Source organism: Trichosurus vulpecula, chromosome 5 (genome assembly GCF_011100635.1).
Source record: "Trichosurus vulpecula isolate mTriVul1 chromosome 5, mTriVul1.pri, whole genome shotgun sequence".
Taxonomy (NCBI): domain Eukaryota; kingdom Metazoa; phylum Chordata; class Mammalia; order Diprotodontia; family Phalangeridae; genus Trichosurus; species Trichosurus vulpecula.
Genome location: NC_050577.1, coordinates 268,235,694 through 268,307,782, shown reverse-complemented (window position 1 = coordinate 268,307,782; position 72,089 = coordinate 268,235,694). Strand labels below are relative to the sequence as shown.

General features: G+C 39.0%; 2 protein-coding genes and 1 pseudogene across 2 annotated transcripts; all 3 read left to right on the top strand.

The window, feature by feature from the left end:
- The first annotated feature begins 14,080 nt into the window (after nucleotides 1–14,080).
- Nucleotides 14,081–25,790, top strand: LOC118851304 (olfactory receptor 6C2-like). Its single transcript, XM_036760765.1, has 5 exons — nucleotides 14,081–14,103; nucleotides 14,871–15,017; nucleotides 17,558–17,627; nucleotides 18,392–18,457; nucleotides 24,858–25,790. The coding sequence occupies exons 1-5, from the start codon at nucleotides 14,081–14,083 to the stop codon at nucleotides 25,788–25,790; spliced, it is 1,239 nt and encodes a 412-aa protein (XP_036616660.1).
- Nucleotides 25,791–45,994: 20,204 nt separating this feature from the next.
- LOC118850789 (olfactory receptor 6C2-like) lies at nucleotides 45,995–46,939 on the top strand. The gene has a single exon (XM_036760436.1). The coding sequence runs from the start codon at nucleotides 46,001–46,003 to the stop codon at nucleotides 46,937–46,939; it is 939 nt and encodes a 312-aa protein (XP_036616331.1). The 5' UTR covers nucleotides 45,995–46,000.
- A 13,812-nt stretch (nucleotides 46,940–60,751) lies between these two features.
- LOC118851303 lies at nucleotides 60,752–61,685 on the top strand (annotated as a pseudogene).
- The last annotated feature ends 10,404 nt before the right edge of the window (nucleotides 61,686–72,089 follow it).

The window sequence follows — 72,089 nt, the reverse complement described above, 5'->3', positions numbered from 1 at the left end:
CTACCCCCCCACTAATTAGTCAATATATATTTATTAAATGCCTACCACATCCCAGGCACAATGCTAAGCACAAAGGTAGAGATATAAAAAAGAAAGACAATCCCTCCTGCATAAGAAGTTAAAATTAATTGGGAAGATGACACACAAAATAAAGCTGAAAAGTGGGAGGAAAAAAAAGGTTCCCTGCATGACGGCATGGTGAAGAAATCAGTCAGAGAAGTCCTAAAGTAGTGCAGTTAGGTGAGAAATGAGGGAATGTTGGAGCTCAGCTCTCTTCTTAACTGGAGGTTTGGTGTTCATGGCTCCACCATCCAATCAGAGCCAGAGGGTAGTGATGAGGTGAACTACCAAGGCTGATGAGATACTGCAGGATGATTGTCTTCCCAATAATAAGCTTCCTGGGTCATGGTGGAGATGTCACTAAGATAATATTCAAACTAATGCAGCCAAATGAAAAATCAATTTTGCCTGGTGATCCATGTTATAAACCACAAAAGCCCAAATACTGAGATCTCCTGTCTGAAAACTAAAAATCGCCCTGTGTAAATTGTCATTTGGGGCTTTTAGCTTAAAACCTTGGAAAGTAAAAGCCAAAGTCTCAAAATAAAACACATTTTTAAGATTGAGAGTCTGAAGGGAAGTCAAAAACCATCCCCTTCCAACTTTCTCTAATATCTGTAATTCCCTCTGTGGCAATCTACAGATTTTTCTCCCTCCATTAAAAATATCTCCTCCTTGCATTCCAGACCAACTTATTTCTAGCACTATATTTTACAGATCTGTAAGAGACAAATTATTGTTCGTATGCCCAAAAAGTAAATCTGTATAGGGACATAGGAGAACTTTATTACTAAATTTCCCCCCAAAAAGGCTATTTTTAAAAAAATTCTGGCAGCATATAAAGGGGGGAAAGCATTTTTCTGTTACAAAGTAAAAGAGTAAATTCCTTTTGCAAGTTCAGTAATAAAAATGTAATTGATAACCTTTATTCATATGTATTGTTTCCTCTAATCACACCTTTCTATATATAACCAATAGTTTTCCAGCCTTTAAATAGTCCTTTGTTTTTTCTTCCCTCTAAGACAATTACTTGAGAGGAAAGTTGACTAAATTCCTGGCACTACATATATGTAACATTTGTAGGCATTACACTATTCTACAAAGTGAGTCCTCTGCTCTGGTTTTCCCATTTAAAAGGGGGAAATATTTTAATTTTACTTTTCTATCTCATTTCATGCCTTTGTTTTGAATTAATTGTATCTTTTGCCTGACTAATAAAGGCAAACACATTGGTGGGGGCTCATAAGTTATTGTGACCTATGCTTTTGAGTGAAGGTACACATACTGTGTATCACCTGAGGTATCTCTCTTACTCATAAACTATGACTCAAGACTAAACTACATGAGGGTTAAAGTACTATCTGGGTTTGGATATACTCAAAACCATAATTCCCTGCCTTCCACTAATATGTTTATTTTTATTACTCAAGCAGAGAAGACAATTAGTTCAAAACAAAAATATTTTAAAAGATACCACATTAATAAGAGTTATACTAAAATATTCCTCACATAAAACTGAGACAGAAATATATACATTAACCATTGAAAGAGTAAATATTCAACTAAAGGACCCTGTAGGAAGGAAACATATATAGCCATTGCATATGCATGGAGGGATAGTTGACTCAGTGCCTCTAATGCTGCAGGACTACTATACTTACTTAGTGATACTATTACTTGATGATATTATTAATGTGCTATTACCACTACATTTATGCCCTATTTGTCTCTGGGGTTCACAGAGTTAAAGAACTGACTTAATGCTTTGCATTTTTGGCTTGTCTAAGACACTGCACTTTATTATTTACAGGTCAAATGGGAGGAACATTCAAACACTGATACAGAATCTTAGTGTCATCATGAAGTTTTTCTCCCAGGTTGGATAAGGGACTAGTTTTAATTATTCTGTCAAAACAAAAATTAATGTGAGTTGCTCAGGGTAAAACTGAAAGAGAGGTACAAAGGAAGGAAATTTATAAGAGTATCCAAGACTGAGCATTAGCCATATTCAGTAACCAATTGGGACTTCTGGAATATTCTGAGAAAGATATTATATTAACACAATTGATGATAGCAGATCAAAAGGTGCTTTTCTATTATTCTGCCCAGAAAAAAAAATAAGATTTTCCATGGAAGAGAAGCTTCCCTTAACCATTGGCTGTTATTTGAATGGATAGAAGCAGGTAGGATGTAATGTCAAGCCTTCTAGAAATACAATAGTCAGTCAAAGCTAGAATTCTGATTCTATTGTACCTTTCAAATAGCCTTTGCCAGAGATGTTGTCTCCTCATCTCTCCATATCATCTGTGCTTAATGAATGCATTGTCTACAATGGTTGCCTTGCTAATAACAATTCACTCATTAAATGTAATAGCAATTCTGGGTTATCATTTCCTTTAAGGGAAGGTTGAGCTTTGCCATTTTCTTTTAGTCCACAGGTTGATTTAAATTCATAGTGTTCTCTAGCTTTTCCTAGCTCTTTTATAATTTTTTGTTACTCAGTCATTTCAATCATGGCTAAATCTTCATGACACCATTTGGGGCTTTCTGGACAAAGACAATAGAGTGCTTTGCCATTTCCTTCTCCAGTTAATTTTAGAAATGAGAAAACTGAGGCAACAGGGTGAAAGGAGTTGCTCTGGATCACATAGCTACCAAGTGTCTGCAGCTAGTTTTGAACTCAGCAAGATAAGTCTTCCTGACTCCAGGCTCAGGGGCCTAGCCACTGCACTGACTAGCTGCCCTCCTAGGAGTCTTTAAAATTCTAAGCCATGGATCAGAAAAAAAAAATTTCCTAGATGGAGAAAAAAAACATTCCCAGCTTTTCACTTTTTGTTATTTCTTTTTTTTTTCCTTTTATTTTACTACATAATAAAATAACCTTAATTTCACCTCACCATAAATGCAGAAGGTACAAAAGGATGAGGGGAAGCCCCAAGTACTGAGAGACACAGTCTATTAGGTCCTCTAGGAAGGGAACTGAATTTTATATTTTAATCTATCCCTAGCCTTTTCACAGAGTTCTCACACAATTCCACCCAAACTTATCCTGTAACCCTGTAATTCTGGATTCCTCCCATGAGGCAAACACACACTGGGGTGGCTGCACAAGCTTTCTCCTTCCTAGCAGACAATCCCTGTCTGTGTAACTCATTGTCTTTGCTAGTCAAGCAAGGCATTTCTAAGTAAATGTCTCTGAGTCATCCTCTTTCTCCAAAGAGCAGTATGTATCAGGAAATCCCCTTCTCCATGACCATGAATTACTCTTTGGGACCAAGGGAATTTTAGTCTGCCTCTTCCATATCCTTCCACTCTCAGTGCCCTGATTGTGCCATCTCTTAGTCTGGGCTTATTTATTCTCAGGCTGCCTACAAACATAGTACAATAATTATATTCCTCTGCCTTGAGGCAGCCCTTTCTAATTTTCAGGAGAGACCATTCCTGTTCAGGTGTCTCCCAGGGCTTAGGAACCTGTGGCCTAGAGGCCACATGTAGCCCTCTAGGTCCTCAATGTAGCCCTTTGACTGAATCTAAACTTCACAGAACAAATCCCCTTAATAAAAGGATATGTTCTGTAAAACTTGGACTCAGTCAAAAGGCCACACCCAAAGGCCTAGAAGGCCACAGGTTCCACACCCCTGATGTATATACTTTAGAATACAGGGCTGCTATACTGCACGTTGGTCTGACTTCTGAGCCGGACAAAGCAAAGGAGAATTGTAACAATAAGAATAAGTGTTGGGCATCCAGAGGAAGAGTGAAGAGTGGGAAACACATCCTATACTTGTTCACTAAGGGTCCTCTCTTAGTTCTGGACTCAAGGATACACGGGCTGTTTCAGACTAAGGGGCAGCCTGAGCCCAAAATGTGGGGGGTAATATTCTCTGATATTTTTCATCCTCATACTAAATCCTTACTAAACCATACTAAAGCTTAGGTTCGGCCCTCATGTACAATCTCCAAAAGAAACGACAAATAGGGAGGCAGTCAGTATACTGTAAGGGTGTCTACAGTACTCTGTGTGTGTGTGTGTGTATAGTATAGGACAGGTCTTTATTTCCTCTGTATAAAAGACTCATAAGCAATCAATGACTCCTAGTATATGAATAAACTACTAGTATACACTGCTGGCAGACTGAGCCTTAAAATATAAAAACATAAATCATTTTGTAGCACTATTGAATCGGCATTTCACCTTCACTTTGTATCCAAACAATTCCTTTTCAGTGTATTTTTTTTGCAAACCAGCTTACGGTTGGTTTCATCTTCTTATTGTCCAATAAGCATTGTAGTAGCTGCTGTGGCTCTTCCCAAAGTGAAGGCAGCACCAGCTAAGGACAGAAAGGGGTTGAGGCCACTCTTTTAAGGTGGGTTGAGAAGGGCCACACCCCATGATGCAGACACCTCTTGCTATGATCACCAGATCTGGGATCCACAGCCAAAGCAGCTCAATGAATGCTCCTTGGAATAAACTCCAATTCACTATTGAAGTAGTGAACAATGAACTCATGGTTCATACTGTCATTTGTTCCTTTAAGTGCTTCCCTGAGTTAGAGTTGTGACAGAAGGGTCAGCATCTCTCAGCTAGGCTCTCAGACAAGAGATATACTGGTTGTAGGCATCTGCAGCCACTCCATCCTCAGAGACATCAAGGCACAGATCAAAAGTAGGTGTGGTTCTTACCCAAAAATCAGGAAGCCCTTTTTTCTCTTAAGACAAACTCTGTGCTGTTCCTTACCTAGATTATCCCATCCCCTAACTCTGTGGCATTGCACTGGAATTCCCTCAAGCCTGGATCACAGTGTTCCCCTTAGCTCCATCTCTTAGCTTCCCTAGATCCTGCTCACATCTTATCCTATCTCAACTTCCCTACCCAATGCCTTTTCTCTGAAATGAACATTCATGTACTGTATATGTATGTATATATATATATATATGTATATATACATATATCTTACATGTACAATTATTTGCATGTTGTCTCCTCCATTAAAATAATTTGCTTTCAATGTTTTTATTCTACTTTGTAACCCCAGCACACAGGCAAATGTCTAACTAACATATACTAAGCTTTTCATAAATGCTAGTTGACTAATTGAATTTCTAATACATTAATAAAGTAGCATATTGCATAATGTATAAATCTTTATGTCTATATAAGTATGTATAAGCATGTGTATAAACATTTGTGTATATATATGTGTCTATATGTATGCATGTGTATGTATATATATGTGTGTGCACGTGTGTGTGTGTGGAGAGAGACAAAGAGGCAGAGAGAGAGACAGAGAGAGCATACTCAAATTTTTAACTGATGGAGGTGGAATATCAACTCATATTGAAACCACTATATTAGACAAAGTGGGAACAATAAGATGTCCCTCTTCCTTCATTACCTGACTCATTGATGTATACCAAACCAGTGTCTGATGCTATTGCTACTTCTTCCATTCTCTATGGGCACTGGCCCCACAGTGGACTATTTTATGTCTTTTGCCAAAGAGATTCATTAGTTCAAACATTGTGAACTCAGTTGGTCCCCGTGCACCTGCAGGACATTGGACAGATGAAAGAAAAATCCTCTGCTGTTCGTGTAAGGTTTGGAAAGAAATCTGTCTCCCTGCTCAGACAGGGCAGATCAGGGGATCCAAAGAAAGGCAGGACCAGAAAGGCCATTCTCTTTCCAATGGTTCTATCTTTCTTTCAGCAACATACAGCACATGAAAATATTGACTACATTTAAAGCAGAACAAGATCTCTGATGCTGCCTCATTTTGGAGATGGTAATGAGAAAGAGAGAGAGAGAGAGAGAGAGAGAGAGAGAGAGAGAGAGGATTAGTATATTTCAGAAGATGGGAACCTAGGATAACTCCATTCTGCCTGTTAGGGCAAGTTCATGGGTTTGTGAGATAATGTGGCCAGAAGTAGATATATGCTTTTCAACTAACTCGTCACTGCTCAGTTAGAGGCATTCCAGGGACTTTTGAGCAAAAGCTATTCACTGAGACCTGAAGTACAGGCAGGAAAGTAAGTAACATAATGGCTTGTCATATCAGTAGTTTTACTTTTTTTGTTTTTGAGCCGTGGGGGTAGAATAGATCTGACTGATTCCACGTACTGGAACACAGAAAGCAGATTTGTCAAAAGAAAGGGTGGAAGGAAGGAAGGAAGGAATGGAGGGAGGGAGTGAGGGAGGTAGAGAGAGAGGGAGAGGGAGAGAGACAGAGACAGAGAGATAAAGAGAAAGAGAAAAAAGAAAGAAAGGAAGGAAGGAAGGAAGGAAGGAAGGAAGGAAGGAAGGAAGGAAGGAAGAAGGAAAGAAAGGAAGAATGGCATTCACTAGCCAGTGAGGGAAAAAAATAGGATAGGGTCCACTGTGGGCAGTGCCAGGGCACTAAGCTCCTGGAGATGGGGCTTACAGAAAATGGGAATAGGCAGGTCCAGAGATAAGCCTATTGGCGACTACAATTGGGACAGAGGTGATATCTATGTGGTCTACCTTTGAAGCAGTACAGATGGGGGGATAATTCATCTTTCATCTAATCATGGCTCTAGTCAAATCAGGTGAGAGCACATTGTTCATGAGGGAGGCTTTAACAATGGGTCCTGCTTTATGTGATATGGGCACTTAGCCCAAGGTGACCCAAACATTTTAGCTGCCAGGGTGAAAGTCCGTTTCTTCAAGCTCAGGGGGAAAACTCCTCAGATTTCTTGGTGGATAATATATTACAATAGCTAAGCAAATCCTATCTCCATAACTAATTGGGGTCTCCTGAGGAAGCCTATTCCAATAAAGAATGGGGAAAAAATTAACTGAAGTGCAGATGGGAAACATCTGTTTAGCTACTGATTATCCTTAATTGGTGATTATTGAAAAACCATTGTGGGGCACAGTGTATAGAGCACTCGCCCTGGAGTCGAAAGGACCTGAGGTGAAATTCAGCCTCAGAAACTTACTAGCTGTGTGACCTTAGGCAAGTCACTTTACCCTCATTGCCTCAAAAAAAAAAAAAAAAAAAGAAAAAAATTGCGACCAGGTCCTACACCAAATGGAGAGAAATTTTAAGTTCTCTCCCTATATTTACATGTACAGTTAGACTGAACAGAGGCAACATGAAAAAAGACAAAATCATCAGAGAAAGGTGATTACTCTAACCCTAACTATCTCTGTGGCCAATCGCAATGCTAACAGTAGTGGGAGAGAAGAGCCCATTCTGCCTGAGAACAGGATAGATAACACAATTAGCAGATAGCATGACCCAAACCACAAGAATCAGGGCACACTTCCAGAATCCTCTTTATTGTAACATACACAGGCCATCCCCCAACTCCATGGAGGGAAAAAGAGAACTCTATGCTTGGCACAAACAAAACACCTATTTTAAAAGTCCAAGAAGCACTACAGATTTTCCAGAATGAAATCCAGCATCTGTATCTGAGACATTCTTCAGAATTATATAGACATTGACTTTTGCCCTTTGATGGAATCTAGGTCAGGCTTAGAGCTTCATAGATAGGTGAGTTTCCTGTGTGATATCAGCGGTACAGGGAGTTTTCTCTTTTACCAAGTGCTGCACATTTCTTGAGCTTCCCCTACTATAGTTATTTACTTTGAATGAAAGTTTCCACACTGAAAAGGAAAGCAACCCAAAGAGACTTGACACATGAAGGTACAACTTTTCAAGCTTCACAGTAGAGGTTACTGAGAGGAAGGGCATATTGTAGGAGGAAGAAGGAATGGTAATGCTTCCCAGAAAAGAAAGAATTGGTTAAGGTGGCATAGTGAGCCATAGGGATCAGAGGAGGGAGTTCGTCAGGAAGACAAAGTCAGAGACAAGTTTCTTCTAGGCCACAATTCTGGTTCCAGAATTTACTCTGTGTGTAATATTTCCTACAAAACCTAAACAAAAGAGAAATTACCTCTCCAATAATCATGGATCCAAGAATCCAAGATCATTGTTCCAGGTTTTGTTGGTGTGTATACCAGATTCTGCACTATGTGAACTGGTTGTTCTAGGATGCAGTATCCTCACTTCTCAAGACCCAGGAGATAGTCGCTTTAGGGGTCTTTGTAGGGAATACCAAGCAAAATCTTTTCACAGGACTAACTAGGTTATCCAAAGGAAAGCTAATCCAGGGGAGCATAGGGGAAAGTAGAATGCAGAAGGGAAACAATTGTATAGCTACTGAATAGAATTAACTTATAATTAGTGGGAAACAATTGTGATCACATCCTGATCAAAGCAACTTTTATTGCCTATCCTTTAACCTTAGAATCACAGGGACAGAATGAGCAGACATAGGTTATCTACAAAGATGCAAAACATTTCTGGCAAAAGGTGATGCTGGACTATGGTAACTTCTCATTGCAATGCTCCACTGAGGTAGAACAAATGACATGTTCCTTTCTGAAATGAAGCTAAACTGTGCAATGATCACAACAAGGGTCCAGCAATACAGGAGGAACCCTATTAGGAACTTTGTCAAGACACACAAACTGCCTTCTCTAAATAGCGATAGAGAGAATGCTAGGTTTCCCTCTCCAATATCCAGAGCCTTTGCAGAAATAAACCCATCTCAACTTTCCCTGCCCTAAATAACTAATGATACAAAGACTCATTTTTCCTTTATGTCTAGTCCTGTCTCTGAACATGGCCTCCATCACTAGACATAGAAATTGTTTAACATACTATTGCATTAAAAGATAGGAAAAGGGAGAGCAGGGGAGAAATGTCAAATAACCAATAGTCCCCACTGAGGTCAATCTTCTGCATAAACAAAGCAGATAACAAAATGCATGGTGGAGTTATACGTGTAATACCTCCACTTCCAAAAACTCCAATACCACTTCCGAATAGTAATAGTAATAACAATAATAATGATAATACATTGCCTTCTAGAAGTTAAGCTATCCTTTAGATGGGTCCATTATTAACTATTTATTGCTTACTGCGGTTTTGATTTTTTGGTTCTTCCATTATTTCATTGCAGAAAGCCATCTGTTCATGAGCAGTTGCTGACTTCTGGCTCTCAGATGCTCAGAGCACACAAGCAAAACAAACAGGTCGAGCTGCTTACTAGTAGAGGAGACTTTTTTCCATGTCTCTTTTATTATTTAATATTTTTAGTTTTCAACATTGATTTCCATGAGATTTTGAGTTACAAATTTTCTGCCCATTTCTATCCTCTCCCAACCCAAAGATGGCATATATTCTGATTGCTCATTTCCCCAGTCCGGCCTCCCTCCCCTGTCACCCCACTCCCCCCATCCTCTTTCCCCCTACTTTCTTGTAGGGCAAGATAGATTTATATATCCCATTGCCTGTATATCTTATTTCCCAGTTGTGTGTAAAAACAACTTTTTTTGAGAATTTGTTTTTAGAACTTGAGTTCCAAATTCTCTCCCTTCTTCCTTCCCCACACACCCACCTTGAGAAGGCAAGCGATTCAACATAGGCCAAACTGATATTCTTATGCAAAACACTCCCATGACAGTCCTGTTGTGAAAGACTAACTATATTTCACTCCATCCTATTCCTGTCCCCCTTTATTGAGTTTTCTCCCTTGACGCTGTCCCTTTTCAAAAGTGTTTGCTTTTGATTACCTCCTCCCCCATCTGCCCTCCCTTTTGTCATCCCCCCCCCCTTATCCTCTTCCACCCTACTTTCCTGTAGGGTAAGATACCCGATTGAGTGCATGCGTTATCCCCTCCTTAAGTCAAATTCAATGAGAGAAAGACTCATTCATTCCCTTTCACCTGCCCCCTCTTCCCTTCCAATAGAACTTCTTTTTCTTGTCACTTTTATGTAAGATAATTTACTCCATTCTATCTCTCCCTTTCTGCTTCTCCCAATATATTCCTGTCTCACCCCTTAATATATATATATATATATATATATATATATATATATATATATATATATATATATATATATACACATACACACACATATATTTAGATATCACCCATTCATATTCAACTTGCCCTATGCATTCAGTCTATATGTATATGTATATGTGTGTATGTATATATATATATATATATATATATATACATATATATATATATATATGTATATATATATTCCATTCAACTACCCTAATCCTGAGAAAGGTTTCATGAGTTAAAATTTCATCTTTCCATGTAGGAATGTAAACAAAATATTTCAACTTTAGTAAGTCCCTTATGATTTCTCTTTCCTCTTTACCTTTTCATGATTCCCTTGATTCTTGTATTCGAAAGTCAAATTTTCTATTCAGCTCTGGACTTTTCACTGAGAAAACTGAAAGTCCTCTATTTTATTGAAAATCCATATTTTTCCCTGGAGTATTATACTCAGTTTTGCTAGATTCTTGGTTTTAATCCTAGCTCCTTTGATCTCTGGAATATCATATTCCAACTCCATGGAACCCTTAAGGTAGAAGCTGCTAGATCTTGTGTTATTCTGTTTGTGTTTCCACAACATTCAAATTGTTTCTTTCTGGCTACTTGCAGTATTTTCTCCTTGACCTGGAAACTCTGGAATTTGGCTACAATATCCCTAGGAGCTTTCTTTTGGGGATCTTTTTCAAGAGGTGATCAGCGCATTCTTTCAATTTCTCTTTTACCCTCTGGTTCTAGAATACCTGGGAAGTTTTCCTTGATAATTTCTTGAAAGATGACATCAGACTCTTTTTTTGATTATGGCTTTCAGGTAGTCCAATAATTTTTAAATTATCTCTCCTGGATCTATTCTCCAGGTCAGTTGTTTTTCCAATGAGATATTTCAAATTGTCTTCCATTTTTTTCATCATTTTGGTTCTGTTTTATAATGTCTTGATTCCTCATAAAGTCACTAGCTTCCATTTTCTCCACTCCAGTTTTTAATGTAGCATTTTCTTCAATGGTCTTTTGGACCTCCTTTTACATTTGGATAATTCTGCCATTTAAGGCATTCTTCTCCTCATTGGCTTTTTGTAACTCTTTTGCCATTTGGATTAGTCTATATTTAAGTGTTATTTTCTTCAGTATTTTTTGGAACTTCTTTAGCAAGCTGCTGATTTGTTTTTCATGGTTTTCTTGCATCCCTCTCATTTCTCTGCCCAACTTTTCCTCTACTTCTCTTACTTGATTGTCTAAATCATTTTTGAGTTCTTCCATGGCCTGCAATCAATTCATATTTTTTCTTACAGGCTTTTGATGTAGTCTCTTTGTCTTTGTTGACTTCTGGCTATGTGTTTTGATCTTCTTTGTCACCAAAAAAAGATTCTATAGTCTGAGTCTGAGTCCTTGTATGCTGTCTGCTGCTCATGTTGCCAGCCAACTACTTAACCCTTGAGCTTTTGGTCAAGTTATGACTGCCTTCAGAGTGGACCATGCTTTGTCCCAAGCTTCAGGGGCCTTGCACTGCTGTTTTCAGACATACGACATACTGCTAAGCCACCACAATCTCTTCACACCAGTGGTCCTCCCCCCCCAAGAACCACCAACAAGGACCTCACCCCAGATCTAAGCAGGGCAAAAAAAGGGAACCCTGCCTCTACACCAGCAAAGTACTCCCTGAACTCCTGCTCTGATCCACTGCTTGATTCTTCCCACTGGGTGGGCCAGGGAGTCTGGAAGCAACAGCAGCTGGAGCTCTTGAAGCAGCCACTGGGGCTTCCTGCTGCTGCTGCTGCACCACCCCTGCCATCCCTGGGGCTTGGGCTGGACTGTGTACTTCTCTCACCCTGATCCATCAGTTTTCCCACTGACCTGCTCTGTGGTCTTTGGCATTTGTAGATTGAGAAGTCTGGTAACTGCTACAGCTCAGTGATTCATGGCCCTAAGGCCTGCTCACCCCATTTCCTCAGCCTTGGTCTGTCCTGGCTTGGCCCACACTGGGCTGCAATCTGATCCCAACACCATGTGACAAACCCTTCCCAGTGACCCTCTGAATGATAAATCATTAGAGAAGATCCTCCATATTACAGTGTAAGCCCAGCATGTATGTCTCAGGCTGTCCTGTGCATAAGCTCCCTGCCTCCTTTAACAAGCCTTTGGACTCTCCCGCTTGGAGACTGATAGGCTCTGAACAAAGAACAGGATACATTCCTGAGACAATGAACAGGAAACTTTCCTGAAGACATTGCCTTCTAAGAACCTAGCCAGTTCTAAGGAACGAGGGGAGTGGCTACCCTCTCTGGTGGGGAACATTCAGGACAGTTAGCAGTAAGTGTTCTTTGTTTAGGACACTATAAAAGTCACCACATGGGACAGCCACATTGGAATCTCACCCATGGGGATGATCCTTCTCCTGGAACTTTTCCCATTCAGGGTCTCAGGGAGCTGATGAGGGATTCCCAAGCTTAAAGAAACCTTGAGCGCAGGCATTCTTCTGAACGGTGATGCATCTATGTCATCTGTGTCTTTGTCTTTGTTGCTTTGTTAACTGTGTTTGCTAGGAATTGTTGATTGATATGGTTGTGGGTTCAATATAGCATTTCCCTGTTTTTCAATAAAAACTTTATTCTGTTGAGAGTGTGCTTTATTTCCAGTGTGAATATGAGTCCGAACCTGAATCCGAACCTAACCTAGCTTAATGGAACAAAATTTGCATCACGAGCAGGATTGGATTTTTTACTCTGCAATAACACCATTCCAAAATAAACAAATAAAGAAGCCCCCAAGGTAGGCAAATAAGACATTCCTAGCTGGTAGGAACTCCCTTACTCCCCAGGAGCCAGGGAATGGGCTGACCAGACTGGCCCCTGCCAAACCTGGGGTGGCCGGGTTAAAACAGCCAAACCCTTACACGTGACCCAGTGTTTGTAGAGTATACCAATAGTGAAAGGAAAGGCTGCCAGAGAGGATGGGTTTTGTTCTGTGCATTGGAAAAATTAGCTTTAGAAGGGAAACTGGCAGACCTTCAGGGAAAAATGTAGGAGAGATGTTGGGTCAGAACTGGGGAGAGAGATGGGCTATGTGAATTTTTTTTGGTGGGGGGGGGGTTGTTCGGTGTCCACCAGAGGGGAAAGGCAAGAAGGTTTGGGCATGTAGGAAATAGGAGGCATGTGTGGGAAGTTTGGGGAGGGTATAATTTATTTGCACAGTGTGAATAGAGGCTTTGAGAGTAAAAAGTTTTGGAAACTTTTGGAAAGTTGTTGAAAAATTTATCATTTATGATAATATCAGAATAAATTATAAGCCATTTCTGAGAAAGGGAAATATTTTTATAAAGAAATGTTTTGTAAAATCCCTTGCATGATTTTTTTACAAGGCCTACTAAAGTTCTATTTGTAAGACTGATTTGATATACATGACAATTATGTCCAAACATACTGTAGATTTTTAAAGTTTAAGTTTCATTGCTAGGTTTGTTGTGACTTTGGATCGACCTTGAAGAAGTGTGCCCAGAGTAACAGCAAAAGATAGCAAACAGGCCCAAAGTTTTTCTATTAACCCCTTCCTGGGATCCTTGTAAATTCTCCTTTTTTTTTTTTTTTTTTTTTTTGCAAATTGCCAAAGCCCTAGAAACCATGTGTATGGGCTAGGCCATCAGGCCCAGGAAAAGAGCTTGTTTGATTACTATAGGTCCTAAATAATGAACTTAGCTTGCTGAGAAGTCACAAGTTTATGTACAATAGATAGAAAGGATTAACTCTTTATTGCTTATTGAAAAGCAACTGTATCTGGGTCTAAGCTGTGATTGGTGAAACTTGCTGTTTAGGGCAAAAGGCACTTGGGACCATAATTTTATTTGATTTTGAATTTGGGTATAGTTGTCTGCATTAAGTCAGTATCTGAGAGAAATGCCACAAGCTACTCAGAGAAAATGTGATCCTGTATTGTTAACAGGTGGAGGTCGGTCTGCATTTGGGGAAAAAGCTGAGGGGACAATCTTAGCCTCAATTTAGGATGGGCTCCTCCTGACTCAGTTTCCCTCTTGTGTTCTTGTGAAAAGTAATATTTCCAATCTGACTATTTCTGAATTTAGCTATGGAAACAAATACTGCACAATTGGAGAACCATAACTATATCCAAGTTTAAACAAAGCCAAGGATGTTTTCATCCTGTCATACTTGGTATGTCACATGTCCCTGTTTTTTTCCTTCTATAGCAAATTTCTGTGATCAGAGCAAGTAGTTAGTAAAAGATATGAACTCTTCTGTGTTATTTTACTGTGCTTTTATCTATAACTAGAGCATGTGCAGAAATTTATGCAAACTGCTTAAGACTCACCTCAAGATGTTCCATTTATTTAAAAAGATTCTAAAAGCAGCAGTATTTTTCTTGTGATCGGTGTTTTACTGTTACCAATGCGAGACACCTTTTTGACTAAGAAACTTAGTGATATCTAGGAATTTTGCAATAACTAGAAATGTTGTTTGATATCTTACTTAAGGACAGTTTACGCCAACTTAGCTTTAATGAATCTCAATTTTAAAGGTTTATTTTTTACTTTAAGGGGAAAATGAAAGCTATCATTTTAAAAGTTTTTAACTTATTTTCTTCACAAAAGTTTAATGTTTATTTCTTAACATCAGGATAAATTTTAAAACTGTTTTAAAAGCGGAAATACTTTTAGAACATATGTTTAAAAAAGTCTTTTATGATTTTTAAAAGGCCTATTCTAAATTAATGTAGTGAGTTTACAGATCTTGCTGTTTTAATCTGCATTTGCAGTCACTCCATGGCCTAAGCAAGAGTTGAAATTGGTGTTTGAGCTAATTCCTCAAGTGTCCCTTTCCCCCAGAATGAGTATAATTGGGGAATAGTAAACAAACTTGTGGACAAGAACATAAATCCATCAACCAGTGGGGCTGGTCATTAACTGTTTTGCTTTGTTTAGGTTGGAATGGTATTCCTCTACAGACAGTTGTGTCAGGGCTCAGTGCACTCCACCTGCAGATGGCACCTCAAACTGGATACCAACCTCTGTCCAAGGCTGTGACCCACCACCCCTGGAACCTGGTGCCAACAAAGTTCCAGACACTGGGTACAGACCCAGCTCTTTGAATGAGGGACCCTGGGAGGCAGGGACAACTCTGCATCTTCTCTCAGCATGAAGCAGTTCCAGGAGCTGAGACCTTCATCCCTTACCCCAAATGATCTTGGGTCCCATCTTTTTAAGGATTAATAATGGGGTGTTGGGGTGCTTGTGCTTGGACCCCCTATGCAAATGCAAAGTGACAATGGTTCACATTTCAAAGGAAAAGAAACAGACTTATATTGCCAGCAGTGCAATATTGAATGGATATGTCATATCCCGTATTATCCAAAGTAGTAGGTCTCATAGAAAGAGTGAATGGGCTCCTAACAAAAACTAAGCCCACAGATAGACCAAAGCCTGCCAAAATTATTTCTGAAAGGAAAAAAAATAATACTGTACTAGTTTGCTATCCTTATTGTGTTTTGGCACCACTGATATCATTAGCCATGTCTGGTGGGCAGATTATCTCCATTTATAACACCTGCCCAACCACTAAGACACCCCTCTTCAATAGTCAGAGTCCCTAATAGTTGTGTTAATGTAACCCAGAATATGCAAAAATTAAACGCTACATTATAATATTGCTTTTCCTCCATTGAAACCATGTGCTCATTGCAAAAAGCTTGGTGGAGCAGGGACATGTTTGGGCATAGTAAATTCTATAGATCTTGAGACCCTTTCCAGCAGACTGCTCAGTGATGGACAGGATGTGTCCCAAGCTTTAATTATTAATGCTCAGTGGCTGCCCACAATGATCCTAACCCATCAACTTACTCTAAATTATCAGAAACAATATTTGACTGTTTTTAATGCCTCAACCCTTGCTACCTTACATGGCTGTACTAATGTTTCCTTGCCATTTAATTCTACCCAATGGTCTATGGAAAATAAGTATATGTTATTACAAAAAGAAAATGCCCAAAGATTGTTACAGACAGGAGACTATGGAATGTTGTATTCAAAGACTATGTATACCTCCAGATCATTGGATAATAAAAACCATAGTATGCTCTAAATGTACTAGCAATTCACATATTGGCACTATTACGAACTTCAAGGTATCCTCTCTTGTTATAATGTGTAACTTCCATGTTATCCCTTTTGTACTACGTAATTACTTTTCTTTCTAAGTGACTGTACTAGTTGTAATCATGGGCCTGTATGTGGGATGGCCATTTGATGGATGGAATCCTGTCCGCTAAACCATTCCTCCAATCTATGTGACCTTACTTTGTATCCCAGTGTGTCTGCATTGTCTTTAACAGCCCCTTTTGCTGGATGTTTAACAGGTGTGTTTTGTCTCCACTGGCAGGATGATGATGTTTTTGCTTTTCTCCAGACCAAGCAGATAATGTAACTCTTTCTTGGGTACCCTAACCTTTGACTTTACCCTCTACTTACTTATCACTGAATCCTCTAACTTCCATATTGAATTACTCTTTGGAGCTTAAGCAACTATTAAAAAATAATCAAAGAGCACTCAATGAACGTAGAATTCCAACTTATATAGTTGCTGGCAAATTACTAGAGGCCTTGCATTTAGTCAAGTCTTCATTGTAGTACTTGCAATTTTTTCTCTGTCATTGTTACCTTTTGAATGAAACAAATGTATAGCAAAATGACCCCGAAAGTTTGCATGGCCTATGCATAAATATGTCATATCTTAAGGCTGAATGAAGGATAAATCATTAGAGAAGATTTTCCATATTACAGTGTAAGCCCAGCACGTATGAGTCAGGGTGTCCTCTGCATGAGCTCCCTGCCCCCTTTAACAAACCTTTGGACTCTCCTTGAGACAAAGAACAGGAAACATTCCTGAAGACATTGCCTTCTAAGAACCTAGCCAGTTCTTAGGAACCAAGAGAGTGACTACCCTCTCTGGCAGGGAACATCCAGGACAGTTAGCAGTAAGTTTTCTTTGTTCAGGACACTACAAAAGTCACCACATGGGACAACCACATTGGAATCTCACCCATGGGGAGGATGCTTCACTTGGGCCTTTTCCTGTTCAGGGCCTCAGGGAAATGCTGAGGTATTACCCAGCCTAAAGGAACCTTGAGTGCAGGCGTTCCTCTGAACGGTGATGCATCTGTGTTGTCTGCGTCTTTGTCTTTGTTGCTGTGTTTGTTAGGAATTGTTGATTGATGTAGTTGTGGGTTCAATTTAGCATTTCCCTGTCTTTCAATAAAAAACTTTATTCTGTTGGGAGTGTGTCTTACTGCCAGCATGAATCTGAATCCGAACCTAACCCAGCTTAATCAAACATCCTCCAGGTTGTCCTGGGCTGGAGACCTGCTTCCCTCTGTTACTTTGTGGTTTTTGTAGCTCTAGAATTTGTTCAGAGCCCTTTTTTACAGGTGTTTGGAGGGATTTAAGGGAGAGCTTAAGTGAGTCCCTGTTTTTCAGCTACCATCTTGGCTCCACCTCAGTACAGGTGATTTTTAGTATTCGAACACACAACTAAAGTTAGAGGTATTAGGAATATCTGTTATACAAGGATCTCTTAAGAAACTTCCAATTGTTTTTTGTGTTTGTTTTTCATTCAGGTTTCACATCATCCTTGAACTTCAGAAATATTCTGAGTATTTATATAAGCCGCTTGGTATTTTGGCCAAGGTTTGTGAATTCATGCTTATGTTCTTTAACACAGTGCATAAGATAGTAAGAAATATAGAGCAGAAGTTCAATTAATTGATTGTGAAACCTTTAAAATCCGTTTTATGTATCCAAGCTATGAGGTTTTTGGTGTCACATCAAGCATTGGTTCCAAAGTGGATCAAACACATAAGAATATATTGTAGAAAACTGTTTACTGTATACCCTTCAAAAGAATAGCCTTATAGACATGGAGCACTGCTTAGTCTTTTTAAATATACCTAGCGATGATTCAGCAGGCACTTGGGAAATTTTAGAATCCTAAGACATCAGAATAAAGTAAAAGTAGTCAGGTTTTCTTTGGACAGTATATTCTCAATATTATTTTTGTTTTAACACATATACCAAAGGGGTCAATTTCTCATTTCAGTTTTTAGATGAAATATTTAGGGAGTAAAAAGTCACTAATTTCCCTATGATCTTTTAGAAAAGTTATAGTTTTGTGAAAATACTGTACCTTTGCCTGATCTAATGTTTGCATTTACTATGTTTTCGTGTATTTAAAATGGTGAACTCAGTTCTGAAATTAAACATTTGCAAATTTCTAAAAAAACAAAAAAAGTAATTAAGTAGGGAGTCCAGTTCCAGGAAGTAGTGGAGGTGCTAGGTAAGGGGAAAGGGGAAAAACAATTAGATGCCAGGGGGAAGCATTAGGAGACAGTTAGGCAACATTTTTATAATTGAGACTTTTATTAAACTAAATCTTTCCTTCTGTTCTTTGAAAGGTTTCAAAGATAAAAAAGAGCAGAGCACATTCAGGAAGTACAGAAGAGAAGAGCCAATGTGTTAAGGTAATAGAGTTACTTTTCAGTCATATCCAGCTCTTCAGGACCCAACGCGCCACACTGTCAGTGGAATTTTCTTGTAGAAGAAAGTGGAATGATTTGCCATTTCCTTCCGGAATGGATCCTTTTGTCAAACAAACAGAGGTTAAGTGACTTGTCCAAGGTCACACAAGAAGATTCTGAGGTTGGATTTGAACTCAATTCTTCTTGATTCCAGGCTTAGCCCTCTATCTACTGAACTATCACTAAGGTGAGAGAGAATCATGCAGAAAAGTTGGTTCACAATCAAAATAACATCTCAACTAGATAGGAGGTAAAAAAGGAGTGTTAGAGTTGAGAGTCTGGAGCTGGCAATGGAGTTGAAATAGCCTTACACTTGTCCGGGGAGGGTAATTTTCTTTGCTCTCAACATAAGTTGGAACCAAGGTGTCAAGGAAATGACTTGAATAGTTGGAGAATCTAACTGGGTGTGGAAAGATGGCTTCTAAGAGATACTTTCTTAAAACGAATGACATTAAGGCAAATGGGCTTGTGTCCTTGGATGTCTTCATCTGGAATGGGTGTGGGGGAAACAGGTGTGTTCCTCCCTAACTGGGGTGCCTCCTCTCTAGGAGATTTTGCTTTCTCCTTACACAATTACTATTTCCCCACATCACCTAGGCCTCTTCTAGAAACATGTTGCACAACTTTGCCCCCCTCCCCTTTCTGGGTCCTATTGACATTGTCCACCTCTCCTAAGTGTTCTTCCCTCCACCACTGTACAATGAGCAAAGCAGTTGATGATTTAACTTTCTATAGGAAGACACTCAACTCCTTTGACAATAGCATCTGTGGAAATACTGTCCTCTGCTCCACCACCACCCTTTCCAATAAGAAATTTGTGTCAGATACCATAATGGTTCTGCTTCCCACGTGGAGCTAGAGGATTGATTTCCTCTAACTGTCCTTGTTAGTCTGGGACTGTCAGGCCACGTCTTGGTGAAGTATTTTTTGAGAGAACATGTAGTCAGAAAGAGTAGAATGGAACTAAGAGATCAGGTCTCCTAGGTATTAAATATGGCACCAATGAGCATGGATGTAGGATAGTACATAGCAGACTCAGTCAGGTGATGGTGGCTTAAGAAAGAGATTCCTAATGGACTTCAGCTTCTTTATCTACATGTCCCTAAAGGATATTGGGATGTGGAGAGAGTGGCTGTTGGGTTCTGATGCTTTCCATTGAGACTTCAAACTCAGCATTTATTGTTTCTCTAAATCCCAGACTCAATTTCTTCGTCCTTCAACATCCCACCCAAATGAAGCATTGCCTTGGTTATAACTGATAAACCCTGGACAGATAGTATGTCTGGGATGCTCTGTTCTGACCTCTGTCACATTAAGAGAAGATAGAACCTCCTCAAGGAGAAGACACCTAGAGCAATGTAAGCGTTCTGTGGTTGGCTGCATCAAATTCTGGTTTTATGACAGAGAAAAGAGACCACATGGGGTATGAAAGTGAAGAGAAGAAATTGGGTTTTTAGACAAGGTGTATGAATGTATGAAATTTCCCACGGAACCAGTTAGTTAAGTCCAAAGACTATACATAGTGCAAATGTAACGCCAAGAATCTTTTCTCCTGTTTAACCATCAGTTCACAGGATAAAAATTGAAAATTAACAATAACCATTAAAATAGTATAGAATTCTATATAAAAGAAATTCAAATTAAAAGAACCCATTAAGGCTCTGAGGTTTGAACTTACAGACCGTATTTAGTGACAAAGGTCAAAAAATGAAGCCACACAATTTGGAAAGGATCTGGAAAACTAAGCACACTAATGTTTGATTGATAGAAGTAAAGACTGGTCAAATGGATCCATAAAATATTTGAAATTTTCTGACAAAAGGGAAGAAAATGCTCATAGTCTGTGAGCCAGCAATCTCACCATTTGCACATATCCAAAGGAGATCAAAGACAGGAAGAGTCATCACATATATTCCAAGGTATTGTGGTACTTTCTGTGGTTGTAACAAAGTGGACATTAGGTGAGCATCTGATTGTTAGGGAATGGCTGAAAACTTTGTGGGATGTGAACAGAAGTGTATTTGGCATACACTGTCATGGATGGTCACTGTATTGGTCTTGCTTAACTTTTTTTTCTAGGTCACCAAGGCATTCAGCGAAGGAAATATATCCGGAAATAAGTATTGTGGGAAAACAAAAGGAATCAACACAACCCTTTTAGACAATTGTATTAGGAGGGCAGAGTTCATAATCTCAAAGAGGATCATAAACATGTCTGAAACGTTCGGAACCGCCGGATATAAGAAACTCTCAAAGTAGAAGGCAGAAGAATCAAAACATATATTTAGGCTCCACAGTAACCAACCCATGAACCAGCAACCCCATTTTGATATATTGATCAAAAGCTTCCAGGCCCAACAAGTACGCCTTGAAAGAGTAACCAGGAGGCTACAGAGAAGCATGATTGCGTAAAGCAAAATCGTGCTTCCCCCTCTATGGTAAAAAGATTACCCACTGGCCTGAAGTCTTTGTTCAGCTTCCTCCCGTAGGTCAGCTCTGCTACTGGCAGCTCCTGCTTCAGCTGTGGCTGTGGCTGTGGCTGTGGCTGTGGCTGTAGCTGTAGCTGTAGCTGTGGCTGTAGCTGTAGCAGCCTCTGGCTCCAACGGGAGCTGCTTTTAACCATCCAGCTTCTGCGGGGGTGTAAGGTACGCCGGGGAAAGCACAGGTTCTTTCAGTCTGCTTAAGCAAGGTGAAGGGGTTGACCGGGAAAGCACAGGTTCTTTCAATCTGCTTAAGCAAGGTGAAGGGGTTGACCGGGAAAGCACAGGTTCTTTCCATCAGCTTAAGCAAGGGAAGCAAGGTGAAGGGGCCGACAAGCTTACTCCAGTCCAACATACAAACAGCATTCAGTTCAGGGGAAAAAGCCAAACTAGTCAAGGGCACTTGTTGACTAAGTGCTAAGGAGCCCATTTTTGGTTGCCAATACACTCCACCCCTTGTTATAGGATACATAATCTAATCAGCCATGTATCCTAGAACATACATTGTGATCCAATTACAAAGGAAACTAAAACATATCATTCATTATAAAGCAAAACATATCATTTGGTGACATTCCTAAATATTGGTTTAGGATTCAAATGTGATCCACCCCTAGGTCCCAGCAAGATAATCTCTTCAATCAATCATCCCCAAAATAATTATTAATAATTCAAATGTCCACCCCTAAATCCTTGTATCCATTACATAGGATCAATAATATCATAATAATAAAACAACATAGCAAAGATAACACAGAATAAGTAAACATAGAACACTATCATCATTCCCACCCCCCCTTGAATGATTGGGGCTCAAAATCTTGGGGTAAGGGGTGAAGGTCTCATTTTCCATAGCTTCTTCATGCTGAAATTGGATGTAGAGATGGCCCTGCCCCAAAAAGTCCCATTCCAGAGGTCAGTTCTTTCAGCGAGCTGGCAGGAATTCCAAGAATGCTATGTGCTTAGGCAGTCACCAGAAAGTGCAGGGTGCTTAAGCCTAAAGGAAACAGAACTAGCAACAACGTTAGCCAAAACAAAGGACAAAAAGAGTAGACAAGTATGGACTATTATTCTTCAAATAAAATCATCTCAAGTTTGGTTGAGATTTCAGTTATGCAAAGATCCAACATCAGAGCCAAACTCAGGTGGGAAATGTTTCTTTTCAAAAGGAACATAATGAGGAAGCCAAGAGGATCCCACCCTAGATAGAGACTAAGATTGTCCTCTCAGCCTTTCCCCAGATGTACAAGGAAACACAATGGGAAAACTAAACTAAGAGGATCCCATCCTAGGTAGAGACTAGGATTGTCCTCCCAGCCTTTCCCCAGATGTACAAGTTTTCATCTGTTAATCACACAAGGTCACCTTCACTCTGAGTGGCTTGTGGGCTTGCAGGAGCAGTTCTTATTTCCCTATTTCTCCTGTTATCAAGTCCTTTATCTCTATACATTCTGTATAATTCATTGGTTGGAATGCCATCTATCATTTCAAAACCTACCCCTGCTCTCAATAGAGCAGTAAACATTTCTGTCCTTGTTACTCTCCTTTGGCGCCAAGTTTGCTGGTTATTCACCCTTCTCTCTCGAGGAGATCTATCCCTTCCCCAGTCACCTAAGTCATGTAACTGTAAAATCTTATTTATCACTGTTGTAAGACGGCTCCCTACTTCTCCAAGTAATAAATTCAAAATTAGTTGTTTATAAGCAGGGGGAGCTGTCCTAATTATTAAATTCCTATGAGGCAGTCCCATTGGATCATTGTAATATTTGTCTGCGGTTCCTATCATAATGGCAGTCTTCATCACCTCCTCCTTTAGTCTCATGATACAATCTCTAAGTGAATACCAGGGTCTGTGCTCAGTGGGCCACATAGAATCAGTAGCATATCTCTTATTGCATCCCACAGTGGCTAACGCCAACAGAGTAGTCCTGCTATCACCATCTCCTTGCTGATGATGTTCCCTAAAAGCTTGTTGAACTAGAGGATCATGGCTGATACCTATGAATCTCATACAGTCTGTCCTATCTACTGATATTCCACTGGCCCCTTGATCACTGAGTCTTACCATCCAAGATATTAATGGTTCTCCTATTCTTTGGCTGAACCTACTCAAAATATCTGTGACCTCTTGCGGTGAGAAATCTTCCTGAATTTCCCTTGTAACTGAATCTTCACCTCGGGTTTCTGTCTTCCTCCTTTGTATGGGTCGAGCCCTTGTCTGATCATTTAACCATCTCCTGTTCTCTGTGTGAGGGACATCCTGAACCCCAGTAGTGTTTTGTGCCTCAGCCCCTAATGTTGTCTCATTTTCCCTCCACTCACTTCCTCTGCCACCATGGCTAGGACGAAGCAGGCAGTCAGGCTCTTTCTGGGCTGGGTTGAAATGCACTCTGGGCTTTTTTGGTCTCCTGTTGCTCTTAGCCACATTAATAGAAAAGTTCTCATTTGAGTCAGTTTGGTCTCCTGCTATCTGAGATTCCCCTTCTTGCTGTGGGGTAGGAGTGCCCCCATGTCTTTCACTTAATCTCAATCTTTCGTATACTAGCCGGTAGGCTGATAACACTGTCCAGCTTTGCCTAGATAGTGATGCCCCTGACTGAATCCCAACTTCTTGTAAACACTTTTCCAAATCCCTAGGATCTCCTCTCCGTAGCCTTGGTTCCCAGTTTTCACAGGGTCCAGCTTTTTTAGCCAATTCTTTTGCTAGGGAGGAATAAAATGGATCCTCCCATCCTGGGATATTCATCTCTTCCTCTGAAATTGTTCTGCTTCTAAATAGAGATCTTATACCTAACGATCCCATCCTCGTCGCCAAATGTATTAGGAGGGCAGAGTTTATAATCTCAAAGCGGATCATAAACATGTCTGAAATGTTCGGAACCGCCGGATATAAGAAACTCTCAAAGTAGAAGGCAGAAGAATCAAAACATATATTAGGCTCCACAGTAACCAACCCATGAACCAGTAACCCCATTTTGATATATTGATCAAAAGCTTCCAGGCCCAATAAGTACGCCTTGAAAGAGTAACCAGGAGGCTACAGAGAAGCATGATTGCGTAAAGCAAAATCATGCTTCCCCCTCTATGGTAAAAAGATTACCCACTGGCCTGAAGTCTTTGTTCAGCTTCCTCCCGTAGGTCAGCTCTGCTACTGGCAGCTCCTGCTTCAGCTGTGGCTGTGGCTGTGGCTGTGGCTGTGGCTGTAGCTGTAGCTGTAGCTGTGGCTGTAGCTGTAGCAGCCTCTGGCTCCAACGGGAGCTGCTTTTAACCATCCAGCTTCTGCGGGGGTGTAAGGTACGCCGGGGAAAGCACAGGTTCTTTCAATCTGCTTAAGCAAGGTGAAGGGGTTGACCGGGAAAGCACAGGTTCTTTCCATCAGCTTAAGCAAGGGAAGCAAGGTGAAGGGGCCGACAAGCTTACTCCAGTCCAACATACAAACAGCATTCAGTTCAGGGGAAAAAGCCAAACTAGTCAAGGGCACTTGTTGACTAAGTGCTAAGGAGCCCATTTTTGGTTGCCAATACAACAATACAAAGTAAAGTTGATTTGGAAGGAATGGTATGAAGGCAAGAAAGTGGGGGGAAAAAGAAAAATTGATTCGGGACAAAAGTCTTTATGAAATGCTATGCTCAATAGCTGATAAACAGCTCAAAGCCATTGAGAATAACATAATGTTGGCATGATTCTTTTAGTCAGTGAAATAAAAAAGGGCCCAAAAATGACTTCTGAGCCCTTATTTTAAGGTGGCTCTTCTCATCTCCAATCCTTCTCTCTCTCTCTCTCTCTCTCTCTCTCTCTCTCTCTCTCTCTCTCTCTCTCTCTCTCTCTCCCCCTCCCTCCTTCCCTCTCTCTCTCTTTTACAGAACCATTGGAAGACAGAGGTCACAAATGAGAAACCCTACAGGGATAAACCGAAGGTTCTGATTTTTATCTTTCTGTCTCTGACCTACATGCTGAGTGTAACTGGGAATTTGACCATCATCACCGTCACTTTGATGGATCCCCATCTTAAAACCCACATGTATTTTTTCCTTAGGAACTATTCCTTCTTAGAATTGTCATTCACACCTGTCTTTATTTCCAGATTTCTGTACAACATGTCATCTGGGGACTATGCTGTGACCTATAATGCATGTTTCACTCAATTATTTTTTGTTGTCCTCCTTGGGGCCTCAGAATTTTTACTCTTGGCTGCCATGTCTTATGACCATTATGTAGCCATCTGCAAACCTCTGCACTATACCACCATCATAAACAACAGAGTCTGTAACCAGCTCCTCCTGTCTTGTTGGCTGTGTGGGTTAATGATCATCCTTCTACCACTTGGTATGGGTCTTGAGCTAGAATTCTGTGACTCCAATATTATTGATCATTTTCTCTGTAATGCAGCACCGTTTCTGGACTTCACATGCTGTGATACACAGGTACTAGAAAGAATGATTTTAGTCTCTGCTGTGTTGACTCTCATCATCACCTTAGTGTTAGTGGTTCTATCTTGTGCCTATATAGTCAGGACTATTCTGAGATTGCCTTCTGCCCAGCAAAGGAAAAAAGCCTTTTCCACTTATTCCTTCCACATGATTGTTGTCTCCATGACTTATGGAACCTGCATCTTCATCTATATCAAAACTTCTGAAAAAGAAGGGGTGGCTTTGAATAAGGTGGTGTCCATACTTGCGACCTCTGTGGCACCAGTATTGAGCCCTTTTATATACACCCTGAGAAATAAACAAGTGATACAAGCTTTTAGAGACACATTCCTAAGGATTATATTGATTTCGAAGCAAAAGAGGTAATGAAACTCAGACGCAATTAGTAAAAGACAACCTTAATAGTTTTGAATTCTTTGTTCTGGGTCCCATGACCAAATTTTATTCACTTACTAATGCCCTCTTACCCACAGACCAAAATCTGAATGTTCCTTTTCTTTCTTCTCTGGAAATAGTCACTGATCGAGGTTTTCCCCTCCCCTCTCCATACTTAAAAGGTTTTCATTTGCTTTCAAGCCCCTCACTCATCACTTCATTTTTATAAAATCGATGGAATTTTTAGGACCAACTCTTTCTAAGACACTTGTAATCAAAGAAGTTTCTGGTCCCCTACTTAATAGCCAATATATATTTTTTAAATACCTATAGAGGTATTTAGAATTTAGAATAGAGGTACTGTGCTAAGCACAATGATACAGATATTAAAAAAAAAGTAAGACAATCTCTGCCCCATAAGAAGTTTAACTTAATTGAGAAGATGACACACAAAAGAAAGCTGAAAAGTGGGAGGAAGAGGAAAAATATGTTGCATGAGGGAATGGTGAGATGTCAGTCAAAGAATACTCAAAGTAGTGTACTAAAGTGAGTAGTCAATTTGGCCTGGTGAAAGCCCAAATACTGAGATCTCCTGCCTGAACACTGAAATTAGGCTGTGTAAATTATCATATGGGGCTTTTGGCTTAAAACCTTAGAAGGTGAAGCCAAAACTATGAAATAAAACGCATTTTCAAGACTGAAATTATGGAGGGTGCCCTGAAATAAGAAATCAGAAACCATTCCCTTCCACCATGTACTAGCATATTTGTTTTTCTCTCAGCAGCTACTTATGGATTATTCTCCCTTCATTAAAAATATCTCCTTCTCCTTGCATAACAGACCAACTAGCATCGTATTTTATAGACCTGTAAGACAAATTATTGGTCATGTGCCCAAAAAGTAAAGCTGATTATGGGCCATAGGAGAACTTTGTTAGTAACTTTCCCAAAAAAAGCCTTTTCCTTTTTAATCTGGCAGCATATAAAGGGGGTGGGAATGCATTTTTTCCTATTACAATTTACTCATTCCTTGACTTCAGTAATAAAGAAAAATGTTATTAATGACCTTTATTCACATGTATTGTTTCCTCTAGGGAGTCTTTTGTATATATTACCAAATACTTCCAAGCCTTTAAATACAACATTGTTTTTTCTTCACTTTAAGATAATTACTTGAGGGGAAGACTGGATAGATTCCTGGCACTATATATACATAATATTTGAAGGCATTACGCTAGCCTACAAAGTGGGCCTGCTACTTTGGTTATCCCATTTAAAAGGGGGGAAATATTTTATGTTTTATTTTTACTTTTCTTTCTATTCCATCTCATTAAATGCCTTTGTTGTGAATTGATTATATCTTTCACCTGACTAATAAAGACAAAATCATAGGTGGGGGCTCATAAGTTATTATGATCTATGCTTCTGAGTGAAGGTACACCTACTGTGTAGCACTTGGAGGTACCTCTCTTACTCACAAACTAGGGCTCAAGACTTGGCTACATGAGGATTAAGGTACACTCTAGGTTTGGAACCACTCAAAACCATAATTCCCTGCCTTCTACCAAAATATTTAGTTTTGTTACTCCAACAGAGAAGACAATTAGTTCAAATCAAAATTATTTGATAAGAAGGCATGTTAATAAAAGTAATAATAAAATATTCCTCACATAAAACTGAGACACAAATAGATACATTAGCCATTGAAAAAGTAGATATATACCTAAAAGAACATATAGGAAGGAAGCATATATGCCCATTGAATATGCATGGATAGATAGGTGACTAGGGCCTCTAATGCTGCAGGACAACTGTCCTTACTTAATGATGTTACTCTACTGTTCTCACTACTCTGTCTCTGCTAGGTTCATCAGTGTTGAATTGGTACAGCACTCTTCATTTTTCTGGCTTATCTAAGACATTGCATTTGGTTATTTACAATTAAAATGTAAGAGAGACTCAAACAGATACAAAATCTTAGTATCATTACAGTGTTTTTCTCCCAGGTTGGGCAAGGGAGTAGTTTTAATTACTCTATCAAAACACAAAAAGAATGAGAGGCTCAGGGTGAAACTGAGAGAGAGGTATAAAGGGAGGAAATTTATGAGGGCAAACAATGATGAGAGTTAGTCATCCTCAGTAACCAAGCGGGACTTCTGGAATATTCTGAGAAAGATATAATATTAACCTAATTGGTTATAGCAGATCAAAAGGTGCTTTTCCATTATTCTGCCCTGAAAAAATAAAATTTTCCATGGAAAGGATGTTTCCCTTAACCATTGGGTTTTCTTTTGGAGAATGGAGGCATGTGGGACGTAATGTCAAGCCCTCTAGAAATAAAATAGTCAGGGCTAGAATCCTGATTCCATACTACCTTTGAAATAGGCATTCCCAGACATGTTGTCTCTACCATATATATTATCTCTGCTGAATTAATGCATTGTCTGCACTGGTTTCACTGATTATGACAAACCCTCCTTCACCAAATGTAGAAGCAATTCCGTATGATTCTCCATGGAATTTGTGATCACCACTGGGCAGTGCTCCATTGTACATGTGGTTATAGGGCTTCTCTCTGATTCCATTTTCTGGTTTCACCTAGATTACTTAGATGCTGGGTTATCATCTCCTTTAAGGGAAAGTTGAGTTTTGCCATGTTTTTTCAGTACACAGGTTGATTTGAATTCATGGTGTTCTTTGGATTTCCTTAGCTCTTTTACGATTTTTTAATTATTCAGTCATTTCAGGCATATCTGACTCTTCGTGGCATCATTTGGCCCTTTCTTGGCAAAGATATGGGTGGTTTGCCATTTCCTTCTCCAGTTAATTTTACAAATGAGGAAACTGAGGCAAACAGGGTTAAATGACTTGCCCAGGGTCACACAGCAAGCAAGTGCCTGAGGCTGCTTTTGAACTCAGGGAGATGAGTCTTCCTGATGCCAGGCCCAGCACTCTATCCACTGCACTGACTAGCTGCCCTTCTAGCAGTCTTTAAAATTTTAAGCCATGCAACAGGAAAAGTCTTTCCTAGAAGAGGGAAAATATTTCATTTTGTACTCTCTTATTTTTTTCTTTTTCTTTTTTTTTTCTTTTTCTAAATGATAAGACAAATAGTCTGTTAGCTCCTCTGAGAAGGGAACTGAACTTAATATTTTGGTGGATCCCTAGCCTTTCCACAGGGTCCTTACACAATCCCACCCACACTCATTGTGTAACCCTGTAATTCTGGATTCCTCCCATAAGGCAAACACACTTTGGGATGGCTGCATAAACATTCTCTTTTCTAGCAGACCTGCCTCATCTGTTAACTCATTGGATTTGCTAGTCAAGGAAGACATTTCTCAGGAAATGGGTGAGTAATCCTCGCATGCATCAGGAAATCCCATTCTCTATCACCATGAATTACCGTTTTGGATCAAGAGAGTAATGTTAGTCTGTTCTTCCATGTCCTTCCACAGGAAACCTCTCAGTGCCCTGATTGTTGTCACCTCTTGGTCTGGACTTATTTATTCTCAGGCTGCCTACAAATACAGTTCAGTGTTTATATGCCTCTGCCTCCAGACAGTCCTTTCCAGGTTGTGGGATGAGAAACTATTCCTGTACAGATTATCCCAGGGCTGGGGAACCTACAGCCTCAAAGCCACATGTGGCCCTCTAGGTCCTTTGACTGAATCCAAACTTTACAGAACAAATCCCATTGATAAAAGGATTTGTTCTGTAAAACTTGGACTCAGGTAAAAGGCCATACCCAAGGACCTAGAAGCATACATATGGCATCAAGGTTGCAGGTTCCCAACCCCTGGTGTATCCCTTTAGATCACAGGGCTACTATGGTACACATTGGTCCGACTTCTGAAGAGGACAAGGAAAAAGAGAATTATAACAATAAAAATAACTATTGGACCTCCAGAGGGAGAGTGAAGAGTGGGGAACACCTCCTATACTTCTTCAATGAGTGGCCTATCTTAGTTCTCAGCTCAGGGATACATGGCCAATTGCAGACATGGGGCCAACCTGTGCCCAAAATGTGACGTCACATTCTCTGATATTTTTCATCCCTATACTAGATCCTTGGGGAAAATAACTGAAAGTTTAGGTTTGGCTCTTACTTCAAATCTCTGAAAGGGCAACCAAAAAGGCAGTCAGTATACTATATGAGTATAGTATACTATATATACTATATGCTCTATAGTATTGTGAATATAAGTATAAGACATATATATATGTATATATGTATAGTATGGGATATAAATATATAAGACATACATATTTATTTCCTCTTTATAAAAGACTCAAGCACTCAGTGATAAAAAAGCTTAAACATGAAACTGACTCCTAGTATACTAATAAACTACTAGTATACACGCCTGGGAGACTGAGACTTAAAAACATAAAAACATAAATCATTTTATAGGACTGTTGAATTTGAGATCCACCTTCCTTTCAGATCTGTAGAATCTAAAAAAAATTCTCTTTATTTATTTTTTTTTTGCAAGCCAGCCCAGTGTTGCTTTGATCTTCTTTAGTCTTGTCCAATAAACAATGTAGTAGGTGTTGGGGATCTTCCCAAACTGAAGCCAGCACTAGCTGAGGACAGAAAGCTAGGGGGTGGGGCCATTCTTTTAAAGTCCTTGAGAAGGGCCTCACCTCCTGACCCAGTGGCCAATCACCTTGGTCCAGGCACCTCTTGCTATGATCAGCAGATCTGGGGTCCAATCAGAGGACTGTTTCTGATCTCACAGGGACCTAGTTATTTATCAGTGATCCAGCAATCATGGCTCCTTGGAAGCAGCTCATTGAATGCTCAATGGAATAAACACAATTCACTACTGAAGTAGTGAACTATGACCTCATGATTCATATTGGCATTTTTGCTTTAAGTGCTTCTCTGAGCTAAAGTTGTAACAAGAGAGTTTGTGTTTTTCAGCTTTGCTCTCAGTCAAGAAATATGCTGATTGCAGTAGGCATCTGCAGCCACTCCAACCTCAGAGACATCAAAATACTGGTCAAAAGGGAGGTGTGGTTCTTATCCAAACATCAGAAAGTGGTGTTTCTTCTCAAGGCAAACTCTGTGCTATTCCTTACCTATGCTACTCCATCTCCCAACTCTGTAACTTGGCATTAGGATTTCCCCACACCTGGAACACAGTGCCCCCCTCACTTCCATCCCTTAGCTTCCCTCAATGCTGCTCAGATACCACCTCCGGCAAGAAGCCTCTTCTGCTCCTATCTCAACTTCCTTAGCCAAGTGTATTTCCTCTTAGATTATCTTCCATCTATTTCACATATATCTCATATGTACAATTATTTACATGTTTTCTCTTCCTTTAAAATATCTTTTAGGACAGAGACAGTATTGTTGTCCTCCTTTGTAAGCCAGCCTTTAGCCTAATTTCTGACATATATTAAATGCTAGTTCACTAATTAACTTCCTAAACCATTCATCAATTAGTACATTGCATACTATATAAATCGATATATATATATATATATGTAATTGTATATGTATATATTTATGTATATATGTGTGTATATGTATATATGCATGTATGTGTTTGTATATGTATATATATATATATATATATACATATACATATATACTAGAGAGAGAGAGAGAGAGAGAGAGAGAGAGAGAGAGAGAGCATACTCAGGTTTTTTTAAACTGAAAGAGGTGGAGGATCAAATAATTTCAGAAGCCACTATCTTAGACAGTGTAGAAAGGAGCAATGAGATGTCACTCTTCCTCCATCACCTGACTCACTGCTGTGTACTAAGCCTGTGCCTGATGCTATTGCTGCTTCTTCCATTCCCAATGGGTACTGGCCCCACAGTGACCTGTTTCATATCTTTTGCCTAAGTTGATTACAATAGAGATTCATTAGTGATTTTTGTACTTGATTTCCCCAAGGGTCCTTTTGTTTGCGAATTCAATTGGTCCCCATACACCTGTGGAACACCGGACAGATGCAACTAATATCCTCTGCCATTAGTGTACAGTTTGGAGAGAAACCTTTCTCCTTGCCCAGACAGATCAAATCAAGGGACCCAAAGAAAGCCAGGACCTGAGAGGCCCTTCTCTTTCCAATGGTTCTGTCTTTCAGCAACATACAGCACCTCAAAATATTTCCTGCTTTTAAAGTAGGACAGGATCTCTGATGCAGCATCATTTTAGAGTTGGTAATGAGAGAGATGACTTGTATATTCCAGAAGATGGGAACCTAGGAGAACTCCATCCTTCCTGTCAGGCCATACTCATGGGACTGTGAGACAATGTGGCCAGAAGTAGATCACATGATTTTCCACTAATTTATCACTGCTCAGTTTGTGGCATTCCAGGGACTTTTCAGTAAAAACTGTTCACTGAACCTGAAGTATCAGCAGGAAAGTAAGTAACGTATTGGCCTGGCACATCACTACTTCCTCCCCCTCCCTTTTTTTTAGGTATGGGGATAGAATATGTGTGGCTTATTTCCTATACAGGAACACAGAAATCAGACCTGTGAAAGAAAGAAAGAAAGAAAGAAAGAAAGAAAGAAAGAAAGAAAGAAAGAAAGAAAGAAAGAAAGAAAAAAGAAATGAGTAAGGAAGGAAAAAGAAAGGAGTAAGAAAGGAAAGAGAGAGAGAAAGAAAGAAATGATAAAAGGAAGAAGGAAGGAAAGAGACAGAAAGAAAGAAAAAGAAAAAAAGAGAAAATCTATAAATTACTATGTTTCAGACAGAAAATAAAGTCGCTTCTGAGATGCTACTTTTATTCTGTATCACGTGAATTTTGACATGTACTTGGTGGGGAGAGTACTTTCTTAGGGCCAACTTCTACATGGATTACATACTGGTCTTTGCAATTTGAGGGGTGCATGAGAAACCTCCCACCAAAAGCTATCTCCCCACTCACATGCTTCACATTTCCTAAAATTTCACAACTGGAGATAATTCCTTTGAATGAACAAGCTTTCTCACTGAATAAATAAGCATCCCTTAGAGGATTAAAAAATGAAGTAGTTTGTTAATTACACAAAAGAATGAATAAGCTAAAAGATCATTTCTAGCAAATGTCTAGCTGGAACAGAGCTCAGAGAGAAAGAGCAAAGGTAGGGAGGAAAGAAAGGTAACTTGGAAAGTGGGTCATTCAATACCTAGTGAGGGAAAAAAAACAGAGTAGGGTCCACATTGGGCAGCGTGAGGTCACTAGACTCCTAGAGATGGGGCTCATATAAAGAGGAATAAGTTTCTTGAAGGCTACAGTTTTGTGGCATAGGTAGTCTTTATGTCATCTTCTTTGCAGCACTAATGATGGGAGGATATTTCATCTTTCATCTAATTGTGGCTCTAGTCAACTTAGGTCAGAGCCCCTTGCCTTTAACATTGGATTCTGCTTTACGTGACATGGGCACTTAGCCCAATGTGACCCAAACATTTTAGCTGCCAAAGTGAAGTTCCATTTCTTCAAACTCAGGGGGAAAATCTCTCAGGGTTCTTGGTGGATACTATATTACAACTACCAAGCAAATATTATCCCTGTAACTAATTGGGGTCTCCTGAGGAAGTCTATTCCAAAGCAGAATGTAAAAAAAACATAATTGAAGTGCAGATGGAAAATAACCATTAATTATTGATTGTTGAAAAAACAATTGTGGGGCACAGTGGATAGAGCACTGGCCTTAGATTCAAAAGTACCTGAGTTGAAATCCAGCCTGAGACATTTACTAGCTGTGTGACCTTGGACAAGTCACTTTTCCCTGATAACCTGCAAAAAAAGAAAGAAAAGAAAACAATTGTGACCAGTTCCTACCCCAAACAGAGGGAATTTTCTTTCCTCTGGCCTTAGAATCACATTTACAGGTAGACTAAATAGAGGAAACATCAAGAAAAAGACAAAATAATCAATGAAAATGATGTCTAACTGTCTCTGTGGCCAGTTGCAATGTCAATAGTAATTGCATAGGTAAGTCCATTCTGCCTGAGAACAGGTTAGAAAAAAAAATTACCAGATAAAGTGACCCAAAACACAAAAATCAGGGCATGCTTCCAGAATCCCCTTAATTGTATCATCACACGAACCCCACCCCCCTCCCCAAATCCATGGAGGAAAAAAGAGAATTCTGTGCTGAGGACAAACCAAAAGCCTATTTTGAAAATCTAACAAGAGCTCCGGATTTTTTAGAATGAAACCCAGCATCTGTATGTGACATAGTCTTCAGAATTATGTAGATGTTGACTTCTGCCCTTTGATGTGAGTGGGGTCAGGCTTAGAACATCATAGATAGGTAAGCCACCTCTGCGAGCTGAATGGTACAGGGAGCTTTCTCTTTTACCATGTGCTGCACATTTCTTGAACTTCCTTCATCACAGTTACTTCCTTTGAATGAAAGTGTCCTTACCGAAAAGGAAAGCCACCTTAAGAGAGTTGACCCATGAACTGCCAGTTTTTAAGCCTGAGAGTATATATTATTGAGAGGAAGGGCAAACAGAGGAAGAAGGAAAGGTAATGCTTTCCAGAGAAGAAAGAATTGTTAAAGGTGGCACAGTGAGCCCTAGGGGTCAGAGGAGTGAGTTTGTCAGGAAGACAAAGGCAGAGACAAGTTTCTACTTGGCCACAATTTTGGCTCCAGAAATCACTCTGTGTGGAATATTTCCTACAAAACCTAAGCAAAGGAGAAATTGCTTCTCCAATAATCACAGATCCAAGAATTGTAGATCGTTGTTACAAGCAGTATCTGTAACACTGCATTTTACACTGTGTGAACTGGCCTTTCTGAGATTCAGAATCCTCATTTCTCAAGAGCCAGAAGAAATCCCCCATAGAAATCTTCATGGGGAACATTTTACAGCAACCAGGCAAATCCATTCCAAAACTAATTGGGTTCTCCTAAGGAAGCCTAATCCAGGGAAGCATGGAGGAAAATTGAACACAGATGGAAAACATTTGCATGGCAACTGAATAGAATTAACTCTGGATTAATGAGAAAGCACAGGCACAGACTGAGCAGACAGAGAGGGCATCTACATAGATGCAAAGTATCGCTCGAAAACAGTGATGCTGGAAATATGGTTACTTCTCACTGCAATGCTCCACTATGATGAAGCAAATGACCTGTTCCTATGTGGAATGAAGCTAAAATATACAATGATCACAACAAGGAGCCAAAATATAGGAGAAACCCTATTAGGAACCTTGTCATGACACATAAGCTGCCACCTATAAATAGGGATAGAGAGAATTCTAGGTTTCACTCTCCAGTTTCCAAAGTCTTTGCAGAAATAAACCCACCTCAGTCTCTCTGCCCTACAAAACTAAACATACAAATATTTGTATTTTCTCTATGGCTATTCCTGACTCTCTACATGGCCCCCATTCTTATACATAGAAAATATTTAACATACTGTTAGATTAAAAGATATGAAAAGGGACAGCAGGGGAGAAATGTCAATTAGCCAATATTCACCACTCAGGTGAATCTTCTGCAGAAACAAAGTAGATATCAGTCTTCATAGTAGAGTTATACATATATGTATATATATACATATATATATATATACACATATATGTATATGTATGTAGGTATGTATGTATATATGTATATGCATTACCTCTATTTCAAAAAACTCCAATGCCACTTCCAACTAATAATAATATATTGTCTTTTAAAATTTGAGCTATTTTTTGGAAGGGGCTATTATCAGCTATTTATTATTTACTTAGGATTCCTTAGTTCTTCTGCTACTTCACTGCAGAAAGAAGTAATTAAATAGGGAGTCCAGTGTTGGGAGGTACTGCAGGTCCTAGGTAGAGACAAAGGGGGAAAAGAATTAGTTAGCAAACATTTTGTAATTGGAATTTTTTTTCAAACTAAATTGTCCCTTGTGGTTTTTGAAAGGCCTCATAGATAAAAAGTCAAGAAAACATCCAGGAAGCACAGAAGAGAGCAGCTGATGAGCTAAGGTAATAGAGTTGGTGTTCAGTCATGTCCAATTCTTCAGGACCTAATGGACCATACTGTCATTGGGGTTTTCTTCTAAAAGAAACTGGAATGATTTGTCATTTCATTCCCTAGTTGTTCCTTTTGTCAAGGAAACAGAGCTTACGTGACTCGTCCAGGGTCACACAACTAGGCAAAGTCTGAGGTTGGATTTGAACTCAATTCTTTCTGATTCCAGGCCCAGCCCTCTATGTACTGAACTGCTTCTAGGTAAGAGAAAATCATGAAGAAAAGTTGGTTCACAACTAAAATAACATGACACCTAGACACAAGGCAAAAAAGAGCATTAGAGCTAAGATTCTGAAGCTGGAGGTGGACATGAAATACCCTTACAATTGTCTGGAGGGAGTAATTTTCTTTGCTCCCAAAAAAAGTTGGAGCAAAAGTGTCAAGGAAAACACTTGAGTGTTTGTTGAGGTCTTGTGAATCTAATTGAGAGTGGAGTGATGAATGGAGTTAGGGAAAATGGGCATGTGTGCTTGGATGTCTTCATCTGGGATGAGTATGGGGGAAACAGATTTGCTTACTCCCAAATTGGGGTGCCTCCTCTCTAGTGCTTTCTCCCTGCACAATTACTTCCCCCACCATATCACCTAGGCCTCCTCCAGCAACATGTTGCACAACTGCACCTCCCCTGCCTTCTGAGTCCTATTAACATTGTGCACCAGTCCTAAGGCTTTTTCCCTCCCTCCTCTTCTGCAATGGCCTAATTCCCAAAGAAGTTAATGATTTAACCTTCTGTAGGAAGACTTTCCCCTCCTTTTAAACCAGAACCTGTGGTAAGACTGTCCTCTGCTCCACCACCACACTTTCCAATAAGGAATTTGCATCAGGAACCATAATGGTTCTGCTTCCCATTACAGACCTAGAGGATTGATTTCCTCTAACTGTCCTTGTTAGTCTGGGACTGTAAGGCCATTTCTTGGTGAAGTATTTTTGAGAGAACATGTCAGAAAGAGTAGAGTGGAACTAAGAGATCAGCTCTTCTAGGTAATAGACATGGCAGCAACGAGCTTGGATGCAGGACTCAGTAGACTGGTAGACTCAGTCAGGTGGGGGTGGCTTCAGACAGAGATTCCTAATGGACTTCAGCTTCTTTATCTACATGTTTCTAAAGGATATTGGGATGTGGAGAGAATGGTTGTTGGGGCTGGTGGGCACTGATGCTTTCCACTAAGACTTCAAACTCAACATTTATTGTTGCTCTAAATCCCAGCCTCAATTTCTCCTTCCCTCAACTCCCCACTCAAACAATATCAGTGTTGTCTTGGTTATAATTGATAAACCCTGGACAGATAGTATGTCTGGGATGCTCTGTTGAGAGCTCTGTCACATTAAGAGAAGATAGAGCCTCCTCAAGGAGAAGACACAAGGACCTAGAGCAATGTAAAGGTTGTGTAGTTTGATTGTATCAAAGCCTGATTTTATGATAAAGAAAGGAGCCCAGTGTCCTTATGCAATTCCACCCAAACTCATCCTGTAACTGTAATTCTGGATTCCTCCCATAAGGCAAACACCCTTTGGGGTGGCTGCACAAGCATTCTCCTTCCTTGCAGACCTGCCCCATCTGTATAAGTTTTTGGCTTTGATTGTCAAATAAGACATTTCTCAGAAACTAAGTGAGTGATCCCCTTTCTCCAAAGAGTAGGATGCATCAGGAAATCCACCTCTGTATAGCCATGAATTAGTCTTTTGGACCAAGAGAGGAATGTTAGTCTGCCTCTTCCACGACCTTCCACAGGAAATCTTTCAGGGCCCTGACTGTTGCCATCTCTTGGTCTGGACTTATTTATTCCAAGGCTGCCTACAAACACAGTACAATAACATATAACTGTGCCTCAAGGAAACCCTTTCCAATTTGTGGGATAAGAGTATTCGTATATAGGTGTATCTTCTTTAAAGCACAGGAGTGCTATACTACACATTGGTCTGAGCTCTGAACAGGACAAGGCAAAGGAGAATTATAAAAACAAGAATAACTATTGGGTCTCCAGAGAGAGTTAAGAGTGGGGAACACATCTTACACTTCTTCACTTAGGAGTGTCTTTTTGTGCTGGACACAGGGATAGATGGCCAGTTTCAGACTTAGGTGCAGTCTGGGAACAAAAAATGGAGTCATATTCTCTTATTTTTTCATCCTCATACAAGATCCCTGGGGAAAATAACTTAAAGTTTAAGTTTAGCTCTTAAGTATAATCTCACCTCCCAAAAATGTGAAATAAAAAGGTAGTCAGTATAGTACAGGGTATCCCTTAAGTGTGGACACATAGGCAAAAATGCATACTTGACAATATTTGGAATATTAACAGACAGCCCTCTTGACTTCTTTTTCTGGGGTATACTAAAGGAGAAGAGGTACTCAATGAAAATCACAGATGCAACATGCTTGATTAAATGCATATAGAGTGAATGTGGGAAAATTGATGGCAATGTGGAGTTATTACATCGAATTCAGATGAATCTTGCAAAGTTCATCTACCTTTGCATTATAAATGATGGAAATCATATCGAAGACATTATTTGTTAATATTTCAATTAAATAAAATGTTGTTGGAAATTTCATTCATTTCATTTCTCGAAAATATGCATTTTTGCCTATCTGTCCAGATTTTAGGAACACCCTCCCTGTATATGACTGTGCATAGTATTTTGTATATATGTATATTATAGGACAGCAATTTATTTCCTCTATACACAAGAGTCACAAGCACTCACAGACCAAAACCAATAGAAACATAAACATAAAACAATGAGTCCTAACTACTAGTATACACTCCTGAGACACTAAGTCTTAAAATATAAAAACATAATCACTTTGTAGGAGTACTGAATTGGGATTTCAACTTTAATTTGGATCTGTAGTATCCAAACACTTCCATCTTAATCTATCCTTTTATCCCTTTTTCTTCCCTTCCCCCACCCTCCACCCCACCACCCCCCATCAGTCAGCCGAACATTGGTTTCATCTTCTTGAGTCCTGTCCAATTAGCACTGGAGTAGGTACTTCTTATCATCACAAAGTTCAGCCAGAACTAACTAAGGACAGAAAGCTAGGAGGTGAGGCCATTTTTTAAGGTCCTTGAGAAGGGCCACACCCCCTCATCCAGTGGACAATCACCTTGATCCAGACACCTCTTGCTATGATCACCAGATCTAAGGTCCAATGAGAGGATGGTTTGCTGAACTCATAGGGACCTAGTCCTTCATCAGTGAGCCAGAAAATATAGCCCCTGGAAGCAGCCAAAGAAGCTCAATGAATGCTTCATGAGATACACTCCAATTTACTGTTGAAGCAGTGAACTATGAATTCATGGTTCATACTGTCATTTGTTCCTTTAACTGCATCTCTGAGCTAAAGCTGGAGCAGGAGAGTCAGCATCTTTCAGTTTTGCTCTCAGACAAGAGATATACTGGTTGTAGGCATCTGCAGCCACTCCATCCTCAAAGACATCATAAGCCCAGGTCAAGGGGTAGGTGTGGTTCTCAGTCAAACAGCAGAATGTTGTGTTTCTTCTTAAGGTAAGCTCTATGCTATTCCTCACCCTGGATCCCCCATTTCTCAACTCGGTGACATTGCCCTGGGATTCCCCCACAGTTCCCCCTTCAACTCCATCTCTTAGCTTCCCAGATGCTGCTCAAATCCCACCTTCAGGAAGAAGCCTCTTTTGCTCCTATCTCAACTTCCCTACCCAAGAGCCTTCCTACTGAGATTACCTTCCATCTACTTTATGTATAGCTTATATGTGCAGTCATTTGAATATTGTCTCCTCCCTTAAAATGTATCCTAGGACAGGAAAAATAATTTTATCCCACTTTGTAACCCAGCCTTCAGCCTAGTGTCTGATATACTAAGCATTTAATAAATGCTAGTTTACTAATTGAATTCCTAATACATTAATAAAATAGTAAGTTGAATAACATACAAGTCTATATGTATATAGACATATTTATACTTAAGGAGAGAGAGAGCATACTCAGTTTTCTAAATGATGGAGATGCTGGATCAAATAAATTTGGAGGCCACTCTCTTAGACAATGTGGGAAGGAGAATGAGATATCCCTTTTCCTCCATCATCTGACTTACTGCTGTGTACCAAGCTTGTGTCTAATGGTATTGCTACTTCTTCCATTCCCAATGGGAACTGGTCACACAGCTGCCTACTTTATGTCTTTTGCCAAAATTGACTACAATGAAGATTCATTAGTGATGTTAAACTTGGGTTCTTCAAGGGTACTTTTGTATGTGAACTCAGTTGGTCCCCATGCACTTGCAGAACATTGAATACATTAAAGAAATATCCTCTGCTGTTAGTGTACAGTTTGGAGGGAAAATAGGCTCCAGAAAGGTCAGAATAGGAGAGCCAAAGGAAGGCAGGACCTGACAATCCATTCTCTTTCTAATGTTTCCATCTTTCTTTCAGCAACATGCACCACATCAAAATACTTCCTGCATTTAAAGCAGGGTAGGACCTCTAATGCAGGATCATTATAGAGCTGGTAAAGAGAGAGAGAAGATTTGTGAATTCTAGAAGATGGGAAGATAGGAGAACTACATCCTGCCTGTTAGGGTAAGATCATGGGTTTGTGGAGTTGTGTGGCCAGCAGTATATATATATATGCATTTCCAGTAATTAATCGCTACTCAGGTTGAGGCATTCCAGGAACTTTTGGGCAAAAACTGCTTGCTGAGACCTGAAGTACGGGCAAGAAAGTATGTAAGATAATGGCTTGTCAATAATGCTTTTCCTTTTTTCTTTGATCTGTGGGCATAGAATAGATGTGGCTGATTCCATATACAAGAACACAGAAAGCAGATTTGTTGGAAGGAAGGAAGGAAGAAGGGACAGAGGGGAGGGAGAGAGAGAGAGAGAGAGAGAGAGAGAGAGAGAGAGAGAGAGAGAGAGAGAAAGAAAGAAAGAAAGAAAATCTTTCAATTACAATATGTTGCAGACAGAAAATGAATAGTCATTTCTGAGATTCTACTTTTATTCTATATCACATGTACTCTTTGGAGAGAGTATTTTCATAGGGCCAGTTTCATATCTGCATGGATTACCTAATGGTCTTTGCAATTTGAGGAGTGAATGAAAACCTCCTACCAAAAGCTACACTGGCATGCCGCATACGTCCTAAAATTTCACAATTGGAGATATTTCCTTTGAATGAAAAAGCTTCCTTACTGAATAAATAAGTATCCCTGAGAGGATTAAAACATAAAATGATCAGTTAGTTTCACAAAAGAATGAATTACCTAAAAGATCATTTGCAGCCAAGTAGCTTGAAACTGAGCTCAGAGGGAAAGAGGGAAGAGAGAAAGAAGGGGAAGGTAACTTTGAAAACAGGGCATTTATACCCCAGGGATGGTGAAAATAGGATAAGGTCCACAACTGGCTGTGTGAGGTCACTAGACTCCTTGAGATGGGGCTTATAGGAAGAAAAACTAGGCAGGTCCAAAGATAAGCCTCTTGGAGGTTATAGCTTTGGCACAGGTGGTGTCTATGTGATCTTCCTTTGAAACACTAGTGATGGGGGGATATTTCATCTTTCATCTAATCATGATTCTAGTGAAGCTGTATCAGAGCACCTTGCTTGTGAGGGTGCCTTTAACATTGGATCTGCTTTATGTGACATGGACACTTAACCCAAGATGACCCAAACCATCTTAGCTACTAGGGTGAAGCTCTGTTTCCATATATTGGATAATATATTACAGCGCCTGAGAAATCCTATCCCAAAAACTAATTACAGTCTCCTAAGGATGTCTATTGCAAAGCAGAATGGAAAAAAAAATAACTAAAGTGAAGATGGGAAATGTTTGTTTAGCTACTGAATATCATTAATTAGTGATTATCAAAAGGCAATGGTGTAGTGCAATGGATAGAGCATTGGCCCTGGAGTCAAAAGGACCTGAGTTGAAATCCAGCCTCAGATACTTACTGACTATGTGACCTTGGGCAAGTCACAAACAGAGAGACAGACAAGGAAACAAGGAAATAAAGAAGGAAAGAGAGAAAGAAAGAAAGAAAGAGAGAGAGAGAGAAAGAGAGAGAGAAAGAAACAAAGAAAAGAAAAGAAAACAACTATGACCATATCCTAAACCAAATTGAGGGAAATTTTTTGTCCTCTGGCCTTATAATGATTTTACAGATAGACTGATCAGAGGCAACATCAAGAAAAGGACGAAGTCATCAGTGAAAGGTTATGCCTAACTATGTCTGGTCAATTGCAATGCCAACAGTAATGAGAGAGATAAGCCAATTCTGCCTTAGAACAGGGTAGATGACAAAATTATCAGATAGAGTGACACAAACCACAAGTATCAGGGCATGCTTTCAGGATCCCCTTTATTATATCATCACACAGGCCATCCGTCAACTCCATGGAGAAAAAAGAGACCTCTGCATTCAGCACAGACAAAAAACTCTACTTTAAATATCCAAAAAGCATTATGGATTTTAGAATGAAAATTTATCATCTGCACCTGAAATATTCTTTGGAATTACGTAGGCAGTGACTTCTGCCCTTTGATGGAAGCTGGATCAACCTTAGAGCTGCATAAATAGATGCGTTACCTGTGTGATATCAGGGTTGCAGGGAGCTTTCTCTTTTACCTTGTGCTGCGCATTTCTTCAGCGTCCTCTTTTATAGTTATTTCCTTTGAATGAAAGTTTCCTTACTGAAAAGGAAAGCAACCCAAAGAGACTTGACACATTAAGGTACAATTTTTCCATCCTAACAGTATAAATTACTGAGAGGAAGAGTGTACTTTTAGAGGAAGAAAGAAGTATAATACTTCCCAGAGAAGAACAAATGTTTTAAGGTGGCACAGTGAGCTCTAGGGGATCAGAGGAGAGAATTTGTCAGGAAGACAAAATCAGAGACAAGTTTCTAGTAGACCATAATTCTGACTCTAGCTGTCACTGAATGTGGAATCTTTCCTATAAAACTCAAGCAAAAGAGAAAATGCCCCTCCAATAATAATGGATCCAAGGATCCAAGATCACTGTTCCAGAATTTTTTTTGCTCTCTGCAACACTTGATTCTACACTGTGTGAACTGGTCATTGTGTGATACAGAATCTTCATTTCTCAGGACCTAGGAGAAATCCCCCTTAGGAGTCTTTGTAGGGAATATTTTACAGCAAGCAAGCAAAATCTATTTGCACAATTAATTGGGTTACCTTAAGGGAGCCTAATTTAGGGGAGCAAAGAGGAAAATAGAATGAAGATGGGAAACATCTTCCTTTATTCCGTTTTCTGTCACTTCACTACAGAAAGAAGGAATTAAATAGGGGGTCCAGTGCCAGGGTGTTAGGTAGGAGGAAATGGTTAAAAAGAATTAGAAACCAAGGAAAAGCACGAGGAGACAGGAGAGTTGAGAGAAGCTTCCATAAAACTCTAATGACAACCTTCAGTAATTGGAAGTTTTTTTAAGCTAAATCTTCCCATCTGTTCTGTGAAACTCATAGATAAAGTCCTGAGGACTTCCAGGATAACAGAAAAGAGCAGCTGATGAACTAAGCCAACAGAGTTTTATTCAATTATGTCCAACTCTTCAGGACCCAATGGACCTTACTGTCAATGGGGTTTTCTTGTGAAAGAAACTAGAATGATTGGCAATTTCCCCCTCCTAGTGAATGCTTTTGTCAAGCAAACAGATTAAGGGTCACACAGCTAGGAATTGTCTGAGGTTCTTCTCAGTACTTCCTGCCTCTACGCTCAGTCCTCTATGTAAAGAGCTGCCATCTGCCTCCAAAGTAAGAAAGAAGCATACAGAAAAATTGTTTCACAATCAAAATAATGTGGCAAGTAGACATGAGGCAAAAAAATATATAAGACGAGTGTTAGGGCTTAGAATTTGCAGGTGTCAGTGTAGATGAAATGGGTTCACAACTGTCAGGGGAGAGTAATTTTGTTCACACCTAATAGATGTTGGAGCAAAGTTGGCTAGCAAACTACCTGGGTGGTTGTGGAGGGCTTGTGAATCTGACTGGAACTGGAGAGATGACTTCTAGCAGAGACTTACTTAGAATGAATGGACTTTAGGCAAATGGGTCTGTACCCTTGGATGTCCTCATCTGGGAGGAGGACAAACAGATGGGCTGCCTTCTTGGATATGAGTGCCACTTCTCTAGAAAATTGTGCTTCATCCCTGCAAAACTACTGCCCCCTATCACTTTGTGCTCCTTCAGCAACATGCTGTACAACTGTCCCCCTCCTTCCTGGGTCCAATTAACATTTTCCCCCTCTCCTAAGTCTTTTTCCTTCCACCACTGCACATTGACCTAATTCCCAAAGCTGTTCATGGTCTAACCTTCTATAGGAAGACATTTCATTCCTTTCATACTACCACCTGTGGTAAGACTGTCCTCTGCTCTGCCACAACACTTTCCAATAAAAAAATTTGAATCAGACACCATAATGGTTTTGCTTTCCATTATGGATCTAGAGGATGGATTTCCTCTAAATATGCTTGTTAGTCTGGAACTGTGGGGCAGTGTCTGCTGAAGTAGTTTTTGAGAGAACATGTAGTCAGAGTAGAATAGAAGTAGGAGGTCAGTTCTCCTGGGTATTAGACAGGGCAGCAATGAGCATGGATGCAGGATAGTGCATGGTAGACTCAGTCAGGTGCAGGTGGCTACAGTTAGAGATTCCTAATGGACTTCAGCTCCCTAAAGGATTTTGGGATGTGGAGAGAATGGTTTCTGGGGCTGTTAGCCCTGATGCTTTCCACTAAGACTCCAACCTCAACATTTATTGTTGTTCTAAATCCCAGCCCTGAGTTCTCCTCCCAAAATCTCCCCTCCCCAACAACAACCTCAGCATTATCTTGGTTATAGGAGATAAATCCTAGAAAAATAAGATCTCTGTGATGCCCTGTTCTGAGCTCTTTTTCCTTAACAGAAGGTAAAATGTACTCAAGGAAATTTCACAAAGACCTGGAGCAAAGTAAAGGATATGTGGTGTACTTGTATAGAAGGCTGGTTTTATGGTAGAGAAAAGTACCCCCAAATGGTGTGAAGCTGAAGAGCAAAGACATGGGCTTTTAGTGGAGGTATATGAATGTACAGAATTTCCCACGGAACCAGTTATTAAGTTCAAAGAGTGAATGCTATGTAAATATATAAAACCAAGGACCATTTCCCCTTTTTAACCAACAGTTCACAAGGTAAAAATTGAAAGTCACCAATAAACATAAAAATGTTATGAAACATTAAATAAAAGAAATTCAAATTAAAACAATTTATTAAACTCTGAGGTTTTACCTCACACTGCTCATATTTTGGTAAAGGACAAAGATAAATGAAACTACACAATTTGGAAGGAATTTGGGACAATAAGCACACTAACGTTTGATTACTAGAAGTAAATATTGGTCAAAAAGATCCATAAAGGAATTTGAAATTTTCTAACAAAAGTGAAGAAAATATTCAGTCTTTTAGCCAGTAATTTCACCATATGCTCATATTGACAATATATCCAAGCATATTGAGCATATATCCAAAGGAAGTCAAAACAGAAAGAAGCAACACATGTATTCCAAGACATTTTGTTACTTTTCTTGTAAGAACAAAGAGGATATGAAGTGAGGGTCTGACCATTGGGAATGGCTGAAAACTTTGTGGGGTGTGAACAGATGTGTATTTGACATACAGTGTCATAGGTGGTCACTGAGTTGGTCTTGTTTAACTATTTTTTCTATGTGACAGGGATTCAGTGAAAGAATTGTATCTAGAAATGAGTGTGTGGGAAAACAAAAGGAATCAACATTACCATTTTAGATAATACATAGTAAATTTGATTGGGAAGGAATGTGGTAGAGGCAAGAACTGGGGAAAAGATGAGGAGGGGAAAAATTCTTTATGGAAATGCTATGTTCAGTAGCTGATACATAAATCAAAGTCACTGAGGTAACACAGTGATTGGATAATATTCTTTTTTAGCCAGTGAAAGGAAAAAAGGGCTCAAGAGTCACTTCGAAGTATTCATATCTAAATTGCACTGCTGAGATTTTTTTTATGATGGCTTTTCTCAGCTCCAATTTCTGCCTCTGTCTCTCTCTGCCTCTCTCTGTCTCTCTGTCTTTGTCTGTCTCTGTCTATCTCTGTCTCTGTCTATCTCTGTCTCTCTCTCTCTCTGTCTCTCTCTCTCTCTCTCTCTCTCTCTCTCTCTCTCTCTCCCCCCTCCCTTTGTCTTACAGATCTATTGGAAGACAGAGGTCACAAATGAGAAATCATACAGGGATAACATTATTCATTCTCAGGGGACTGACAGATGACCCACACCTGAAGGTTCTGATTTTTATCTTTCTGTTTCTGACCTACATGCTGAGTGTAACTGGGAATTTGACTATCATCACCCTCACTTTGGTGGATCCCCACCTTAAAACCCCCATGTATTTTTTCCTTAGAAACTATGCCATCTTAGAATTGTCATTCACAACTGTCTCTATTCCTAGATACCTGTACAACCTGTCAACTGGAGACTACACTATGACCTATAATGCATGTTTCACTCAATTATTTTTTGGTGTCCTCCTTGGGGCCTCAGAATTTTTTCTCTTGGCTGCCATGTCTTATGACCGTTATGTAGCCATATGCAAACCTCTGCACTATACGACCATCATAAACAACAGAGTGTGTAACCAGCTCCTCCTGTCTTGTTGGCTGTCTGGGCTAATGATCATCCTTCCACCACTTGGTATTTGTCTTGAGCTAGAATTCTGTGACTCCAATATTATTGACCATTTTGCTTGTGATACAGCACCATTGCTGGACATCACATGTTCAGATACACAGGTATTAGAAAAAATGATTTTAGCCTTGGCTGTGTTGACACTCATGATTACCTTGCTGTTAGTGGTTCTATCTTATGCTTATATAGTCAGGACTATTCTGAGATTCCCTTCTGCCCAGCAAAGGAAAAAGGCTTTTTCCACTTGTTCCTCCCACATGATTGTAATCTCCATGACATATGGAACCTGCATTTTCATCTATATCAAACCTTCTGCAAAGGAAGGGGTGGCTTTGAATAAGGTTGTACTACTGCTTGCCACTTCAGTGGCACCCGTGATGAACCCCTTTATTTATACTCTGAGGAATAAACAAGTGATACAAGCTTTTAGAGACATATTCAAAAGGATTGTATTGATTTCAAAGCTATAAGAGGCAGCTGAGTGTCTTCCCAAACTCCTTTTATGACACAAATGTGCCGCTGATACCTTATATATGAAGAACTAAAACAGAAAAAGAAAATTATAGATCATTTTCCCTAATGAACATCACTTCAAACATTTTGAACAAAATACTAGCAAGGTGATTACAGCAATATATCACAAGGATCATATACTGTTGCCAGGTATGATTTATACCTGGAATGCAAGGCTGATTCAATATAAGTAAAAATATCAACTTATTTGACTATGTCAATAAGAAAACCAACAGAAATAATATGATTATCTCAATAGATGTGGAAAAAGGTTTTGACAAAATACAGTACCCTTTCCTATTAAAAAAATAGGGAGCATAGGAATAAAAGGAGTGTTTCCTAAAATGATAAACATTACCTGTCTAAAATCATTAGCATGCGTTATATGTAATGGTCATAAGTTAGAAGCTTTCCCAATAAGATCAGAGGTGAAACAAGGATGCTCATTATCACCACTTATTATTATGCTAGAAATGCTAGATATAGCAATAGGAGATGAAAAAGAAATTGAAGGAATTAACATAGGCAATGAGTAAACAAAACTATCCTTCTTTGCAGATGATATTATTGTAAACCTAGAGAACCCTAGAGATTCAACTACAAAATCTTGAAATAATTAACAACTTTAGCAAAATTATAGGATATAATATAAACTCACATAAATCATGAGCATTTCTATATATAACCAATAAAGCCAAGGTATAAAAGATAGAAAGAGCTATTCCATTTAAAATAACTGTAAACAGTATAAAATACTTGGGAGTCTATGTGCAAAGGCAAACCCAGGAACAATATGAACACAATTATAAAACACTTTTTATAGAAGGTCAGATCTAAACACTTGGAAATGTATAAATTGCTCATGGATTTGCCAAGCCAGTATATTAAAATGACAATTCTGCCTAAACTAATTTACTTATTCAGGGCCATGCCAATCAAACTACCAAAAATTGTTTTATAGAGCTAGAAAAAAAATTACAATATTCATCTAGATGAACTAAAGGTCAAGAATATCAAGGAATCAAGGAAAAATGTACAAAGGAAGATGGCCTAGCAATACTAGATCCTAAATTGTATTATAAAGCAGTAATCAGTGGTAGCTAGGTGGTGCAGTGAGTAGAGCATTGTTCCTGGAGTCAGGAGGACCTGAGTTCAAATCTGACTTCAGGCTCTTCACACATTTACTACCTGTGTGATCTTGGGCAAGTCACTTAACCCCAATTGCCCTGCCAAAAACAAAAACAAAAAAAAAAACCCTTAAAAATAAAGCAGTAATCATCAAAACTATCTGGTACTAGTTAAGAAATTGTGTTGTAAGTCAGTGGAATAGATTAGGTATCCAAGACACAGTAGGCAATGACCATGGTAGCCTACTGTTTGATAAACCCAAAGAACCCAGCCTTTGGGATTAAAAACTTACTATTTGACAAAAACTGGTGGGAAATTGGAAAACATTATGGGAGAAATTAGGTATAGACCAACATCTCACACCACATCCCCAGATAAGGTCAAAATGGATACATGATTTAGACATGGGTGAAATTGTAAGCAAATTAGATGAGCAAGAAATTGTCTAACTGTCAGATCTATGAAGAAGGGAAGACTTCATGACCAAACAAAAGATAAAAAGCATTATAAAATATAAAATGGATACTTTGATTACATTAATTAAAAAGGCTTTTATAGAAACAAAAACACTGTAACTAAGATTTGAAGGAAAGCAGAAATCTGGGAAAATCTCTTACAGCAAGTATCTCTGGAAAAGGCCTCAATTCTTAGAGATATATACATAGAGAATTATATATACATATATATATATATATATATACACACACACATATATATGTGTGTATATATATAGTATATGTATGTATATATTTGTATATGCATATGTAAGTATAAAGAACTGAATCAAATTTGTAAGAATTCAAGCCGTTCACCAATTGATAAATGCCCAAAGGATATGAAGTCAGTTTTCAGATGAAGAAATCAATGCTATCTATATGAAGAAGTGCTTTAAATTACTTTTGATTAGAGAAATGCAAATTAAAATAACTGTGAGGTGACAACTCATACTTGTATGATTGACTAATATGACAATAAAAGGAAAACAATAAATATTAGAGAGCATGTGGGAAAAATGGGACACTAAAGCATTGTTAAAGGCATTGTGAACTGATCCAAACATTCTGGAGAGCAATGTTTAGCTATGCCCCAAGGGCAACCAAACTGTACATACCCTTTGATCTAACAATACTACTACTAAGTCTGTATCCCAAAGAGATCATAAAAGGGGAAAGGACCTTCATGTTCAAAAATATTTATAGTAGCCCTTTTTGGGATGGAAAAATACTGGAAATTTATGGGATGCACATCAAATGGAGAATGGCTGAACAAGCTGTGATATATAAATGTGATGAAATTTTATTGTGCAATAAGAAGTGATGAACAGGCAGATTTCAGAAAACCCTGGAAAGACTTGAATGAACTGAAGCAGATTGAAATGAGCAGAGCCAGGAGAACATACTACACATTATCAGCCACATTGTGTGATGATCAACTGCAAATGATTCAGCTCTTCTCAGTAACACAATTACCCAAGATAAGTACAAAAGACTCATGAAAGAAAAAGCTATCCACATCTGAATAAAGAATTGATGGACTCTGAATGCAGATTTTCACTTACTTTATTCTTTTTTATGTTGTTTCTACTTTCACAACTATAACATGTTTTACATGATAGCACACGTATAACCTATATCAAATTATCTCCCATTCTCAGAAGAATGGAGGGAAGGGAAGAAGGGAGAAAAACTTGAAACTCAAAATCTTTTTTTTGGGAAGTCAGGAACGTTTTAATTATAATTTACATTTATCCCCCCTGAATAAATGGGAACCTCCCCTGAACAGAGTACATAAGAAAGTACAAAGGACTCAGATGGATGCCAGTCCTTTAATAGACCCTCACCTTGAATCTCCTGCCAGGCTCTTCATTGGCCAGATACAACCCCCTGACTGCCTACATCATGCTCTACTCAAATGGCTCGTTTAAGCATGTGTACAAGCCTCTGACCTTTCACCTGATCGACCTGAGGCCTGGTTTCTGCTAAAGCTGGGGTGGGGTGGGGAAGTACACTTTCAGTTCTGTGGAAACAAAACTCCTCCTCCCATTTCTTACAATTTCCTCCTCTTCTTTTATTCAAATTTTTATTTCCACATTTTTAATACTCCCTTACTCTCTCTCTTTTCTGAATTTTTCCCCTTAACCATCACCCCTTTAAGTAAATATGGGAAGGATTGATAGATGCATTGACAAATCGAAGGGGGCAGTCCCCTTTGTAAATACAGATACAGAGACCCAAAAGAAAACGATAGTGTAATTGTCCCTTTAAGATTCAAAAGTCTCTTCCCGTAAGGCTGTCTGGCAAGGAACAACATCAGTGAAGTCTTCTGATCCTTGGTATTTGTTCCAGCCATCTCCAGCATCTTCTTCTTGCCTTCTTGTAGGAACCAGCTTTCTTTCCCTTCTCCAACAAAAGTTACCTTAGCACAATTTTAAGTTACCATTTCTAATCTTTGTACCCTGATCATTTTTACAAATTCAAAATTGGAACTTTGGCCAATGGTCATGTTTAAGAAATTCACATCAGAACCCAGTTTCTTATACTTTACATTAACTCATTATTTCACTAAGGAATTAACAGGCTCCAGCACATACATAAAATCATTAGATAACCAATTCTTAACACAGTACATATAACATCATAAATTTTACTCATGCCATATTTCTTTGATAGCATTTATAAAATAAACCAAAAGCCATTCTTCTTTTAACATTACTAATTGTAACAAAGCTTTAGACAAGCATGATATTAACCAGATAACATCCTCACAAGTCCTTGACCTAATTGTTTCCATACCATTACGAAGAGTTAAAGGACCTTACTTTACACAGGAACACTAGTTCCAGTCCTATGATAATCCAAGATGTTTCATAATCAATTATTTTAATAGATTTGTTACTGTACTTACAAAACCTTCTGATTATAGAAATTTGCCACCAACAGATTCAGGACTTAGACTAAGGGGACCATATTTTCCCCAGCTTCCTATAAACTCCAGGTAGAAGTTGTGTCTAACTGCAAGCTGCATTGAGCCAGGCCTAGTTTGCCAGGTTTCAGTTAAGGGGATCAAGTCAAGAGGGTCCCACCTCAGCACATACTGAACAGTTGCCCCCTCAACTTTGCCAAGAAATCATACCTGCAGCTCATGCCTGCCCTCCCACAAGGCTGCTGACATCTTGGGTGAGCCTTCCTTGATACTCACACCTGGAGTTAGACTCAGAAAAACAGTCAGTTAACAATCCCATTAAGTCTTCCTCACTTGGTCATAAAATCTTCCCATTAAGATCATAAGTTATTGTTCTAACACATTTGCATCAGTTTCTCCTCTGTTTTTCTATTCTTCTCTAATTATGCCTGATCTGAAAGAATTGAACCATATAACTTTATCTTTATGTTTTAGACAATGTAATGAATTCAAATCCACATTTAACTTTTTCCATCAATACAAAAATATTCTGCAACTTATCTGTCTTAAAGAGACTTATATTGAAATTCTTTTCCCTAAACTGAAAATGTCTCTGATTAGTTCCAGTGATTAATTACACTATTTTTATTAATATCTAATTGCTCTTAAATCACTTTAAAACATCTAAGGACCCTATCCCACATAGATACAATGTAACTTTAAATCCCAGCCTTAGTTTGTGGGATAATGATTCAACCTTACATTTGCACCTTCACTTCACAAATCTCTCTTCCCCTTGTCCAAACTACTCCCACCAATATCCAGAAACAACACTATCTTTCACATATTTTCATTTATCCAATTTTCCATTTCTCCCCATAAACCCTTCTACATATGTAGGTATATACCTTTTCTTTTATCACTACTTATTTCTGATTAGAGACCTGCCATAAAAAAGCATCGTATCATCTCCCCCTGAGAGTGTGTTCTTTTACATCAGATAGCAACTTTCACTAATGAAAACTATCAAACCAAACCCCATCTCAAATCTAATCTTATCAGTTCTGCTGACTTTAAGAAGCCAGGTTCGAAGGCTTCTGACCCCTACTGTTCTCTTTCTTTCAGTAAAAACTCAAATCCCAGTACTGCTGCTCCTCTCCCTTCCTTCCCTTCTACCAGGTGGCATAGATCAACCTTTCTTCTTATCTAGACCAAAGTAGAGGAGGGGAAGTGGGGGAAGGGACTGGCTTTTCAACACAATCCCCACTTTTTAAACTTTAACTCCTTTAGAATTCCTGTCTCTGCCTCAACTTCGATCCCTGGTCTCATCCAGGGAGTCATAAAATTCAAGGATTTAAGTCCAAAATCCTTGTTTTAATTAATAGCCTCAATTTCTTAAGTACAATTCTTAATCTAACAACACTGAGATTATACGAAAAAATCCTTTTCCTAAATTCCCACAATTCAATTCTTTGTTATTACAGAATTTCTAGAACCTCTTGTACATAACAATTACAACAGGAGATTCTCACAAAGTCTTGATTAATAATCTCACAAATGCTATTAAGTGATAGCAAAGCAATTTTAACTGAACAATAACAGCTTTTTAACCCATTCATCATTTTTCTCTGATAGTACAATTTTAACAACATTTAAACCATACAAATGTATGCTTGAACCATATAAATTTAATGATTTAAAAATTTTTATGTATTTAGAAACTTGCATAACCAAATATAACAGGTTCAAACTGTCATATTTTTATCACACCCTTTTTTAAAAGATCAATTCATATAACAAAATTCAGACCTCACAAGGGTCTCTCAAATTTTACAGCCTAAGAGAACTCTAAAAATAAAATTTAGAAATAAGATGACTTCAATTACATTTTCAGATTATCACATATTGAAATAATTGATCCTAATACTTTTGGTATTTCTATATTAATACATTAATACCTTAAATACATTTTATTTATTTAGCTGTATATTCTTCAGCACCGCACAACTCTTCCTAGCCAACTGTTGCCTCTGGCCCAGGTATTAGGAATATTTGCCTGGCCATGAATGAACTTATAAAAAAAGAAAACTTTATTTCATATCATTATTTGCTTTAAGAACCATTCAGATTTGAATTTGGCGCCCTGACTTTCACTGATCAGCTTTCACCAAACTCTACTTTAGGCATTCCAGTCCCTGACTCCAATTCTTCAGAGTTTTTACAAAAACTCTTTAGGCCTAAAGAACTTGAAAAGGCCTAAAGAATTTGAAAAAGGTGGGCCACTTCCCTTTCAAGCAAAAGGACTAAGCTAAAACATTTTTAGTTTCCCCTCTCTTGTCTGCCTCAGCATGAGAGGAGGATCCCTTTCACTTGCTGAGGACGATTGACAAAGGTGAGTTGAAGAGGAACACAGGATTATCCATAATAAAGAGCTCAGCCATAGGTAAATTACTTTGGGCCTGGCAGTGCCTTTGAGAATAAAGGAGCCTGCCTTTTAGATATGCTAATTTTCAGATGGTCAGCTTCCTTGGAATGCAGTTTAATTTCCTACCACTAGCCAACAGTAAGATTTCATATTTTTCTATAATCTCTGTGGAAACAAAATTAAGCCATACTTTACATAGGCAAAGCTTAATGATCATGCAAATCAAAATCTTTCTCATAGTCAATACCCAGATTCGATAAAACCTTTCATCACTAACTAAGCAGCCCTATTTTCCAATCAGGTTACAAGTTTCTTTTAGCTTCCTGATTGACACACCGAGTCTTCTAAGGTAGAGTGGGGGGGGGGGGTGGCCAAGAGTACATGGCAGCTAAGAGCAGCACACGGACTGAATTCCAGGTGGTCTCAAGCTGCCAATCTACAACCCCCACCCAAATCCTTTATCTCTAGCTTCTATCTCCCTTTCTTTCCCAATCTTTACTGAAACTTTTTTTATACCTTCTGTATCTCCAATTTCAATCTTTCTTTCCTAATCTTGACCCAAACTACCTCAAACATTTCAAATAAATGAAAAAAAAAATTATACTCACCAGGCTTTTCCTTTTCCCAGCCACTTCCTTTTTATGTTTATGTTAAAACTTAAAAGGTTAAAATGACCAACCATTTTTCATCACATTCTAAGCAGACCACTGATTCCCCAAAGCAACCATTCCATCATACAGAAGATCCCCTTTACTTCTACAGTTTTTAAAACACTTTGCTTGATGTTAGAGTTAATGCAAACACACAGATTTTTTTTAAACCTTTACGACCTAATTAAATCTTAATTGAGAGCTCCCAGCTTTCTTCTTCTTCCAATTCAGTCATAACTTCTAAGAGCTCTCTTCCTTTATGTTTTCTTGTCCTCCTTCAACCCCACAAACTCAACAGAGCCAATCCTCACAAGGACTCCCTGTTTCTTGTTCGGGATTTGTTGAGAGCTTGCTCCAGGGTGTAGAGCAGAATTTAAGTGATGGCAATTGCTCACAGCCAAATCACTTTCCCTGGGTTAACCCACCAGTGCTTTTCTTCAAAGCACTAGGAGAAATCCATTCTCCCCACCTCGGTCAAATATTTTAAGAGCTCTTTACCCCATTACAAGCAAATCTTATTTCTCAACTGGGAGCGAATCCAGATATGACAAAGCAGGACTCCCCCACCTTGCTCAAGCAACTGACTTGCACTGTCTATGGCCATTTTCCTTCCCTTTTCCCCCTTTGCTCATGTTCCTGGTTTCCCATGGATTTCAGAAAAATACTCCTGGGAAATTAGCAGTCTGAAGAAGGAAATTTTCACTTGTAGTTCCTAGGACCCACTGCAAAAGAATGGAGGCGCCACCCATTCTCTGTTTGAAATACCTCTTTCTTCTGATGCTATATTGATCCCATGACAAGCACCCAACTGTTAGAAACATACTCACATTGTGTAGGAATAAGCAAGACTCGTTGGGAAGTCAGGAACGTTTTAATTATAATTTACATTTATTCCCCCTGAATAAACGGGTACGTCCCCTGAACAGAGTGCAGGAGAAAGTACCTGAAACTCAAAATCTTATAAAAATGAATGCTAAAAGTTATCTTGACATGTAATTGGGGGAAAATAATAATAATATACCATTGTAAAAAGAGGCAATTAGAAACCAGATATAAAATTAGTAAAAGAAAACCAGATTCACTTTAACTCTTTGCTCCAGGTTCTGGGGCCCAATTTTATTCTCTTACTAATGTCACCTTACTCACTAACCAAAAGCTCACAATTCCTTATCTCTATTATCTAGAAATCCTCCCTGACTGAAGAATTTCACTTGCTTTCAAAAACTGCACTAGACTTCATTTCTATAAAATTCACAGAAAATTGTTTTTAGAATCAACTACGTATAAAACTTAGTATCAGAGAATTTCTCTGCCCCCTACTTAAAAGTCAATATTCATTTATTAAGTGCCTATTACATACCAGGGGCTGTGCTAAGCACAAAGATACCAATCTGAAAAAAGAAATACAATCTCTGTCCCAGAAGTTAAAGTCTAATTAAGAAGAGAGCACCAAAAAAGAACGTTGAAACGTGGAAGGGGGAGGAAAGGTTCCCTGCATGAGGGAACAGTGTAGAAGACAGTATGAGAAGACCTAAAGTACTGCAGTTAGGTGAGAAATGAGGGAATGTTTGAGATCAGCTCTCTTCCCAATAGGAGGCTTACAGTTTAAAGCACTTGTGGGGCACAGTGGATAGAGCATTGGCCCTAGAGTCAAAAGGACCTGAGTTGAAATCCAGCCTCAGACAGTTACTGGCTGTGTGACTTTGGGCAAGTCACAAACAAACAAACAAACATACCATCAAAGAAAGAAAGAAAGAAGGAATATAAGAGTGAAAGAAAGAAAAAACAAAGAAAAGAAGGAAGGAAGGAAAGAAGGATGGATGGAAGGAAGAAAGGAGGAAAGGAAGGAAGGAAGGAAAAAAAGTGAAAAAAGAAAGAAAGAAATAGAGAAAAAAAAATAAAAGAAAACAATTGTGACCACATCCTATACCAAATTGAGGGAAAATTTTTGTATTCTGCACTTATAATGACCTTTAGAGATAGACTAATCATAGGCAACATCAAGAAAAGGAAAATTGTTCAGTGAAAGGTGATACCTAACTATCTGTGTGGTCAATAGCAATGCCAACAGTAATGACAGAGATTAGCTAATTCTACCTTAGAACAAGGTAGATAATAACTTTATCCAATAGAGTGACACAAACCACAAGTGTCAGGGCATGCTTTCAGAATCCCCTTTATTATATCATCACACAGGCCATCTGCCAACTCCATGGAGAAAAAAAAGAGATCTCTGTGCCCAGCTCAGACAAAAATGTCTATTTTAAAAATCCAAAAAAACATTATGGATTTTCTAGAATGAAAATTTATCATCTGCATCTGAAATATTCTTTGGAATTATATAGACATTGACTTGCACCCTATGATGGAAGCTGGATCAAGCTTAGACCTTCACAAATAGGGGAGTTACCTGTGTCATCTCAGGGTTGCAGGGAGCTTTCTCTTTTACTACGTGCTGAACGTTTCTTGAGTGTCCTCTTTTATGGTTATTTCCTTTGACTGAAAGTTTCCTTATGGAAAAGGAAAGCAACCCAAAGAGACTTGACACATGAAGGTACAATTTTTCAAGCCTGAGATTGTAAATTAGTGAGAGGAAGGGCATACTGTTGGAGGAAGAAGGAAGAACAAATGTTTTAAGGTGGCACAGTGAGCTCTTGGGGATCAGAGAGAGAATTTCTCAAGAAGACAAAAATCAGAAACAAGTTTCTACTAGACCATAATTCTCACTCTAGCTGTCAGAATGTGAAATCTTGCCTACAAAACTTAAGCAAAAGAGAAAATGCCTCTCCAATAATCATGGATCCAAGAATCCAAGATTGTTTTTCCAAATTTTGTTAGTGTCTGCAATACTGGCTCCTGTACTGTGTGAACTGGACATTGTGGGATATAGAATCCTCATTTCTCAGGACATTAGAGAAATTCCCCTTAGGAGTCTTTGTAGGGAATATTTTACAGCAACCAAGCAAAATTCATTCACACAATTAATTGGGTTCCCCTAAGGGAGCCTAATTTGGGGGAGCATGGAGGAGAATAGAATGCAAATGGGAAAATTTTTAAGGCTGCTTAATAGAATTAACTTATGATTAGTGTGAAACAATTGTGAGCAGATACTGCTTAAAGCAAGTTAGATTCCCTGTCCTTAACCTTAGAATCCCAAGAACAGAGTGAGTAGACAGAGAGGGCATCTATAAAGACTCAAAGTACCTCTGGCGAAAGGTGATACTGGACTTTGATTAAGTCTCACTGCTATGTTCCACTGTGATGTAGCAAATAACCTATTCCTGTCTGAAATGAAGCTAAAATATACAATGATCACAAGGATCCTAAAGTACAGGGGATCCCCATCAGGAATTTTATCACAATATATGTTTCCACATCTATGTAGGGAAAGAGAAAATTCTAGGTTTCACTCTCCAATATCCATAGCTTTTGCTATGAACCCACCTCAACTTCCCTCCCACACAGGACTAAAGGTGCAAGGATTTGTGTTTCCTATCTGTGAACATGGCCTCCATTATTGTACATAGAAAGTGGTTAACCTACTGTTACCTTGAAAAATAGGAAAATGGACAGCAGGGGAGAAATGTCGAGTAAACCAATACTCCCTACTGAAGTCAATCTTCTGCAGAAGCAAAGTAGATAGCAGTCTACATAGTGGAGTTATACTTGCATTATACCCACTTTCAAAAACTCCATTGTGGCTTCTAAATAATAACATTATATCCCCTCCTAAAAGATAGGCTGTTATTTGGATGGGGCCATTATCAGTTATTTAATACTTACTGTAGTTTTCCTTATTAGGTTCTCTGTCATTTCACTACAGAAAGAAGAAGTTAAATAGGGAGTCCAGTACCAGGATGTTAGATAGGGAGAAGTCAAGGAAAAGCATGAGGAGACAGTTAGGAGAGTTGAGAGAAGCCTCCATAAAACTCTAATGGCAACCTTTAGTACAGAAAAGAGTAGCTGATGAACTAAGGCAATATATTTATTATTCAATTATGTGCAGTTCTTCAGAACCCAATGGACTTTACTGTCAATGAGGTTTCCTTGTGAAAGAAACTACAATGAGTTGCCTTTTCCTGTCCTAGTGGCCCTTTTTGTCAAGCAAACAGAGGTTAAGTGACATGTCCAGGGTCACACAGTTAGAAATTGTCTAAGGCTCTTCTCAGCACTTCCTGACTACAGGGCCAGCCCTCCATCCAAAGTGCTGCCACCTTCCTCCAAAGCAAGAGAGAAGCATGCAGAAAAATTGTTTCACAATGAAAATAATATGGCATCTAGACATGAGGCGAAAAATAAGAAAAGTGAATAGAGTGTCAGGGCTTAGGATTTGCAGGTGTGTGCGGAGATGAAATGGGTTCACAACTGTCAAGGGAGAGTAATTTCATTCACTCCTAATAGATGTTGCAACAAAGTTGCCTAGCAAATTGCTTGAGTGGTTGTGGAGGGCTTGTCAATCTAATTGAGAGTGGAGAGATGACTTCTAGCAGAGACTTACTTAGAATGAATGGAATTAAGGCAAATGGATCTGTACCCTTGGAGGTCCTCATGTGGGACTACAACAAACAGTTGGCTCCATCCTTGGATGTGAGTGCCACTTCTCTAGCAAATAGTGCTTCATCCCTTTGTGCTCCTTCTGCAACATGCTGCACAATTGTCCCCCTCCTTCCTGAGTTAAATTAATATTTTTCCCCTAAGTCTTTTTCCCTCCCCCACTCCACATTGATCTAATTCCCAATGCAGTTAATGATCTAACCTTCTATAGGAAGACATTCCATTCCCTTCACACTACCACCTGTGGTAAGACTGTCCTCTGCTCCACCACAACACTTTCTAATAAAAAATTTGAATCAGACACCATAATGGTTCTGCTTTCCATTATGGATCTAGAGGATGGATTTCCTCTGAATATGCTTGCTAGTCTGGAACTGTGAGTCAGGGTCTGCTGAAGTATTTTTTGAGAGAACATGTAGTCAGAATAGAATAGAACTAGGAGGTCAGTTCTCCAAGGTATTAGGGCAGCAATGAGCATGGATGCAGGATAGTGCATGGTAGATTCAGTCAGGTGCAGGTGGCTACAGTTAGAGATTCCTAATGGACTTCAGCTCCCTAAAGAATATTGGGATGTGGAGAGAATGGTTTCTGGGGCTGATGAGCCCTAATGCTTTCCACTAAGACTCCAACCTCAACATTTATTGTTTTTCTAAATCCCAGCCCCAAGTTCTCCTACCAAAACCTCCCTCCCCAACAACAACCTCAGCATTTTCTTGGATATAGGAGATAAACCCTGCAAAAATAAGATCTCTATGATGCTGTGTTCTGAGCTTTTTCATCTTAAAAGAAGATAAAATGTGCTTAAGGAAAAGCCACAAGGAACTGGAACAAGGTAAAGGATATGTGGCATGCTTGTATGGAAACCTGGCTTTATGGTAGAGAAAAACATCCCCAGATGGTGTGAAGTGAAGAGGAAAGAAATGGGCTTTCAGAGCAGGTACATAAATGTACAGAATTTCCCATGGAACCAGTTATTAAGTTCAAAGAGTGAACACTATGTAAATATATAACACCAAGGACCATTTCCCTTGTTTAACCAACAGTTCACAATATAAAAATTGAATGATACCAATAAACATAAAAAATGCTATAAAACATTAAATAAAATAAATTCAACTTAAAACAACTCATTAAACTCTGAGGTTTTACCTCACATTGCTCATATTTTTGCAAAGGAAAAAGATAAATGAAACTACACAATTTGGAAGGAATATGGAAAAATAAGCACACTAATGTTTGATTGCTAGAAGTAAAGTTTGGTCAAAAGGATCCATAAAACAATTTAAATTTTCTGACAAAAGTGAAGAAAATATTCATAGTCTTTTAGCCAGTAATCTCCTCTTTGAACTTATATCCAAAGGAGGTCAAAGACAGAAAGAGGCACCACATGTATTCCAAGACATTTTGGTACTTTTCTAGTAAGAACAAAGAGGATGTGAAGAGAGGGTCTGACAGTTGGGGAATGGCTGAAAACTTTGTGGGCTGTGAACAGAAGTGTATTTGCTATACAGTGTCATAAATTGCCACTGTGTTGGTCTTCCTTAACTTTTCTTTTCTAGGTGACATAGGGATTCAGTGAAGGAAATGTACCTAGAAATGAGTATGTGGGAAAACAAAAGGAATCAACATAAGCTTTTTAGACAATACATTATAAAGTTGATTGGGAAGGAATGTGGCAGAGGCAAGGAACTGGGTGGGGGGAAGAGGGGACAAAATTCTTTATGAAAATGCTATGTTCAGTAGCTGATACACATCTCAAAGTCACTGAGCTACCACAATGATGGCATGATATTCTTTTACAGCCAGTGAATGAAAAAGGGCCCAAGAGTGACTTCTGAGTATTTATAACCAAATTACATTGCTGAAGTTTTTTTTATGATAGTTCTTCTCGGCTCCAACTTCTCTCTGTTTCTGTCTGTCTCTGTCTCAATGTTTCTCTGTTTCTCTGTGTCTCTGTCTGTCTCTGTGTCTGTCTGTCTGTCTTTCTCTGTCTCTTTCTCTGTCTCTCTGTCTCTGTCTCTCTCTCTCTCTCTCTCTCTCTCTCTCTCTCTCTCTCTCTTTCTCTCTTCCTTTGTTTCACATACAGATCCATCTAAAGACAGAGGTCAAAAATGAGAAACCAAACAGGGATAACATTATTCATTCTCTAGGTATTGACAGAGGACCCGCAACTGAAGATTCTGCTTTTTATCTTTTTGTTTCTGACCTACATGCTGAGTGTAACTGGGAACTTAACCATTATCACCCTCATTTGGGTGGATCTCCACCTTAAACCCTTGTGTATTTTTTCCTTAGGAAATTTTCTTTCTTAGAATTGTTGCTCACAATTGTTTGTGTTCCTAGATTCCTGTACATATCATCAGGGGACTATACTGTGATCTATAATGCATGTTTCACTCAATTATTTTTTGCTTTCCTCTTTGAGGCCTCAGAATTTTTCTCTTGGATGCCATGTCTTACGACCGTTATGTAGCCATCTGCAAACCCCTGCATTATGCAAAGATCATGAACAACAGAGTCTGTAACCAGCTTCTCCTGGGTTGTTGGCTGTCTGGGTTGATGACCATCCTTCCAATAGTTGATATGGGTCTTGAGCTAGAATTCCGTGACTCCAATATTATTGACCATTTTGCCTGTAATGCAGCACCCTTGCTGGAGATCACATGCTCTCACACACAATTCATAGAAAGAATAATTTTAGCCTCTACAGGGTTGACGCTCATAACAACCTTAGTGTTAGTGGTTCTATCTTATGCCTATATAGTCAGGACTATTCTGAGATTCCCCTCTGCCCAGCAAAGGAAAACAGCCTTTTCTCCTTGTTCCTCCCACATGATTGTCATCTCCATTAGTTATGGCAGCTGCATCTTCATTTATATCAAACCTTCTGCAAAAGAAGCATTAGCTTTGAATAAGGTGGTGTCAGTACTTGCAACCTCAGTGGCACCAGTACTGAACCCCTTTATTAACACCCTGAGGAATAAATAAGTGATACAAGCTTTTAGGGCCACATTCAAAAGGATTCTATTGATTTCAAAGGTATAAAAAGTAATTGACACTCAGGTGCAAAATTGGTAAAAGAGAGCTTGAATGGCTTTGAACTTTTTGCTTTGAGTCCTGTCACCAAATTTTATTCTCTTACTAATGCCCCCTTACCCACAGAACCAAATATCTGAGCTCTTTTTCTGTCTCATCCAGAAATCCTCACTGATTCAGGTTTTCCCCTCCCCTGTCCATCCTTCTTTCATGGTTTATCACTTGCTTTCAAGGAACTCACTCACCACTTGTAATGGCAATTAAGGTGGGACTTTTTTTTTACTGTTTTCTCTTTTAGCATGCTAAAGTAATCAAGGGCTTTTAAACCTTATTAGGTGCAAAGTCCCATGCCCACAACCTTTGTTGATTAGGTGTGAACCCTTCAGGCCCTAAAATGGGTATATAAACTCAGAGGTTAGCAAAACTAAAAATAGTTTTAAGTCATTGGGGAAGGAGATAGTAGACAGAGAGAGATTTTTAATTAGAAAGTCATAGGGTTGGGGAAGGGACAATTGTTGAAAAGGTTAGCTCCCAAAAGAAATAGAAAGAGATAGGATTAAAGCAAAAGGTGAAGGTTTGACCTGGTAAGGATATGGATCACCCATTCTTCAGGGACAAGAGTAATGATAGTTGGAAGGAAAGAAAAAAGGAAGGAAAGAAGGAAGGAAGGAAAAGAAGGAAGGAAGGAAAAGAAGGAAGGAAGGAAGAGAGGAAGGGAGGGAGGGAAGAATGGAGGAGGGGAGGAAGAAAGGAAAAAAGGGAATAAGGAAGTGAATTTGAGCAGATTTGGATGCTGGAAGGAAGAAATGAAGGGAAGGAATGAAGGAAAGAATGAAGGAATGAAGAATGGAAGGATCGATGGATTGATGGATAAATGGGTGGATAAGAGAACAAGAGTAGAGAATAAGATTTAGTTGAAGTAATTAAACACAGGTCAAGATTGTGATGCTAAAAGGAGTGGCTGGAATACAAGTGAGAGACAATGAGGGAAAAAAGCACGGGTGTTTAAGGAAGGAAGAGAAAAGAAAGAAAAGATCATTCATCAAGTGATTACTGTGTGCCCAGAACTGTGGTAAATATTGGGAATAAAATGCTAAAAATGAGGCAGCCTTCTGCCCTCAAGGACTTTACATTATAATGGGAAGGGAGTAAAACATGTGGGGACAGCTAGATGGTACAGTGGATAGCTTGCTTGGTGTAAAATCAGGAAGATCTGAGTTTAAATTTGACTTCAGACACCTACCAGCTGTGTAACCCTAGGCAAGTCTTTTAACCCTTATTTGTCTCAGTTCCCCATCTGTAAAAATAGAGACATACTGGAGAAGTAAATGTCAGATTATTCCAGTATCGTTACAGAAAAAGACAAAGTTCATGTAGTCACAGAGAGTCAGACACAACTGAAAAACTCAACAATAATAACCAGCATGTAGGGGAGTGTTAGCAAAAGAGGGGTATTGAGTTCGAAAATGACATTATATCTTGTGTTTTTGAAGTTTAAAATAGGGGAGGAAAGGATGTCTTTTAGTTTTTGGTAAAGTAAAAGTTCCTTTGTAAAGTAAAAGTAAAGTTTCTTTGCTGAGAATGAGGGCTGAGAGTGGAGTAAGCAGGCTAAAGAGAGCAGTAAAGGAAAATATTTCTTTTGATAAGATAATACAAATTTGTGGTGACCTGCATTGGCATAGTTGTGTAAGTTGAATTAGCATGAAGCAGCACATGAGGAGGATGAGAAAAAGAAGATAGTAAGGATAAGCTAGGCAAGAGTTTCACAGGGAATGAACGGGGATAGGATAATGAGGCAAGAGTAGAGAAGAACCTTTAGCTGAACTAATTAATTAAAGGGTTAAGATTGTGAAGGAAGAAAGAATGGTTATAGTACAAGTGAAAGAGGTGGGTAAAGGGAAGGTCTTAAAGAAAAGTGGCCAGGGACAGGGAGTTGTCTATTGCCCAGATAGCTTATGTGTTCACATGGATCTGTCTAGATGTGGTTCACAGGGAGGCATAAATAGAAAGCTTTAGAGTCTCCTCCAGCCACCCTTCTCCAAAGCAAAATTTGATTCCTTCCAAGAGGGGAAGTGGGAAATTGGCATCAGATGCTGAGTGTTCTGCTCTACTCTGAGAAAATATGACACCTCTGAATCATATCTATTCAGACCCCTAAAAATCGTTAGTTTAGGAGACTAGGTTGAACTGAGTTCCTGGTTGTTATGCCTTAATGAAGAAGTACTATAAATCCAAAGTTGGAATCTATTTCCATCAAATGCCAGATCTACAAAAGACATAGATGTAACAAATATCAAATAAACCATTTATCCCAGCTAATGGCCAATACAAATCAGTGAAGGCAGATAGATGAGAACTACCCAGAAAATACAGTGTGAATGAGCTCCCTCACGGAGAGAGAGACATCTCAGTTCAACCAAGAGACCTCCAAACATCACCCAAAGGGAAATTCTAAAAAAAGTCTCCAGTGTGGTTAAGTGGGGATAGAAACATGATGAATCTTCCAACTCCTCTACATACTGACTTCTTCCTAAAGTATTTCTTTCACCTTAGGAACTTGAAGAGAATCTGTAAAAAAATGTCTTCTTTTTCAAGCCAGAAGCCATAAGAAAGGGAATTCTCTTCTCCCAGGCTCTCACCAACTTGGTTCTTCATGTAGCCATGGAGCATTGAGCAATAAATCTCTGCCAAAAGGAATAGTTCCATATATATGGAATTTGAGCTTCACATTTTAAGTGAAATAATTTGAGGACCTTGTGAAGATGAACGATTTTGAAATTTTTAAAAGAGATCAATAAGTATAACAGATTATTTGCATGACATGCAGAAGCAAGGGAACAGAGTGCCATGATGTTTAAAAAAATCAAAGACCCTTGTTACTGGCATATGTACTCAAAAACTGACAAAAACTGTTGGGGAAGCAGTCTGGCAAGCATCGAATTTAGATCAGTACCTTACCCCATACACCAAGGTAAGTTCCAAATGGATACATAAAGTTAGATATTAAAAGTCATATCATAAACACGTTAGAGAAGAAAAGAAGGAATTAGCTTTCAGATCTATGGCAAAAAGAAGAGTTCATGATTAAGTTATACAGGGGATCCCTCAAGATAAAATGAACAAGTATTTTTATACAAAATTTAAAAGATTTTCCACATATACATCCAAAAATTGTAAAAATCAGGACAGCAAATAAATTGACTTTAGTGACATATTTCTGACCATTTTCCATTGCAATGATGAATGTACATATGAAGTGGAGTAACGTTTTATTTTAATTAAATTAAGAATTGTATCCCTTTAATCTTAACATACGTAAGGTTGTATTTACAGTGTTTTATCACCCAATGCATTCTAACTCCAGGTCTGAATTGCTAAACAGGTAGCAATCGATTGTAGCACAGAAAAAAAGCAAAATAAAAGCAATAATAACTTTAGTAGTTCTAGGTAATATCAATAAACAGCAGTGTATATGGAAAACAATGAACAATTACTTACTATGCTCCTATTCTGTGCCAGGCACTGTGCCAGGCACAGGGGCTGTGAATACAAAAAAAAAATCAACTCCATTAAAATAACAAATATCAAAGCTATGCATAGCTACAAATAGGTGAACCTATAATGTATACAAAATATTAATACAGGAACAAATAAATATGAACAATAAAATAATTTTTTGCCATACTGAAAATACAGTAATTAGCACATACTTCATTGATCATGTGGAATTACATGGAAGGCACACTTTATAGGAGTAACCTTGAGTACTAACCTCTAGCTACAGATTCCCCTGGAACATTTTAACCTAGTCTGGACACCACTCAAATAATCCTAACTCTCAGAGACCTATTGACCAATGTAGTAAACTGGAACTAGCTGATGGTATGGCTAATCAAAGTCTTTGTAATCCTGAACTTGTGGTAGACCCAGGCAGGCTAGTAGCTTTCATAAGATCTGTACAATGTGTCTGTACTCTTGGAATCTCTATAGCTGAAGTGCTAGGCAAAGAAGATATTGCATATTGGTTTAATCCTCTCTCCATATTTGAATTGTTGCTCATTTTAATACTTTATTTCATCTTCACCTTCACTTGAAATGTCTATTCCAGAGACAGATTCTTAACATTTTTCTACAACTGGCAGCTCTTCTTTAGAAGTCACTGAAATAAATGCCTATTACCTGTTCATAAAGGAGTCTAACTAACTCACCTATGGGCAATAAGTAGTTGCAGTGAATTGTTTTCACGAGGCACCTGACAGATTCTGTGGTTTTTGCTGCACCTGGATGTAATAACAGGTAAATTGCCCAATCTTTCCACAATTATCTATTTATTTGTGTGTGCCATGAGCACCAAGACTTCCCAGCAAAACTCCATCTTCTTCTTGAAGGCATTGTATCTCATGGCTCCTTATTACCTCCAAGATCAAGTATAAAATTCTCTGTCTTTGTAAAAGTTGGTCTTTGTCTATAGATATATCTGTATCTGGATAGATAGACAGATAGATATGAAAACAGATATAAACATAGATTCATAAATGTATACTCAATGACTTACTGACATTAGCTTAGGGAAACTGTCCCACACAAGAGACACTCTATATCCCAACTCTAGGCATTTTCATTGGCTATCTACCATATCTGCAATTTTCTCCCTCCTCAGGTCCATTTCTTGGAGTGCCAAGTAAAATACAACCTCATACAAGAAAGCTTTCCCTTTCCCCTTCATACTAAGTGTCTTTCCTCTGATATTATTTCCACTTTATCATGTATGTACCTTGTTTATCCACAGTTGTTTGAGTGTTAAACCTGCTTCCTTGAGGATGGACTTTTTTTGAGTTTGCTCTTATTTGTAACCCCTGTGCTAAGTGCAAAGCCTGGCACATTGTGGCAGCTTCTTAAATACTTGATTGCTTGACTTGAAGATCTTGCCAATGAAATCCTGGATCATATTGTCATTTGTTTCTTTAGGTGCTTCCCTGTTTGGAGCAGGAGAGTCAGAATCTTTCCACTTTGCTCTCAGACAAGAGATATACTGGTTGTAGGCATCTGCAGCCACTCCATCTTCAGAGACATCAAAACACAGGTCAAAGGGTAAGTGTGATTCTTATCCACATATCAGAAGGTTATATTTCTTCTTAAGGCAAAGCCTGTTCTATTAGTTACCCAGGATACCCCCTCTTCAAGCTCTGGGACTTTGCACTGGGATTTTCTAGAGCATGGAACACAGAGACCCCCTCCCTTCCATCTCTCAGCTTCCCTCAATGCTGCTCAAATCCCACCTTCATTAAGAAGCCTTTTCTGGTCCTTTCTCAACTGCTCTACTCAAGTGCCTTCCCTCTGAGATTACCTTCCATTTACTCTACATATATCTTATATGTACAATTATTTACATGTTGTCTCTTCCATTAAAATGTATTTTAGGATGGGGACAATATTTTTGTCCTCCTTTGTAACCAAGCACTCAAACTATTATCTGAGTTGTACTGAGAATTTAATAAATGATATTTGACTGACTTTCTAACACATTAATATTATAGCACATTGTGTAACATATAAAACACAAATAAGTACATGCCTACACATACTCATTTTTTAATTATAGAGGGGGAGGATCAAATAATTTTATAGGTCACTATCATATACAATGTTGGGGGGGGGAAGCAGTGAGGGGCTTTTCTTCCTCCCTCACCTGACTCACTACTATGGATCTAACCACTGTCTTATGCTATACCTACTTTTCTATCCCTTGTGGTGCTGTCCCTACAGCTGTCTATTTTATGTCTTTTGCCAAAGTTGATTACGATGGAGATTTATTAGTGACTTTTGAACTTGGGTTCCCCAAGTGTCTTTTCGTTTGTGAACTCTGTTGGCCCCCACGCCCCTGTAGCACATTGGACAGGTGAATGAAACATCCTCCACTATTAGTATACAGTTGGGATGGAAACCTGACTTCCTGCCAAGACAGGTCAGATCAGGAAATCCAAATAAAGGCAGAACCTGAGAGGCCATTCTCTTTCCAAAGGTTCAGTCTTTCTTTTAGCAACATACATCACATCAAAATATTTCCTGCATTTAATGAAGGACAAGATTTCTGATGCAGCTTCATTTTAGAGTTGGTAATGAGAAAGAAGATTGGTGTGTTTCAAAAGATGGAAACCTAGGAAGAACTCCATTTTGCCTGTTAGGGTGATGTCATGAGTTTGTGAGATAATGTGGCCAGAAGTAGATGTGTGTTTTTTCCACGAATTTGTTGCTGTTCAGCTTTGAGGCACTACAGGGACTATTGAGCAAAAACTGCTCACTGACACCTGAAGGACGTGCAGGAAAGTAAGTGTAATAATGGATGATAATATCAGTACTGGCGAACTTTTTTAACTTTTGTGGATAGAATAGATGAGGCAGGTGCCCTATAAAGGAACACAGAAGTGAAACCTGTTAAAACTAAGAAAAAAAAACAGAAAGGAGGGAAGGAAGGAAGGAAGGAATGAAGGAAGAAAAGAGGAGGGAGGGAGGGAAAAAAGGAAAACAGGAAAAAAGGAAGGAAGCAAGGAAGGAAAAAGGAAGGAGGGAAGGAAGGAAGGAAGGAAGGCAGGGAGGGAGTGAGAGAGAAAAGGAGGGATGAAGGGAGGAAGAAAGAAAACAAAAAAACCTATCAAATACATTACATGTTTCAGACAGAAAATGAATAGTCATTTCTGAGATGTTACCTTTATTCTGTATCATGCAAATTTTGACATGTATTCTGTGGGGAGAGTATTTTTATAGGGCCAGCTTCATACTTACAGGGATTATATACTGGTCTTTGCAATTTAAAGGGTGCATGAGAGCCTCCCACCAAAAGCTATCTCTCCATTTGCATGCTGCACATATCCTAATATTTCACAAATGTCATTATTTTCTTTGAAGGACGAAGTTTCCTCAATGAATAAATAAGCATCCTGGAGATTATTAAACACATTTAAGACACGTTTAATCCAATAGCTATCTTTCAACAGAACTCACAGAGAAAGAAGGAAGGGACGGAGGAGGGGAAGGTAACTTTGAAATTAGGTCATTCGATATCCAGGGAGGGGTAAATGGAGTAGCATCCACAGTGTTCAGTATGCGCTCACAAGGCTCCTAGAGATGGGACTTACAGAAAGAGGGGATAGACAGATCCAGATGTAATCCTCTTGGAGGCAACTATTTTGACACAGGTCATCTCTATGTTATCTTCTTTTGAAGCACTAGTGATGAGGGGATGTTTTATCATTCATCTAATCATGATTCTCATCAATCTAGGTCAGAAAACTTTGCTTGTGAGGGTTCCTTTAACTTTTGATACTGCGTTACATGATGTGAGCACTTAGTCCAAGGTGGTCCCAACATTTTAGATGCCAGAAGGAAGCTTCATTTCACAAAGTTCAGGAGAAAAACCCCTCAGGTTTCTTGGTGGATAATAATTTACAACAGCCAAGTAAATCCTCTCTGTATAACTAATGGGGGTCTCCTGAGGAAGCCTATTCCAATGTAGAATGGAAAAAAATAACTGAGGAACAGATGGGAAACATTTCTTTAGCTATGGCATATCATCAACTAGTGTTTATTGAAAAACAGTTGTGGGGCACTGTGGATAGAGCACCGGTCCTAGAGTCAAAAGAACCTGAGTTGAAATCCAACCTCAGACATATACTAGCTGTGTGACCCAGGACAATTCACTTTACCATGACTGCCTCAAAAAAAAAAGAAATTAAAGGAAAAGAAAAAAAAAAAGAAAAACAATTGTGACCATTGTGACCAATTGCACACCAAATGGAGGGAAATTTTCTGTTTTCTGGCCTTATAATCACCTTCATAGATAAACTGAACAGAGGCAACATCAAAAAAAAAAGACAAAATCATCAGTGAAAGGTGGAGTTTAAATTTCTATGTGGCCAATTAGAATGCCAACAGTAATGGGATAGATGAGCTCACTCTGCCTGAGAACAGGGTAGATAATAAAATTATCAGATAGAGTCCCAAAGGCACAACAGTCATGGCATGCTTCCAGAATCCCCTTTATTTTATCACACACAAGACATCCCCCAACTCCATGGAGGAAAAAAAAATGGAACTCCATGCTTAGGACAGACAAAAACACTATTTTAAAAATCTAACAAGCACTATAGATTTTCCAGAATGAAAGCCAGCATCTGTATCTGAAATATTCTTTGGAATTAAATGTATATTAACTTCTTCCCTTTGATGGAAGCTGGATCAGGCTTAGAGCTTCATACTTGGGGGGTTACCTGTGTGATGTCAGTGGTATGTGGAGTTTTCTCTTTTACCATGTGCTGTACATTTTTTTTTGAGCTTTCTCTACTATAGTTATTTACTTTGAATGAAAGTTTCCTTATAGAAAAGAAAAGCAACCCAAAGACACTTGACACAGAAAGGGGCAATTTTTCAATTTTTTTTAACTGGGAGGAAGGGCAAACTGTAGGAGTAAGAAGGAAGGGCAACACTTCCTAGAGAAGAAAGAATTACTTAAGATGGCACAGTGAGCCCCAGGAGTGAGAGGGAATCTGTCAGGAAGACAAAATCAGAGACAAGTTTCCACTATACCACAATATTGGCTCCAGAATTCACTCTATGTGTAATCTTTCCTACAAAACCTAAGCAGAAGAGAAATTGCCTCTCCAATAATCATGGATCCGAGAATCCAAGATCATTGTTGCAGGCTTCGTTGGTGTCTGCAACACTGGATTCTGCCACTGTGGGAACTGGTCATTCTGGACTCCAGAATCCTCACTTCTCAAGACCCAGGAGATAGTCCTCTTAGGGGTCTTAGTAGGGAATATTTTACAGGACCCAAGTAAAATCCACTCCCACAACTAATTGGGTTCTCCTAAGAAATCCTAATCCATGGGAGCATGTAGCAAAATTAAATGAAGATGGGAAAAATGTTATAATGACAGAATAGAATTAAATCATGATTAATGAAATACAATTGTGACCAGATCCTGATCAAAGAAAGTTAGATTGCCTCTCCCTAACCCTAGAATCACAAGGACAGATTGAGCAGACAGAGAGATATCCTACAGGGATGCAAACTCTCTCTGGCAAAAGGTGATGATGAACTGTCATTAGTTGTCATTATTATTATTTACTGTGATGTAACAAATGGCCTGCTCCTATCTGAAATGAAGCCGGAATATATAATCATCAGAACAAGGATCCTGAAATACAGGGGGATCCCCATCAGGGAACTTATCACAGCACACAAGCTGCCACCTCTATGTAGGAAAAGAGAGAATGCTAGGTTTCACTCTCCAATATCCAGAACTTTGGAAGAAATAAATGTGTCTCAGCTTCCCTATCCTACTTAACTAAAGACAGAAAGACATATATTTTCTCTATGGCTATTCCTGTCTCCAAACATGGCCTCCATCATTGTATATAGATATTGGTGAACATACAGTTACCTTAAAAGATAGGAAAAGGGATAACGGGAGAAAGGTCAGTTAGTCAATATTCATCACTAAGGTCAATCTTCCGTAGAAGCAAAGTAAATAGCAGTCTTCATTGGGGAGTTATACATGCATTAGCTCTATTTCCAAAAACTCTAATACCACTTCCAAATAATAATTGTAATAATATATCATCTTATAAAGATTAATCTATTCTTTGGGAGTGGCCATTGTAAGCTATTTATTACTTACTGTGATTTCTTTTATTAAGTCTTCTATTACTTCAATGCAAAAAGAAGTAATTAAATAGGGAGCCCAGTGCCACAATATGATGGAGGTACTAGGTAGGGGGAAAGGGGAAAATGCATTTGAAGCCAGTGAAAAGCATTAGGAGACAGTTTGGAGAGTGGAGAGAAGCCCCCTTAAAACTCTAATAGGAACCTTTTTAACTGGAAATTTTCTTAAGCTAAATCTTCACTTCTTTCAAAGGACTCACAGAAAAAAAGTCCAGAGGACATCCAGGAAGTACAGAAGAGGGCTGCTGATGAGCTAAGATAACAGAGTTCATTTTCAGTCATGTCTAATTCTTGAGGACCCAATGGCCTGTACTGTCAATGGGTTTTCATATTAAAGAAACTGAAATGATTTGCCACGTCTTTCCCTAGTGGATCCCTTTGTCAAAAAAAGAGAGGTTAAGTGACTTGTCCAGGGTCTCACCACCAAGATGGGTCTGAGGATGGATTTGAACTCAGCTCTTCCTGACTCCAGGCACTGCCCTCTGTCCACTGAGCCACCAACTATCTGTAAGGTAAGAGAGAAGCGTGCAGAAAAGTTTGTTCACAATCAAAATAATATGGCAACTAGATATGAGGGGGCAAAAAGAAGAAGAATAGTGTTAGGGCTGAGGGTTTGCCGAGGTGGGTGGAGATTAAAGTGCCTGGCACTTGTCTAGGGGAGAGTAACTTTCTTCACTCCCAATAGAATT

Coding starts and splice junctions, on each gene's coding strand:
- LOC118851304 (XM_036760765.1), top strand. CDS start 14,081: ATGTTTTCATCCTGTCATACTTG. Junction 17,628..18,391: donor CGCTTGGTATTTTGGCCAAG/GTTTGTGAATTC, acceptor GTTCTTTGAAAG/GTTTCAAAGATAAAAAAGAG. Junction 18,458..24,857: donor AGAAGAGCCAATGTGTTAAG/GTAATAGAGTTA, acceptor TCTCTTTTACAG/AACCATTGGAAGACAGAGGT.
- LOC118850789 (XM_036760436.1), top strand. CDS start 46,001: ATGAGAAATCATACAGGGATAACATTATTCATTCTCAGGGGACTGACA.